Source organism: Nuphar pumila, chromosome 14 (genome assembly GCF_984573655.1).
Source record: "Nuphar pumila chromosome 14, dmNupPumi1.hap1.1, whole genome shotgun sequence".
NCBI classification, from domain to species: Eukaryota; Viridiplantae; Streptophyta; class Magnoliopsida; order Nymphaeales; family Nymphaeaceae; genus Nuphar; species Nuphar pumila.
In genome coordinates this window covers 47,527,418-47,599,506 of record NC_143262.1, presented here as the reverse complement: position 1 = coordinate 47,599,506, position 72,089 = coordinate 47,527,418, and positions in this window count along the sequence as shown.

The window sequence follows — 72,089 nt, the reverse complement described above, 5'->3', positions numbered from 1 at the left end:
AGACACCAACACGAGTGTTAGATTTTTAAAGGGTACCAGTACGAGCACTGGATTTTGAAAATGTACCAGTACAAGCATTACGTTTTGAAAGATTACCAGTACGAGCACTGGATTTTGGGAGATTACCAATACGAGCACTGGATTTTGAGAGATTACCAATACGAGCACTGGATTTAGAAGAATTTACCAGCACGAACCTTGGATTTTGAAAATCTTACCAGCACGAACACTGGATTTTTGAAAATTTACCAGCACAAACACTGGATTTAGAAAATTTTTACCAGCACGAACCCTGGATTTTGAAAATCTTTCCAGCACGAACACTGGATTTTTGAGAATTTACTAATTGATTTTGATAGAAGATTTTCAGTCTTCACCCTCACGACGACTTGGACAACTGTCGGGGTCTCAGGATTTATCCCTTAACCTGAAGGGGGAGTTCAGGTTTATCCCTTAACCTGAAGGGGAAATTGAATTTGATGCAAATGAATGTAAATGGATGCAAATGAATGCATGTAAATGTAAATGAATGCAAATGTATGCAAAATGATGTAAATGAATGCACATGTATGCAAAATGAGAGATTTGTTTGATCCTGCCTGCATACAGAATGTTTTGAAGACAAATTTTCAAAATAATGCCCCAGTGTAACTGGGAAAGAAGGATTTGACCATTATTGAGGAAAATATATTGAGGAATTACAAAGGATGGAATAGAGGATTTAAGTATAGAAAATTTTCACATGTTGAGCATTGATGGGGTCTGATAATTCCACACCATCGGCATTGATGAGCAGATATGAATTGTGAGGTAATGCTTCCTCGACAATATAGGGCCCTTCCCAATTCGATGACCATTTGCCACCCGGGCGGTGCTTGAGATAGGTCGTTGATCTGATCACTAGATCATTGACTCAGAATTTCCTTTGAATGACAAATTTTGCATATTGCCTGGCTATCCTCTGACGATATGATTGAGCATGCTCTACTGCTCTGAGTCTTCTTTCATTGAGCAAATCAAGTTGTACCAGTCGCTGCTGCTAATACTGATCAAGCGGTAACTCCAGCAGTGATGCGAAATTCAAGGTAGGTTTCTGAACATGTAGAGGCAGCACTACTTCAGTTCCGTAGACAAGCTCTGACGAAGTAGCATTAGTTGGATTTCGAATGATGATTCTGTATGCTCACAATGCATCATGGATCTTCTCATGCCAGTCACGAACTGTTTTTAAAGTTCGCTCCAAGATTCTAATAAGAATCTTACTGGTGGCCTCTGCTTGACCATTCCCTTGAGGATAATAAAGAGCGAAGAAATTATGATGGATTCTGATTTTTGAGCAGAATGTCCTCATTCTCTCATTCTTGAAATAACTGTCATTGTCTGACACGATATTGCGCGGTATGCCGAAACGACATAGGATATTTCTATGGATGAATGAGACCACATGTCGACCTTCTACTGTGCGTAGAGTGACTGCTTCTACCCATTTAGTAAAATATTCTGTTGCAGCAAGAAAATATTTATGGCCATTTGAAGCAGAAGGAGTAATGGGGCCAACAACATCAAAAGCCCACATAGAAAATGGCCATGGTGAGACGACAGATTGCAAATATGTCGTTGGCGCATGAATGGAAGGTGCATGCATCTGGCATTGAACGCACTTCTTCACAAAACGATAACAATCTTGTTGCATAGTTCTCCAGTAATATCCTGCTCGGATGATTTGTTTGACAAGAGTTTGGTAGCCGACGTGACCATCGCAAATGCCTTCGTGTACCTCCCGCATGACTTCTTTGGCTTCATCTTCATCTAGGCATCTGGCATATTTAGAACTGAATCCACGATGATAGAGGATATCGGCAATAATAAAATATCGGGCAGACACATGCCAAATCGCTCGTTACTCTTACCAGTGATATTCTAAGAGAAGGAGACAGATGTCTTCTTTTTTATGGGAGCCTTTCTGAAACAGTCCTTAGCTTGCTCAGACATCATCCTAATCATCATTTTCTTGAACATCTGATATGTAGTAGGATCAATGTCATCCCTATCATTCAAACTCTGTCTTCTGGCAAATCTTGGAGAATCCATTTCTTCTTGCCTGCTTCTAAAATCACTGATGCCCTGATACAGTGGCGTCTTCTTGCTTGATCTGATCTGAACCACTTGGGAATACTGATGCTCTTTGTAGAATGGATGATTAAATTTCGATGATGAAGATTCAAGATAGAAATGAATATAATAAAAATATTTGATGAGAATTTGATAGATAATTGAAAGAACATCCCATTACTAGGGATTGGGTCGCCGCTGGAGTCACGACAATTATGTTGTCATTCTTTACAAGGAGAACGAACAACTACAAATATGCCTTGTCACCTAGGCGAGGTTATCAAACCATGATAGAATGAAAATTGAAGGATTTTTTTTTTTCTTTATTGAAGGAAAAATATGATTGCATCAATAGTGGACTTGGGAAAGAGGGGGCGGACAGACAATTTGCCACCACTCCTTATAACTGGCAGAGACACGAGGACCGAAAAAATTGGAAGAGTAACAAAAGAGTCCCAGCCATATCTGGCAGAATGGTATGCTCCGGACCACTATGATGATGTAAGGTCGAACTCTGGCACGACTCCTGATAACAGCCGCATCTCTATGTGCTTCTGTCTCTGAGAAAATTGTCGAACACACCGCTCCGGATGATAGTAAGCACAGAAGAATGGACCAAGCAACTTGAATCTCTTGCCATATGCATAGGTGTATCTGGGAGGCGATAATTCTCGATCAAAATAGTCCCACACCACTTCTTCTTCTTGCAGATAATCAATCATGAATCGGTACCACGCAATTGGAAGAAGTTCCTTGCCATTGTATCTGAACGAACTAGCTCTGGCCGGTAGATGCTGAAAGAACCAAGACTGAAGAGCATAAGTACATCCCTCGACTAAGATGGACTCTCCAAGTGTGAAGCGGGTCTGTCCTCTGTATAGAAAAGCAAGCGCAGCCATGGCTATCGAGAGACGGCTGGTCTGTCGACTTCCTCATCTTCTCAAAAGCTGAACTATTCTGACATCCACTTAATTCTGTCCATCTGGAAAGAAAGCAAGTCCCACAGTACATAGAACCATCGCATGTTGAATTCTCTCTCGAGCTGTCCTGGACAACGAGCTGACTTCTGCGAATTCTCCATACTGTCGGTAGATCTCGATCAGACTCACGTATTCATTCCCATTTTCTTCAATGCGTGGCCAAGACTTGCGCCCTATCATGCGAGCTACGACATCTTTGGGGTCCAGACCCTTGACATTGATCAGAAACTGCTGCTCTAACGGATCTCCAGGCTGACCGGCTGGCTCAGGCAGTCCCATAATCTCTGAGAATTCATCCATCAGTAGTGTCATCTCGCCCCACGGGAACCAGAACGTGCAAGTGCGCGGATTCCACCTCTCTGCCAGTGCATGAATCAGATTGCCGTTGACTGTCAACTTTCCCACTGCAGATGCCAATTCCAACCCACAATCGCTCAAGTGGTTCAGAAACATACGAGAGAAATTTTTGAACCAGACATAGTACCACCGGAGGAAGAAGGGTCCGGTGCTAAGAGATCGATGCTCAGGAAGACTTTGTCGCACCTCGTAGGAGATGTGACCCTCAGGAAAAACAGAATCGAGCTGACTGGATGCCATTGGACTGAAAGACAAGAAGACTGGAATTAGACTTTGGAAAAATATAAGAAATTTGAAAATTGCAGGCAGGATAAAATGAAAGCTGGAAATTCGAAGTCCAGAGGAACGAAAGAATGGAAAATTTCCTGGAGTTTTGAAGGAAAAGGTGGATAATTTAGAAAAATCGTCCAGGGTTTTTGAGAAAAAGGAGATATTTCATAAAAGATGAAAAATGAGGTATTTTGGAAAATTGTTTGGTATTTTGGAAAACTTGGGAAAAATATGAGAAAATAAGGCGAAAATGAATATCATATATACAATTACAAACAATTATGCACATACAGCAATCCCTAGGAAGCCAACTCTAAATGCATTGATTTTGAAAGAGCTTAAGGACCCTAATCCTGACTCTAGGCTTAGATCAACTGTGTCCAATCATGCTATGCCGATATACTCGAGCCGAGGCTCGATGTACGTGGCATAAAACTCATCTCCGAGTCTAGGCTTGTGTTTTCCCAACATCCTTGAGCGCCTGCCGATATACGTTGGACTATGGCCCTTGGTACGTGGCAGGGGGGCGTTAGCCCAAATAAGTGGCCCAGTTGTGAGGCTCTGTCCCGAACTATGGTTCTGGAAGAGAGCCCAGCAACGTGAAGACCGGGTAGACATAGGTGGGGTGGTTTTTGAAATATGATCACATGCAGGCAAACAGAGGGCTCTAAGTCCTAAAGAGATAGAATTTTGAAAACTTTTGAAGAAGCAAACATTGTTTTCATACAAGTCCTAGATTGAGGAGTGTTGTATTTCAGACCTAAGTCTATGTGAGCATGCATAATTCTCCTCAATATGGTCCTACCAAACCATGCCTAGTCTATATGCAATCCATGTCAGCTGGGTTCAAGTCTAGGCTCCTAGGTTCACATGATATCGGAAATTAAAGCTGACATTTCATAGAACATAATTTTGACAATTGGGCTAAGTTAAAGCACATAATTGATCAGGCGAGGACAGGTCCCATCTCGGTCGCCAAACCTGTTATCATCGCAAAATTTTTCCCCTCCCTTGCGAGAGAGAAATGAATTTCGCGAGTCAAACTCGACCAAAGTTTTGAAAATGGTTTTGAAAATTACTCGCCTCCGTTTTGAAAATTTGCGGGAAAATTCCGTGGAATGGGATCCGCCTGTCGATACGAGGTTCAACCGTTCCTGGCGCCTTTACCAGGGGTAATTGAACCAAGGATCAATTATGTGCTTTAACTTGACTCAAATATCTAAATTATGCTCTATTTTTCCTAGAATGCACAGAGAATCAGGCTTGTGCTATGGAATTTTGAAAATAATGCAAGTTTGAGAAAATATGATGTTTGCTTTGGAAAATTGAAATGCATTTAGAAAAGGACTGGAAAATGCTTGAAAATGGAATTCCTGGGAAAATCATTGAATTTTATTGGAAATCAGAAATTTGCATTGGAAAGTGATTTCTCAGGAAAATTTGAACTTTAGAAAATCGATTTTGAAATTTGGAATTTCTTTTCTGAGAAAATGGATTTGAGAATCTTGAGAAAATCTAAGAAATTTATTGGAAAATGACTTTTGAAATGGAAAATGAATTCTCAAGAAAACTGGAAAATATGAGAAAATGAATTTCTGAAAACTTGGGATTTTGAAATTTGAGAATTCGAAAACATAGGAAAATCTTGATTTGAACTTGGGAAATGCTTTGAAATGTCATTTGAAAACTTAGGATTTTGAGAAAATCAGATCCTGAGAAAGACTTGGAAATTCTTGAGAAAATTGAATTTTCTGAAATTGAAATTGGAAAATGAGTTTGAAAATAATGCAATTTGAATGATATGAATGAATGAGTATGAATTTGAAAAGGGAATTTCATTGAGAAATTGGGAAATCCTTTTGAAACTTTGAAAAATGCAGTGCATTTTTGAAGTTAGCCTAAGAGTGTAGGCTGAATGTGGCTAATATGAAGATCATAAATCTTGGTTTTCTTCGTATTCTGACTATGGCCATAAATACAAATCCCACCGAGTTTATAAACTCCATAAGAGCTTGTGCACGTGCCATTCGTGTAAACCATAGTGGATTTGAAATAAATGCACATGAATCATACGTCAAATATCGAAATTTGCATAAATTAAACTACATGCAATGCAGCCCTATTCTAAGCAGAAAAGTAACTCTTATTCCAAATTATTACATTTGAGATTACATTGAATTGAAATAAAGAAAATAAAATCTAAGTCTTCTTCTTGAATGTTCCTGCAAAACTAGAAAACAAGGTTAGCACAAAAATGTAGGTTTTTCTGAATTTATCCGAAAATATGGGAAATTATCGGATATTATTCAGATATAAACCCAAAATCATACCCCCTTTGATATAAACATGATGAATAATGAATAAATTTCGAAAATAAACTTGAAAATTCGAAATTGGGGTCAAAATGACCAAAATACCCCTGATGACCTTGAAATCAGGGTTTTCTGAAAGAATTTTTGTAAATTTTGGAAATTTGAAAATCAAATGAAATAAATCAAACATAATATGATGAAATATGATGATATGCATGAAATTTTGGGAGAATTAGAAATTGAAATTTCGAAATTTAGGTCAAAATGACCAAAATACCCCCAATAACAAGACTATGGCCTTGAAACCAGGGTTTTCTGAAATAAATTTTGCAAAATTGAAAAATATGAAATGCAAAGGAGATTAAAATTAACCATAATATGATTCTACATGCTTATGTACATGATAAAAACCCTAAAATGGCGAAAATATCATAAAATATCGAATTTAACCTGATTTTCGCTTCTGAATTTAAAGATAAACTAACACATGGAGCAAATGAACTTGGAATTAAACCAATTTTGGCATGGACACCTAAAATAACCCTAAAAACAGAGTGGAGCTCGAAAATATAATTTTTTTGTATTTTTAAATATGGAAATTCAAATAAAAACCCTAAATTTCATGATTTTTGCCTAAAATATTGATTCTAAAGGGGATTTAGGATATCAAACTTCCATAAAAATTCCCCAAATTTTATGGAGTGACAGAGGACAGTAAGGCAATGATTTTTTACTTTTACACTTTCTGTTTTTGACCTATGGTCGGAGCTGTACCACTCCGGCAAGTCGGATCGGAATCCGGCGACTCTAGTAAATGAAGGAAACAGACAGGTTTCGGTAGAAAATGTGGTAAAAATGGTAGACAGATGGGAAAATGGCTGAAATTGTGGGAAAATGTCCCTGACACATAGGTAAAGAATTGATATTTTGACACCATTGGGATTCGGGTTACGGTTTGGAAAAAGCCACACTGTTATCAGAGACCTAAATCTCTGGAATTTCTGGACATTGGAATCTGTTAGACAGAAAGATAAAGTCCGGGAAAAATAATGAAACAAATCCAAAAATTCCCAAATTTTGGGAAATTGCAGAACATTATGTTAGGAAAAACTTTTATGTTGAAAGTTTTTGCAGACAGGCTATAGATTGAACAGACTCGATGTATTAGGGTATGTCTGTACCCTGACACAGGAAAATCAAAATTTTCCCAGGGGTCTGGGAAATCCGATTTTTGACAGAGGTCAAAACTTATTGGAAAAAGCTCAAAATTTCCAGATCATTAGTAGATTTAATCATGAATCCACTGTGATTTTTGTAGAGCAATCCGAATCTCCCACAAGGGTGGTGTCGGAGGTTCTTTTCTGCTAAAGCAGAAATTGGAAATTCGGGAGGGTTCAAAAACCCGATCCAGTGTTTTATTTTTTTTATGGGGTTATAAAACCCGAATTGACTCAGAATTTTGGCAAAAGATTGGTAACTAGCATCTCTATTTAACATAAAAATTTCGGAATTTAAAGGTTAAAAATCATGCATGAAATAACAATTGTGAAGGATGCTTAGAACTAAACTTGCAAAATAACTATTGACAAATTGATAAAGCCAACTTAGATAAATGAAGTGAATGTAAGATATATAAAAAAAAAAAAACTCTAACAAAATAAAAATAATCAGGGGATATCAACTATGCTATATTTTGGCTACTAACATGAGAGATCCGATCCATCTTCCGGATGGATCATCTCACGTACCTAGCATTGATATATAATATACATGCTTATAAAGGAAATTCAATGGGATTTTTAGAGAAAATTTAATAAAGTAGGAGGGATGCAGACTTACCTTGGATTAGCTGCAGTGTTTGGAGATGGCTAGGGGAGTTGAAGTAGGTGATTCGGAGGTGGCTGCTACTGTCACCAAAGGAAAAGCTTCACCAAAGCTGCTGGCTGGACCAAGAAGTGGCTGCAACGATGGGGCTGGAGCTTGAAGGGATGGAGGCTTCAAAGGGCCGCCGGCTGGAGCTTGAAAGAATGGAGGCTTCAAAGGGGAAGCTGCCTTGGAGAGCACAAAGGTTGAAGGTTGATGGTGGCTGTCAAAGCTGGTGGCTGTGTTGCTGCAATGAGAGAGAGAGAGAGAGAGAGAGAGAGAGAGAGAGAGATGGGTTAGGAGGCAGCCGTATGGCTTTTTTTTTCTTCTTCTCTTTTTTGGTCTCTTTTAACTTAGGTCTTTATTCAGCCTCAACTTAGGGTTTTTAGGGGTTAATGAAAAGAGAGGGAAAGAGTGTACGTGAATGGGCTGGAGAAGGGAAAGGAAGGAAGGGAAGGGAAGAAGAAAAGAAAGAAAAGGGAAAAAGAAAGGAAAGAAAGAAAAGGAGGGAAAAAGGAAAAGGGAAAGAAAAAAATGAGAAAATGGAAAGTGGGGCTGGAGGTTTGGGCAACCACCTTGTGGGTCCCACCTCTCTAAAAAAAATAATACTAATAATAATAATAATAAATAAATAAAAATCAATAAAAATAAAAATAAACAAATAAAAAGAAGCATTTTTTTTATATAAAATAGAAAAGTAAATGAATGGGCCATCTCAGAGCGGGTCCAAATTCCACATTTGAAATTCATTTTGATGATTAGAGGGGTAAAATAGTCTTTTCAAAAAGTTTCCAAACGAAACAAGCTATTTTTGGCAGTTTTTGAAACGAGCTCGGATTTTGAAGTTCAATACCTCATTGCGAAGCAAATCCAGTGTAGAATTTGAAAATTTGATTTTGAAAGAAATCCAGATTGTTTTTCTTGAGAAAATATTTTCAAAACGAAACGAGCTATTTTTGGCAGTTTTTGAAATGAGCTCCGATTTTGAAGTTTAATAGCTCGTTGCGAAGCAAATCCAGTATAGAATTTGAAAATTTTATTTTGGGAGAAATCCATATTGTTTTTCTCGAGAAAATACTTCCAAATTTAGACTCCCGGTGGTAAAAATGTTAATTTTGGAAACCCGAGGTTCTGAAGTTAATTTATGAAAGCTTTTAAAACTCGATCTGGATTGAAATTTATAAAACTGGAGTTCTGGACTTCAAAAATGAAATGAAATATGATGAAATGTTATGAAATGCTGAGAAATGATATGAAATGATGAGAAATGACATGAAATGACATGCGAAATGCAGACCCTTAATAAAGAATTTTCGATGTCAGACCCCGATTGACACTTGTACCAGTTTAAAAAGCATTAAAATTGATAAAATTTGCAAAATAGCTCAAGAAATGGTTTTCGAGACTCTATTGGGTCAGAGTGACACTGAAAATTGAGGTTTGAGCTGGATTGAACTGAAATGAGCTAGATTGAGATGAGTTTTAGAGTTTTAGAACTCAAATGAACTCACCATGCACTGACTCAACTGACCTTTCCGACTGAATTTTCAAGAAAAGTGGCCAATTTTAGAGAAATGGTACGGAATGATCACTGGAGCGAAGTGAATTACGAACCTGAGCTGGGTTTGAGCTAAAACAAGGGTCAGTAATACTTACATGAACTAAAATCAAAGCTTGAACACTAGCTCAATTGACTGAACTCAGTTCAATTTCAGCTGAAAGAGCTAAAATGGACTAAAATGGGCTCCTAGACACTTGGAAATGGTTTTGTACTGAAACTGGAGTGTTTGAACTTCTGGTGAGCTCAAGTTAGACTCTGGGAAACATGACTGACTGGGAATGACAGACTCAGAGACAATTGGTTTGGATTTGAGTGAGAAATGAATTCATTTCTGAAGAAATGATCCCATTTTGGCAGGAATGGTCAGAAATGAAAATGGTTTGTTCATTGTGAGCTCAGATGAGCTTGAGATGACTGATATTCTAAATGTCTTGAACTGACCAATGAGCTTGGTTGACTCCGACTGACTAGGGTTCGGGATGACCTAAGGGTAAAATGGTAATTTTCCTAATAAAAATGGGTAAAATGGTGATTTTCTAAAACTGACTCGGGGTTTGACTCCTACACTGACCTAACAGGGTTGGCACTACACGAGGAGGGTTGTTTGAGAATGGATGTGGAAAATTTGGGGTGTTTACACCCCATCCCGTAAATTTTCCCGCAATTTTCAAAATGGAGGCGAGTATTTCAAAACAATTTCCAAAATCCGGTCAAGTTTGAAGCGCGAAAGCATTTCCCTCTCTCTTCCGCAAGGAAGGGAAGACGGGAAAATTTTTGCGACGATAACAGGTTTGGCGACCGTGATGGGACCTGTCCTTGTCTGACCTAAATTGTGCTTGACTTAGTTTAATTATCAAAATTATGTTCACAAAATGTCAGCTCTTTTACTTTTGCTACCATGCGAACCTAGGGGCCTAGATTCTGACCTAGCTGACATTGATTGCATATAGACTAGGCATGGTTTGGTAGGACCAGATTGAGGAGAAATTTTCATGCTCACATAGACTTAGGTCTAAATACAACTCTCCTCAATTTAGGATCTGAATGCAAACAATGTATGCTTCTTCAAAGATTTTCAAAAGTCTATCTCTCTAGGATTTAGAACCATCTATTTCTTGCATGTGATCATTTTTTTTAAAACCCCAATTACCTATCATTACCAGGTCTTCACGTTGCTGGGCTCTCTTCCAGAACCATAGTTCGGGACAGAGTCTCACAACTGGGCCAACTATTTGGGTTAACACCCCCCTACCACGTACCGCGGGCCACAGTCCGAAGTATATCGGTAGGCGCTCAAGGATGTTGGAAAACCTTACCTTAGAATCAGAGTTGAAATTCTATGCCACGTACTTCGGATTTCGATTCGAGTATATCGGCATAACTGGATTGGACAAAGATGATCTGAACCTAGAGTTAGGAGTAAAGTCCTACAGCTGTTTTCAAATGGATGCATCTAGAGTCAGCCTTTTAGGGAGTGCTGAATGTGCATGAATGTTTGTGCAGGATGTGATTGTATGTGTATGATTTCCTTAATTTCTTATATTTCCCAATGTTTTCCAACTTCTTAGGCCTTTTTCAAAACATCTTTATTTTCCACAAGATGTTTTCTCAAAACCTGGATGATTTCCACAAATATCAAATTTCTTTTAAAACTCCAGGCGATTTTATATTCTAACTTTCTACTGGATCTCGAATTTCTAGCTGCATTTTTATCCTGCCTGCAAAATTTTTTTCAAAATTTCTCACATTTTCCTAAGTCTCATTCTGAGTCTTTCTCTGTTTTCAGTTCGATGGCATCTAGTCAAGCCGATCCTATCTTTTCTGAAGGTCACATCTCCTTCGAGGTGCGACAAGGTCGTCCTGAACATCGAGCCCTTAGCACCGGAACTTTCATCCCCCGGTGGTATTATTCCTGGCTAAAAAGCTTTTCCCGAATGTTCCCGGACCATTTGAGCGAGTGCGGATTGGAGCTGGCATCAGCAGTTGGAAAACAGACCATCAATGGCAACCTGATCCATGCAATGGCAGAACGATAGAATCCTCGAACATGTACCTTCTGGTTCCCATGGGGAGAGATGACCGTTTTAATGGATGAATTTTCAGAAATCATGGGATTACCAGAACCAGCCGATCAGCCAAGTGATCCATTAGAACATCAATTCCTGATCAATGTCAAGGGTTTGGATCCCCGAGACTCCTTAGCTCGTATGACAGGCCGCCGATCCTGGCCTTTGATCCAGTTGGAAGGGAATGAATATGTCAATTTGCTCGAGTTGTACCGCCAGTACGGGACCTTCGTCGAAGTCAGCTCGCTATCAAGAACAGCCAAAGAAAGGATTCAGAATGCAATGGTTCTGTGCACCATAGGATTATCCCTCTTCCCAGATGGACAAAACTACATGGACATCAGAATAATTCAGCTCATGAGAAGATGGGGAAGTCGGCAGACTAATCGCCTCTCCATAGCCATGGCAGCGCTCGCCTTCCTATATCGAGGTCTGACTCGATTCTCACTTGGAGAATCCATCTTAGTTGAAGGATGCATCTACGCGCTTCAATCCTGGTTCTTTCAGCATGTTCCAGCCCGAGCAAGCTCTTTCAGATATAATGGTCAAGAACTTCTTCCAGTGGCACAGTACCGGTCTATGATCAACAACATTCAAGAAGATGATGTAGTCTGGGATTATTTTGATCGGCAACTATCTCCTCCCAGATACACCTATGCTTATGGCAAGAGGTTCAAGTTACTGGGCCCATTCTTCTGCACTTACTACCAACCAGAGAGATGTGTTCGGCAGTTCTCCCAGAGACAGCAGTACGTCGAAGCCCGATTGTTATCAGGTGTTATGGCAGAGTTTGATCTCACTTCCGCGCAATGGTCCGGGGCATATCATTCTGCCCGCTACGGCTGGGATTCCTTTGTCTCTCTTAAAATTTTCCCGGGTCCTAGAGTGTCTGCTGATTATCGTGAATGGTGGCAAATTGTTTGTCCTCCACCTCTTTGTCAAGATCAATAAAATCATGTTTTCTCATTTTAATAAAATTCTCTCTTTTTCTATTATGGCTTGATGATCTCGCCTAGGCAACAAAGCATATTTTCGTTGTTTGTTTCTCGTGCTAAGAATTGACAACACAATTGTCGTGATTCTCGCAACGACTCAGTCCCTAGTAATGGGACATCTTCTTCGAATTGTCTATCATATTTTTCAATAAATATTTCTTCCAAAAGCCAATTCCTTCATAATCTAATCAGGTCTTTGCCCTGCAGAGAGCATCCGCAGCAAAATCTGAGAGCATCCATATCATTTGATGGTTGAGACAAGATCAGGCAAAAGAACAACGGTATCGCAGTACTCGTCAGCCTCAGAAGAAGAGATGGGCTCTCCCCGATCCGAGAAGAGTCAAGAGCAACAACAAGAGGATGACGGCATAGACCCTCAAATGTACGCCATGTTCCGAAAGATGATGAATAAAATGATGAGTGAACAGGCTGGGACTAGTGCAGAAAAAAATCAATTCAGAGAAAAGTTCCACGGGCACAAGAATAAGAAGGCTCCCAAAAAGCAGATCCAATCAGAAGAAATCTCAGATGAATCTGAATCAACTGAAGACACTGAGGAAGAATATGAAGTGCCTCCGGCATTTTAGAAACGTGGCTGAGAACAAAGGAGGAGCCGCAAAGCAAAGAATCAAGTTACAGAGGAAACCCTGTAGTCGCAATTCAGGGAAATGGCCCGAGTTGTTAAGGATCTCCAAGCCCGTGACAAGGGCAAGAAAGTCTTTACCAGTGAGGACTTCTATGACGACCTCAAAGGGGATGATGATCTCGAAAACCTTCCCCGAAAATTTATCAAGTTCGATGGTTCTGGCGATCCGAAAGCTCATCTCGCTACTTTCTTTGCAGAATGCTCCAGGTTCAAGAGAGACAACCGAGCATTATTCCTGTGTTTCCCTCGGAGCTTAGAAGGAGTTGCAGCTAAATGGTATGCTGAGCATATCAACCCCATCGAGCTCAAGGAGTTCGATAAAGTGGTAAATTTATTTATTGAACGCTTTTTGTTCAATACAGAAGCGCTCCCGACATTAAGTCATCTCTGCAGTCTGAGGCAGAATGAGAATGAAAAAGCAAGGGACTTCATTCACAGGTGGTGGTCAGCCTGTAACAAAATGAGAGATCCTATCTCGGAAAGGCATGCATTGTCCCTAATCCTCAACAATTTTTCGCAGCCGTTAAGAGGATTGATCTCCACAGCGCCATCCAGGACCTTCATTGAGCTGACTGAACGAGCTGAATGGCTCGAACTGAGTGTGGAAAATGGAGTCTATGAAGGCTTTACCTTTTCCAAGAACAACTCTCAGGGTGAGCAGAAGAAGAAAGCTCACTTCACCTTCTCTGCCAACAATAACAACAACAATAGCCGAAATCAGTACAAAGGGCAGAAGAAAGATTACTGCTACGGTACAGGCAATTCCAACAATAAAGGAGATCAGAAAACAAAGCCTGCTCTTCAATACAGCAAGCCCTCTCAGCAAGACCAAGGGCCGAAACTGCGCGAAAAAGTTAAACATGAAGGATGGAGTTATGACCGAAAGTTCACTCCTCTCGACCAATCACTCGAAGATGTGCTCGAGTATATGCTGTCGAAAGAAATGGTCAAGTTGCCTAGACTAGTCGATCCACCTGTGCCTATGGGGAAATGGAAGGATCAATTTTGCAAGTTCCACAAAACAGTGGGACATAGCACTGAGAACTGTTTTGTTCTCAAGAACATTGTGCAGGATCTTATCGATAAAAATCTATTGGTAGAAGGAGAAGAAGAAGAAAAAATGGACATTCTTAAGCAGCCTTTTCCTTCACACACCACAGCAGTAGTATCTGCCCAACCATTCCTGCCACATGAGCACATCAAGCCATGTTCTGCACAAGATCTTCAGGTTCAGCACCAGGTGTCAGTACTTCGACAAGCGACTCCTGACTCTAAGAAGATGGATCTAATCTCAGCATTGGGTAAGATGAAAGTCTCCGAAGCATCGGTAAAATCAGTCCCCAAGTCAAAGGGACTTCCTGATTTTCTCAATCAAATCATCAAGCCCAAGCCGGGGAATTCAAGTCAGAAGCCTCTGACCGCTCTGTCCAATGTTTCCATTTTTGACTTGGCCAAAAGTTCCTGCAAGCATCAGCAAGTACTGGACGATCTGCTCAGAAAAATCAAAGTTAAGCCCAGTACCACCCCTGAAGACATGGCACAAATTGTGAATTCAGCTATGACTAATGCGCCGATTACTTTCTCGGATGAAGACCTTCCAAAGCCTCATTCCTTTCACAATAATGCTCTTTACATCGTCGTTCGGGTAAGGGGAATGACAGTACCCCATGTACTAGTTGATGGAGGCAGCAGCCTCAACATATGTCCCGAAATGACCGCAAAGGCGCTAGGCATTAAGGAAGAAGAATACATTCCAGATCCTATCACCATCTATGGGTTTGACAACCATGGTCAGACGGCAAAAGGCAAGATATTCCTGGAAGTATTCATTAATTATTCGGTACATTCAGTGCTTTTTCATGTGGTCAATGTGCCACCCACCTACAATTTGCTGCTCGGAAGGACATGGATTCATAATGCAAATGCAGTACCTTCCACCTTACATCAATGCGTAAAATGGTCAAAAGGTGGAATGATTACAACAGTGCTCGGAGAGGACCCGGAAGAAAGGCTCCCACAGCCTATGATACCTTGACCATCATTTACTGCAGATATTCTTAGCATCAGAGAGAATGAAGAAATCAGTCTCAAAGAAAGTCAGGAGATACTCCAGGCAACATCAGAATTATCCCTGCACACTGTAGCTATGACCCGATGGAAAGGTCCCAAGTTTTTCAAGATTGGAGGTCGTGTCAGCTACGACACTGTCAAAGATCATCCATTGTTTCCACAATTCATGAAAGTAAGAAAGGGATTCGATTTACTTCTGAAACATGGTTATCAACCCTTTAAAGGACTGGGCAAAAATGAAGATGGTCGTGTCGAGCCAATGATCCAAAAGCATCGTCCCCATAGGGCAGGATTAGGGTTTTCCGGCGGAAGCTCACCAAAGAAGACTGTTTTTGTTAGAGGGGCACATTGAGAATCGTTGTTGCATTTCCTTTCTATTCCTTCCAAAATAAATGTCTCAATGTCTTTTATCAATTGAAATCAATAAAATGTCAAGTTTCTTTGTCTATCTGGATGCCATCTGCCTTTTTTGTCTCGACATCCTCATTTTATAACTCAATGTCATTTTATGCATAATTCTTTTAAAATGATGGTTTGTTGTATGATGGACAATTTTCCTGAATCCCATTTCTTATCTAAAATTTCAGAAATGTCTTCCCGAGCAATCAAGAAACTCGTTATTAATCCCAAGGCTTTCCAGAAATCAACATCAATTCACCGAGTCAAAGCAAGCACAGGAGATAGCAAGGTTGCAAAGCAGTTAGATGATTATGCAGAATTTGATCCGTCTCTTCAGGAATTACCAGAATTCGCCTCAGTTCAGAAGCAAGATGAACCATCCGCTCTAGTACAAGATCCTACTGAAGATGTCAATATCGGCTCAGAGGAAGATCCCAAGATTCTCAAGATCGGTACCAGTCTAAGTCCGAAAGAGAAAGAAAGGCTTACAAAGTTCCTCAAGCAACATGAAGAAGTGTTTGCGTGGACATATGAAGATATGCCGGGTTTAGATCCCAAATTGGTCGAACACCGACTCGTTTTGAAGCCAGATGTAAAGCCAGTTAAGCAAAAGTTGAGAAAAATGGATCCTAGAATAGAGCAACAAGTCAAAGAAGGACTTGAAGATCTGCTCAAAGCAGGATTTATTCGAACTATTGACTACCTAGACTGGTTAGCCAATATCGTCGTTGTCCCAAAGAAAAGTGGCAAAGTCAGGATTTGCATAGACTTCAGAGACCTCAACAAGGCAACTCCGAAGGATGACTATCCACTGCCAAGCATTGATCTGCTGATTGACAGCACAGCAGGACATGCCATGTTCTCCTTCATGGATGGATATTCCGGCTACAACCAGATTAAGTTGGCCGCTCGCGACCAATCTAAAACTTCCTTTACTACGCCTTGGGGCACTTTTTGCTATACAGTTATGCCTTTTGGGCTCAAGAATGCTGGAGCAACATATCAACGGGCGATGGCCGTTATCTTTCATGATCAAATGCGCAAAATCATGGATGCGTACGTTGACGATATTCTCGTGAAATCTAAAGAGGGAGAAGATCACCTCGAAGCCCTTGATCATGTCTTTAAGAGACTCATTCTTTACAAGTTAAGGCTTAACCCGCAAAAATGTGTCTTTGGAGTCGAATCAGGCAAACTGTTGGGTTTTCTGGTCAGCAAAAAGGGAATTGAAGTTGACCCAGCTAAAGCCAAGGCTATCATTGATATGCCACCCCCGAAAAATCTCAAAGAGCTGCGTAGCCTTCAGGGACGCATGCAATCAATCCGGCGATTTATTTCCAACTTGGCGATGAGATGTGAACCTTTCAACCACTTACTCAGAAAAGGAGTAAAGTTCGAATGGGGACCAGAGTGTCAGCTATCGTTCGATCGGATCAAGAAGTATCTTCTCAATCCTCCAATCCTGAAGCCGCCAGAATTGGGAAAACCTCTTCTGTTATACATCTCAGTCAATCAAGTCGCATGTGGCGGATTCTTGGCCCAATACAAAGAAGGCAGCCTGATAGAACATGCCATCTATTATGTGAGTAAGTCTTTCATAGATTATGAAAAGAAATACTCTCAAATAGAGAAGACCTGCCTAGCTCTGGTAAGGATGTGTCAGAAGCTAAGACACTACCTGCTAGCATCAGAAGTCAAAATCTTGTCTAAACTCAATCCTCTCAAGTATATTTTAGAGTAGCCTTTCCTCAGCGGACGAGTCGCAAAATGGCAAGTCTTATTGATGCAGTATGACTTAGAATATGTCTCGCAGCAATTAATCAAAGGCCAAGCAATTGCAGACCAATTGGCGGATTTTCCTCTGGCAGAAAAAGTGAAAGCCGAAGATGATTTCCCTGATGAGCAGATTTGCAATATCCAGCAATTTCCAGTATGGAATTTATTTTTCGATGGTTCTAAGAATATGGCCGGAATAGGCATCAGAATTTTATTAATCACTCCTGAGAAGGAGATGATTCCATTTTCCCTCAAGTTAGATTTTCAGTGCACTCATAATATGGCTGAATATGAAGCCCTGATTCAAGGTCTAAAGATTCTACTAGACTTCAATGTCAAGAGAGTACATGCCTACGGTGACTCATTACTCGTTGTCAATCAAGTTCGAGCCGAATGGCAAGTGAAAGATCAGAAGTTATTTCCCTATCAGAAAATTGTTTCAGCTCTTGTCAGCAAGTTTGAAGAATTTCAGTTATTCCACATCAAGAGAGATTTTAATCAAGTGGTCGATAGTCTCGCCAGTTTAGGCTCCATTATGGCATTCAGAAATGGAGAATCTTGTCGCTCTTTTGAAATTGGCAGACTTGACCAACCTGCTTTCCTTCCAGCGGAACAAGTAAACCAGGCTGAGCAAAGGAAGAAACCTTGGTATTACAACATCAAAAATTTCATAGAAACCGGCGAATTTCCTCCAGAACTCTCAAAGAAAGAGCAACGAGCAATCCAGCGTATGTCTACTCGATACTTCATTTTGGCCAATGTCCTCTATCATCGTGGATTCAGTTCAGAGTATTCCAGATGTTTAGATGAAGACGAAGCCAAAGAAGTCGTGCGAGAAGCACACGAAGGCATTTGTGGTGGCCACGTCGGCTACCAAACCCTTGTCAAGCAAATCATAAGAGCAGGGTACTATTGGAAGACTATGCAACAAGACTGTTATCATTATGTGAAGAAGTGTGTACAATATCAGATACATGCACCTTCCATCCATGCTCCAGCAACTTATTTACAGTCGGTTGTTTCTCCATGGCCGTTCTCCATGTGGGCCTTCGATGTCGTAGGTCCCATCACTCCTTCAGCTTCAAATGGCCATAAATATTTCCTTGCTGCAACAGAATATTTCACCAAGTGGGTAGAAGCTATCACTCTTCGCACAGTAGAAGGCCGACATGTGGTCTCTTTTATTCACAAGAGCATCCTTTGTCGTTTCGGCATCCCGCATGACATTGTATCAGATAATGGTAGTCATTTCAAGAATGAAAGAATGAAGACACTCTGCTCAAAATTCAAGATCTATCACCATTTTTCCGCGCCATATTATCCTCAAGGGAATGGTCAGGCAGAGGCCACCAACAAGATTTTAATTCGTATCTTGGAGCGAACTGTGGAAACAGGTCGTGACTGGCATGAGAAGATCCACGATGCACTATGGGCCTACCGGACAACTATTCGCACCCCAACGAATGCTACTCCATCAGAATTGGTCTATGGAACAGAAGTAGTATTGCCACTACATGTTCAGAAGCCCGCTTTGAAATTTGCATCGCTTCTGCAATTACCCCTTGATCGATATCAGCAGCAGCGATTGGTACAGTTAGACTTACTCGACGAGAGAAGGCTGAAAGCAGCAGAACATGCTCAATCCTATCGCCAGAGAGTAGCCAGGCAGTATGCGAAGTCTGTCATCGAAAGAAGGTTCAAAGTCAATGATTTAGTACTTCGATCCACGGCTTATCTCAAGCATCATACCGGCGGGAAATGGTCGCCAAATTGGGAAGGCCCATATGTCGTCAAAGAAGCATTACCCCGAAACTCATATCGGCTCATCAACGCCGATGGGGTAGAATTGCCAGATCCCATTAATGCTCGACACTTGAAAAAGTTCTACACTTGAAACATTTAGTCTCCTCTTGTAATCTGCCTGTTTCCTTCAAATAATGATTCAATTTTCCTAGTTACACTGGGGCATTTTAAAATTTTGTTCTGTATGCAGGCAGGATAAACAAATTCCTCATTTCACGCACTTGTGCATTCATGTGCATCAATTCATATTCATTTGCATTCAACTACATTAACAACAAGCCCAATCAGTAGTGGGATTTCAATAAACAGTCCCATCACAATTTCTAATGATTCAAAATTTGAAGGTAATTACCAATACTGAATTAAAACCCAATGCTCGAACTGGTATTATTTCAAAATCCAGTACTCAAACTGGCATATTTTCAAAATCCCAAACTTTCGAAAAACCGAGTTCCAACTCGGGTTTTATTTCACATCACTTTCTTTTGTTGATACGGGTTCCGACTCGTGATCTCTATATTTTATTCAAGCTCTGACTCGAACTCATCATTCTCCTTTGATTAATCCAAGTCATTTCAATCATCAAAGTCTGTCAATTGCTCAAATTTGATATTTTGCCTTCCAAATTTCAATTTAAATCTTCAAATCAGGCAATTCTCCAATTTCGACCTCTGGGTCACCCAATTTTCAATTCTCAATTTCAATTACCAATCTCAATTTTCGACCTTCGGATCACCCAATTTCCAAATTTCGACCTTCGGGTCACTCAATTCACAATTTCGACCTTTTGGTCAAATCAATTCTCAATTTCGACCGCCAGGTCATCCAATTTCGACCTTCGGGTCATTCAATTTCCAACAACCAATTTTCCGATTTCCAATTTCGACCTTTGGGTCAATCAATATCAACATCCAATTTCAAATCATTTTCTCTTGCAAGAGACCCTTTTTAGGGAGAGTTCGAGGGAGCTCATTTCTTTTCGCATGCTATCCAATTCGTTCACTTTGCCCCTTTTCAGGGAGAGTTTGAAGGGACTCGCGTCTTTGTGAACTGTTTGCAAAATAATTTTCAATTTCACATGAGGAACCCTTCTTAAGGGAGAGACTCGACGGAAACTCGCTTTTCTTGTGACCCCCCAATTTCATACTAGGCCATTTTCGTTATGAAAGACCCTCTTTGCAGGGAGAATGTGATGGACTCGTTCCTTTCATGACCCAATTTTCAGACCTCACTATTATCGGCCCCCTTTCCATAAGAGAAGCCTAATATTAGGGAGCTTTGACGAAAGCTCAATTTCTCTTCGAAAGTTCGTTTTGCAAACACCTCCTCTTCAGGGAAGAGAGGAGTATTTCCCATTTCCCATTCAGGTAAGGGCTAAGCCTGAGTCTCTCTTTTTTTGGGGAAAAAGAGGAGAATTTTCGTCACGAATGTGTTGAGCCGGATTTCAAAAACTCATTTTCACCAAGGATTTCAAGAAAATTTTATCAAATTTGTCAATCAATTAATTGTTGATTTCAGAATCTTTATTGCACTAATCTCTATCTTAATTTACCTTTAGCATTACTTCCAAAAGAGTGAAGCTTTTGCGAGAAGAGATTCAAAACTCAAATTCTTTCTATTGGCCAACCAAAAGGATGAAGGATAAGTCCTCGATATGGCCAGAAAAGAAGATTCAATGTTATCGAAAAGCCGTAGATGATCGATATTGATCGCAGTCAATGGCGCATCTTTAAAGGCTATTCTTGTAAGAACGAGGCAGTGGAAATATCCTGAGCGCTAGAAAAGAGAGCATTTACCCAAGCCTTGTCTCCTCCAAATCACCTAAGCTGCAATTAAATATCCACAAAAGGGATCTCTCACCTGTCGTCAAGATGAAGGCGAATTAGGCGAATAGACCCCGGGGCCAAAGAAGATTCAAAACATCTCCAAGATGACGGAGTTTGTGACGGATCCTTCCAGGGAAAGTCCAAAGCACTGTCAAGATGAAGGCAGATGCGATTGACCTCTCGACAATCCCTAAAAGATATTTAATTTCAGCTATTGCCCAAAGATTTCCAAACCCATCATCCAAGAAGGATCGAAACATCTCCAAGTTGAAGGAGTTTGTGACGTACCCTTCCCAAAAGAGAGAAAGAGAGGAAAAAGAAAGAGACAAAGAGTCAGAACATCTCCAAAATAAAGGAGAATGTAGCAAAAACCCAAAGAGCCAAAAGAGCGTAGAAAGATTATCATGAGAGAAGCCCTCAGGATATCAAACTGCCAGATCTATCAAGAATCCTCTTTAATCTTGTGAAATTCTGTTATCAATACTCTTTCATCAATTGCTTTCATAAATATCAAATTCTCTTTCCTGCTCATATCAAGGAAATTAATAACTTCTTTGAAGAAGGTCAATTGCAAGCAATTTGGATTTCAAGTCTCGATTCTACGAAGTGAACCTTGTTTGGAGGTAATGCTTTAGGTAGAAAAGAAGGAATGTCTTTGCAACAATGTGCAACATTTTAAAAAATTTTGAATCAACAGTAGAATTTCCAACATTTTGACAATATTTTCCAACTATCCTGACGTGAAGTGAGAGCTTGATGTCCCTTTTTGATACATCCTGACACCAATTTTAAATCCCTCCTAAGGACTTGAGTCCTTCCCTTCTTTGAGAGCATGAACTCTCAGATTGCACACTTCCCTATGTCCCCACTGTCCCACCATAGACAGTCCCATTTCGGTTCGAGGTCGAACCACCAATCATTTTCTCGCAAGAGGCAATTTCAAAAGCTGATTTTAGTCTCAGCAATGAGACGTCCAAGATTAGCCCTTTTCAAGCTTTAGGGACCCCATTTTCCTTCCTTTTGCAAACCCTGTAGGATTTATTGTGCAAAATCCGAAGGTTCCATCATACCATTCCATTTTTTTTTACCCGATCAGGATAAGGGTATAAACCTGAGCCTCCTTCAATGAGGTATTCCATTTTCTACCCGATCAGGTTAAGGGTCAAAGCCTGAGCTTCGTTCCATACAGAGCATTTTCTGTCCCATCCAGGTTAAGGGCATAAACCTGAATTTCACTCTCACAGAGTGAGTCTGTCCTCTTCAATTCTCCATTTCATATCTACCATCTTCCTCGGGCTAATTTTCTTCATACCCAGGCAGATCCTTCTAACTGAGGCATTTTTATATAGCCCAAATTTGGTGTATTTTCTTTGCCACTAAGCTCGACCATAAGCCGGCTTAGTAGCAAAGAGGGGCATCTGTAAACACCCCAAATTTTCACTCACATTCTTGACATTGCCCTTAATCGGCACATTTCAGTTCTCCAGAAGCAATGAAGGGCAAAATAGTCATTTTCCAAGATTGAACCTTGCAGAAAGTCCTAAATTTCATTATTGAGCCTCAAAATTTCTATATTTAGGTTCAGAGACATCTTCAAATTGAAAATTTTCAAAATCCTTTTCCTGGAGAAGAAAGTAGAATTTCCACTTCCTGGTTCAGAGTGACATTTCACTGAAACATGTCTTTGCATCGCATTGCATGAACACTTTGCATCATTTCATTGCATAGCATATCAATTTGAGATCCAGAACTCCTAATTTTCAAAATTGTCCATCCAGATTTGATTTTTAAACTTTTTCAAAATTGATTTTTTTTTTAAAACCCTAAGATTTCAAAATTGCCAATCTTTCCCATTTTACCCCCAGGACTTTGAATTACAAAAAATTTTCTCAAGAAAACAATCTGGATGTTTGGATATTGATTTTAAAGATTTTATCTCAAAACTTTTTGCAAAAGATTTTAAATCTCTTTACAAATTTTGTTTCTACATTTATCCATATTTTCGCCTGAAAACCCAATTTTTCCAAATTCTTGAAAAACAAATAATGTTTTATCTCGTATTTTCAAATAAATGGAGCGGGACCCGCCTTTGAACTAGCATCATACTCAGACTCTCAGGTAAGTATCTTATTCTCAAATGGGACCCACCTGGAGTTCGTACCAATTTGCAAAATTGTCTTTTTCACTTCTTATTTATTTTTTATTTTATTTTTCTTTAGTTAGTAGGCCCACACACATGTGTCACCCCAATTGAAAATAAAAGACTTTCAAAAACAAAACAAAACTTTATTTTCAAAAGGATTTTAAAAGTGAGTTGAGGTGGCATTTCCATAAAAGCCTCTCATTTTTTTTTTTTTCTTTTTATTTGTTTAAATAAAATTTTTTTTTTTTAGAAAGAGGCAGCCTTAAATGGCACAGCCGAATTTTCCTAAAGCAATAGATTTGATTTTGTCTAAAACTTAGGGAATTAAAAACCAAAATTTGAAAAAGAAAAGGAATGTGCCTCTCTTGAAACGGCCATTTCAATTTTTTTTTTAAGATGAGGTAACGGAACCTCATAAATGAGAGGGGCTGCGTTTTCTTTTTGGAGAGGGGATTCAAAATTCTTTAAGAAAGGGGGAGGTAGCCGAGGAAAAGGAGGAGGAAAATTGTTTTAGAAGGTTTTGGCAAGTGAGGAGGGGCCGAGAAGAATTGGAGACGTTTTGGGTCTTTGCAGGGGGCTCTCAAGTTGGAAAAGGGGTCGTTTTTCACCTTCTTCAGCCCTAGCCGGAGGGTCTTCCACCATCACCAACAGTTGCAGATCTTCAGCCACAGCCCAGCCAACCCATTTCAGCCCCAGCCACTTGCTATTCAGATCCCTCTTCCGCCACTTCAGCCCAGCCGCAGGAGAGCCACCGTTGTTTTCCCTATGTTCAATCCAGCCCATCAGCTGGCCTTCAGAAGCTTTAGTCGAGATAATTGATCCTCTGCAGAACCCTCAACAGGAAAGGACCTTGTGGACTCGGCTAAATCCAAGGTAAAGACTTTATACACCCGTTTTATGTAAAGTAGAAATCCTATTTATGTCACGTTTTCCTGCAAATTCGTTTCAGCAATTGACGTATTTTGCATTCTGGTTGTCTAAGGTAGCAAGAGTTGAGGATATCGTTCAATGATGTTCTCAACTCAGTCCTAACTTTCAGCAGATGACTGCATTCTTTCATCATTTTTTTTTTGTGCTTTCCCTAAAGTTTTCATATGATTTGATCCAGCATTATGAACAATTCCAAATAATTTTACTTCAAGTCATAATGTTCTTATGTTCATCTGATTCATACTCTCATACACCTGTACTTTATCATTGAAAAGGGTCGTTTTATCAGAAATTACTACCTTCAGTCCGTTGCAAAGTGTGAAGTCTTAGGTGTTACTTATGACCATTTTTTTTTTCTTATGGTTTTTCTAGCTTAAAATCTGGTTACAAACCTCTTTTCCATGTCATGTGATATCTTTTTCTTTTCCTTTGCTGAAGACATCTGTAGATTGAAAGACACTGTAATAGCCGATAAGGCTCATCCTACAGAAAAAGGGTGCTCTTAACCAGAGCACCACATTTAAACTCTGTATATTATTTCTTATATTCCCCTGCTTCAGCCATTTTTTTCATATAGCTTTCTGTTTCATGGTTTTACATTTTTTTTTAGAAAATTTTGTTTTTATGTCTCAAAATGACAAAGAGCTGAGCATTTTATGATTCATTGTGCATTTCTGAATGTTAGCATAGATCTGAGGCTGATGAGTGTAAGGAGGATCTGTTTAAGTTCTGATGCTTCATTTGATTTCGGCCTCTTATATTTTTATGTCTCACATCTCTTATATGGAGGTTGTTCTTTGAGATTATAGCAGCATGAATAGACTCATGTCTGTTCAGATTTGCCCACAACAGCTATGATCAGAGATATGGCATTTATGGCTTAATTCTTATTAAGAAATTCAGACGATGAAATGGAAAGAAATTGCAACTTAGTTTTTTGTAATTCTGTGGGGAAAATACCTTCAATTTTTTTTTTTTTTGTGTTTCTTTCTAAGTAATAACGTTGAAAACTGTTTCATAAGAGAGCATGAACAATCGATTTGGCTGGATAACATCCGTTTGGCTCTCAGTTCTGAAAGGTATTACCTCATAGAGGAACTCAGGGTAAAAGCATGGCTTAACAAGTTGGTATTCATATGTCGCCCTCTTTATGTTATGCTATGTAGAATATTCAATGTCAGAAGGATCATTGGACCGAACAAGATAAAGTCCAGATTAGTTCATCCATTCTATACACTGTGGTGCTTATTCTGTCAGGGTATATAATGTAAATTTGTTGTTCACTATTCCTGTAGGATCTCTAAACTGGCTGTGTTCTGTTTTGATTTGATAATGCACCTATAATTTCTTTACATTTGCATCTTCATATTGTCTCATTCCATTGCCTATTTGATTTGTTGTTCCCTTTGTCTATTTGATGTCACGTGGTTCTCTTGAATTCGGGATGCTCAATAAAGAAACATCCACAATTCCTGTTTGGAATAGCTATAAAGATGTTTGTATTTAGTTGCCTTCATTCAAGGAATCCGGATGTCTCGATAATTTCTTTGGACAAGGCATCTCCAACATATCCAAAAGACAACATTAGTCCCTTGTGTAGACTGTAATTATAGCCATACATAGGGTATGAGTATTGAAATCAGTGCAGGATTGTGATTATAAGGATAACTTGAGAATATAAGAAGTATGAGAGAATGACAATTGGGCCTAACATATTTTCTTTAGGTAAGTATAAGTAGTTAGGTATATTTTGTCTTCTTTCACTTAAATTTAGTAGTTAGTCATCTTGTAATCATCCCCTGCACCTTTGAAATCATTCCACAATACCTTTGCATCATGTGTTATACACGTTTTGGATATCATGCATTTAGCTACTAAATTTTCTGCAGGAGCGCAGTCTTGATATTTGGCCACGTCCATGGATGAATATTTTAATATCCGTTCAAGATCTCTTGACCATCTTTTGTACGTTTCATTATTGATATATAGAGAAGCTCTATACCCAATTTTATCGAAAAATATGATATAGTTTGGAAATTACGGCTGTGTAAAATTGCCTACAGAAACTGTATATACCTGTAATTTCTGGTTTTACCCATTATATGTAATTTCCATTAGTATATATATTTTCAAATTATAAATATATATATATCTATGTATATGTATATTTATTGTATATCTACCTATATATACACGTATATATGTATATGTATATGTCTATATATATATACATGTATACATACTTATATACATATATATATATCCCTTCATGTGTACTTGTTATTACATATATTTTCATTTTCTCTTACTTTTGTAAATATATCTTCATTATCATATATCATCCATCATAAGTTCGAGTATTTCTATATTTACCTATATATTTTTGTTGTATATAGTATATATGTCCATTTCTTTGTTTATTTTGTACTAACTCTCATTTTGCAGGAAAAGCTAGAAGATGCAGATTCTTTGGCTCCATTTCAATTTTTTTTTTTTTTTATGTTATGAAATATAATAATCCAATGTAAACCTTGGAATAAGATTTACTTTTACTGCTTAGATTAGGCCGCATCTCATATAGTTTGATTTCAGTAATATCCTGATTTTATGATGCATCTATCTCAATTTTCCAAATTCACCGTGGATGAACACGAATGGCACGTGCACCAACTCTTTGAGAGTTGATGAACTTGGTGGAGTCCATATTTACGGCCCTAGTCGGAATATGGACGAGACCCAGATCCATCATCTCTCTACCAGTCACATTGAGCCTACACTCTTAGGCTATCTTGAAAATGCACCTCATATTTCCAATGTTTTTCAAAATATTGTGAATTAACTCAAATAAACCCTGAATATATTCATGGCCACAGTCAGAATATATGAAGGATTTACTTTGGCTTAATCCACATTTTCCAATAAAATTTTCAGAAATCTTTTCAAAAGTGCATTCATTCAATCATATCATCTGCATCATTTGTTTTTCTCATGATTTTCTCAAAAGATTTTCACTTCATGGAATCGATTTTCTCAAGAAACTATGATGATATTCGAAGTTGGATTTTCCAAAATCAAAGTTTTTCCTATGATTTTCCTTGGAATGTTATTTTCTTAAGGTTCTTTTCAAAAGGAATTTCTCATTTTTCTCAAAAATCTAAGTTGATTTTCAGATATTTCAAAAGACAAGATTCTCAGGAATTCAATTTCCTAAGTTCTAAATTTCCTTCTCCAATGAATTCTTCCTATAAATTTCTTAACATTTTCTTAAGAAAATTCTTAAAGTCTGCATTTTCTCAATAAGTGCCTTCCTTTTCAAAAGTTCATATTTTCTCAAGAATTCTTAAAATTTTCCTGAGATTCTCATTTCCTCATGGTTTTCTAAATCTTTCTAAGCTTTCTCAAAATTTTCCTAAGATTCTCATATCTTCATGATTTTCCAGATCTTTATAAAATTTCTCAAGATTTTCTCGAGATTCTCATTTCTTCATGATTTTCCAAGCCCTTATAAACTTTCTCCAGACTTTCTCGAGATCCTCACTTCTTCAAGATTTTCTAAGTCTTTATAAATTCTCTCAAGATTTTCCCGAGATTCTCATCTAACTTTCTCAAGATTTTTCTTGAAATTCTCATCTCTTCAAGATTTTCTAAGTCTTTATAAACTTTCCTGAGATTTTCAAACCTTCTTCGCCTGAGTTTCCTGAGAGATTAATTTCCATCTTTTTCCTGAGAAACGCTTTTCAACTGCAAATGTTTTCTAAACATACATCATATTTTCCAATTTACATTTTCCAAAATTCCCATAGCACATGCTTGAATTCTCTGTGCACTTAGGATAGAATACAATTTCGATGATTTTACTAAGTTAAGCATAATTTTGGTCCTTGGTTCGATTACCCCTGTTAAAGGCGGCAGGAACGGTCGAACCTCGTACCGACAGGTCGAGCCCCATCCCGTAAATTTTCCCGCAATTTTCAAAACGGAGGTGAGTATTTCAAAACAATTTCCAAAATCCGGTCAAGTTTGAAGCGCGAAAGCATTTCCCTCTCTCTTCCGCAAGGAAGGGAAGACGGGAAAATTTTTGCGACGATAACAGGACCCGATTTTTTTTGTAAAGGTTTTATAGAGGTAGGCTTAGAGGTGAACGGTTGGGATTAAATCCCTCCAAGATGGAGGGTTGGGGAGCTTCACGCCCCGCAACAACCAATGCATGTCAAGCCTTCCAAAAGGCTTTGCAAAAATCTCGAAAATGCCATCCTTAAATGCCCTTAAAAGTTTAAAATTTTACAAAAGGGCGTCCCTGGCTGCCACCCATCGTGCCCAATGGATTGAAAGTATTCAAATGTCTTTGCCATGGGGCGCCACCCCATGGCTCTCTTTTGAAAATGGCGCCCCTCATGATGGAGCCTAGGCTTCATCATGAGGGTGTTGGAAAGACACATGGCCAATGAAGGCCTATTCTTTAAAGCCATGCAAGACTATTTCAAAAATACCATCCAGCTGGTCAGCCCTTGACCAGCTGGTCAACCAAGGACATGGACGTCCAATGTAGGGTCGTCCCAGGGTTTTGGATCTCCTAGTAGCCCCGGATCCAAATCCAAAATCGCATATGGTGTACTTCTTTAAAGAATGCTTATTCGACACATTAAAATGCTAATTTAATTCCAACCACTCATTCTGTTCTCTTCATAACCGTAATTAACGTAGAATGGTCAAAGCCCCCTAAGGAAATCACCTTTTGTTTGCTAAAATTGAGCGTTCTAAGTTTTGGGTCTAAAATTAGGTCAAGACTCGTGATTCGCATGCACTGACGAGATTTTTTCGTCACTCAGGTCTCATTTTCGAGGTGTGTCACCACAACCCTATTTCAAACTCACCCTAAAAGTTTCGGAGGTAGATTCATTCTAGATTCCCCGAAATCGCTCTTTGTAATAAAATTATGCGACTTACCCGATTCTCAACTAAGCATTTAGAAAATTGTCAAAGCATAAAAATTCATCGATTCCATATAATTACACAATATATATCAAAATTAGAATCGTAGATCTTACATCCTTCCCTCCTAAAAAGGATTTTGTCCGCGAAATCACCATTAGGAGGTTATAAAAAGTTCTGGATAAGACTCTCTCATGTTCGCTTCTGGTTCCCATGTGCATTCTTCAATGCCATGGTGCTGCCACCGTACCTTAACTAACGGAATAGTCTTGGTACGCAAAACTTGATCTCGTCGATCAACAATCTCGATAGGCCTTTCTGGTAAAGTTAGATCTTCTTGCACGTCTACATCTTCGTAACAAATGACATGTGATGGGTCAGGAATGTATTTCCTGAGCATCGACACATGAAAAACATTGTGAATGTGGGCATACTGTGGAGGCAACTCGACACAATATGCCACCTCACCAATCCGTGCCACGATCTCGAATGGTCCGACATACCTCGGACTCAACTTCCCTTTCTTTCCGAAACGAAATACACTCTTAGTCGGCAAAACTCTGACAAAAACCATGTCTCCAACATTAAAAGACAATTTGCGACGTCTCTTATCGGCGTAACTCTTCTGTCTATCTTGCGCTGCCTTTAAACGTTCACGAATCTTCTGCACTTGCTTCGTGTAGTGCTGAAGAACAATCGGCGATTCGCTCGCTCTATCGCTGATGTCATCCCAATAAGATGGCGACCGACAAGACCTACCATACAACGCTTCATACGGGGCCATCCCGATACTAGCGTGGTAACTATTATTATACGCAAACTCTACTAAACATAGGTGTGAATCCCATTCACCCTTCCAATCAAGCATACAAGCTCGCAACATATCTTCCAATGTTTGAATCGTTCGCTCGGACTGTCCATCCGTCTGAGGATGAAAGGCTGTGCTAAACTTCAATTTCGTCCCCAAAGCAGATTGCAACTGACCCCACAGTCGCGACGTGAATCGGGGATCACGATCGGAAATAATAGACCTCGACACACCATGAAGCTGAACGATCTCTCTAATATACAAGTCAGTTAGGCTCTCAAGAGACTGACTGATCCTGATTGGCAGGAAATGGGCAGACTTGGTGAGTCTGTCGAAGTCTGCCCATGACTACCCATATCGCATCGTGTTTACGCCTAGATAGTGGCAATCCTACCACAAAATCCATTGTAACATTCTCCCATTTCCACTGAGGAATCTCAATCCTCTGCAAGGTACCACCGGGACGTTGATGTTCTGCTTTAACTTGCTGACACGTCAAGCATCTTGCAATGTAAGCCGCTATCTCGCGCTTCATACCACTCCACCAATATTTCCGCTGTAAGTCCTTGAACATCTTTGTTCCTCCAGGATGAATCATATATCTTGACATGTGAGCTTCGTCAAGAATTTCTCTCTTCACCTCAGGGTTGCTCGGAACCCAAAGGCGATCTCTCATGTGCACGCTGCCATCACTAGACACTCTGAAAGGAGAATCTGCTTGCTCAGCCAAGGCTAGAAACTTACCATACTGGTTGTCAAGCTTCTGAGCCTCTACGATCTTTGGCAAAAACTCAGATCGAATGGTCAGACCAGACAACCTGATCGAACCACTACCAACAGAAAAAGGTTTCCAAGCAACAAAATCTTCGATAAGCTTCTGGCTCCACACAAGACTAGCCAGAACGACACCCGTTTTGCGACTAAGCGCATCCGCCACAATGTTCGCCTTACCAGGATGATACAACAACGTGAAATCATAGTCCTTGATGAACTCAAGCCATCGTCGCTGCCTCATATTCAACTCCTTCTGAGAGAACAGATATTTGAGGCTCTTGTGGTCGGAAAAGACCTCAAATGATTCCCCATATAGGTAGTGTCTCCATGATTTCAAAGAGAACACGACTGCTGCCAGTTCTAAATCGTGCGTCGGATAATTTCGCTCGTGAGTCTTCAACTGTCTGGAGGCATAGGCGATAACTCGGTCGTGCTGCATAAGCACGCAACCTAAACCGGTACCAGAGGCGTCTGTGTACACCACAAAGCCACCTCTGCCCGAGGGTAAAGCCAATACCGGCGAGGTAGTCAACTTCAGGATCTGGAAACTGTCCTCACAGGCACTGTCCCACACGAACTTAATACCTTTATGCAACAACTTCGTCAAAGGTAAAGCGATCCTTGAAAAGTCTTGGATAAAACATCGATAATAACCTGCCAACCCAAGAAAACTACGAATCTCAGACACATTCTTAGGTTGTTTCCAGCCTAAAACTGCTTCTACTTTCGCTGGATCGACGGATACTCCGTCCCTCGATATCACATGGCCAAGAAACATGACGCGCTCGAGCCAAAACTCACACTTAGAGAATTTGGCGAACAACTGATGCTCGCGAAGAGTACTCAACACAATCCGCAAATGCTCTCGATGTTGTTCCGGACTCTCCGAATAGATCAAGATGTCGTCGATAAATACTATCACGAACGAGTCCACATATGGACAAAAAATCTGGTTCATCAAATCCATGAATGCTGCTGGAGCATTCGTGAGGCCAAAAGGCATCACCACAAACTCATACAACCCATATCTCGTCCGGAAAGCTGTCTTCGCAATATCATCCTCTCGGATACGAAGCTGATGGTAACCCGATCTAAGATCTATCTTTGAGAAGACCTTCGCCTTCTATAATTGATCGAAAAGATCTTCGATCCTCGGCAACAGATACTTGTTCTTAATTGTCGCCTGGTTGAGCATCCGATAACCGATGCACAACCTCAGGGATCCATCCTTCTTCCGTACGAACAGCACTGGTGCTCCCCACGGTGAAGCACTAGGTCGAATAAAACCTTGATCAAGGAGTTCTTCCAACTGACGCTTTAACTCTTCAAGCTCTGCCGGAGCCATACGATATGGTGCCTTGGAGATTGGTGTCATTCCAGGCAACAACTCGATACCGAATTCGATCTCACGCCTCGGAGGTAACCCAGGTAGTTCCTCCGGAAACACATCGTAAAAATCTCGGACTACGTCCAAGTCTTTGATAGAAACCATCTCGGGTTCAACTGGGGCAATGCTGACTAAGAATGCAGTACCCCCGTTTCGCAGATGTTTCTGAGCCTTGAAAGAAGAAATCATGCGACTATCGCGCAAAGGTCGAGGAAGCTTGATCTCTAGAACAGGACAATCAGGCTGAGAAAGAACAATCTTGCCTTCCCAACAGAAGATTTGAGCATGATACTCAAAAAGCCAATCCATGCCCAAAATGACATCGTAATCTGTCATGTCTAACAGGATAACGTCAGCTGACAAGTTCTGTCCTGCCACTGACACCTCGATGTTCGGAACATACGAGTCACAAAAAGATTGCTCTCCAGTTGGAGTGCGAACCTCCAACGGAAAGTTCAAATACTCGACTGCCAAAGGTAAGGTACGAACGAATCTAGTTGCTATGAACGAATGAGTAGCACCACAATCAAACAACGTAAGTGCTTCATGTCCGGATATCGGAATCGTACCTTGGACCAACTCTGCCTTGGTCACTTGCTCGACTGATGTCGCGTATGCTCGACCTGCAATGACCTTCTAGGTTGCTGTCTTTGGTGGATATGACTGCTGCTGCTGCTGCTGCGTCGCTGGCTGTCGTTGCGGTGTCGGCTAAGAAGTACCCGGCGTATTCCTGCGCTGGTCGTCTGCTTGCTTCTTTCTACAATCCCTGATGTAATGACCCATCTTTCCACAATATAAGCATCCGCCGGTGTCTCGTGGGCAGGGTCGCCCTGGATGATCTGTAATACATTTTGGACAACTAGCTGCGGTAAGCTACTGCTGGCGTTGTTGGTACTGGGGCCTACGGTTCTGATACTGATTCTGGCGGGTGTTGTTGCTGTTGTTGTTACGCTGCTTCTTTGTCTGAGGATGGAACTTTCTTCCGTCTTGATTCCTCCGGAATTGTCTCTTCCTTGGCCAACTCCTTTGGCCAGGATTCTGCTGTTGCTGACGTGGTGCGGGGGTCTTCTGCGATTCTGTCCAATCGTGTTCAAGCAAGGAGGCCGTCTCTAGAGCCTCATCGACCGTCATAGGCGCACGCATGTACACCTTCGTCCTTAAGACTGGCTTCAGACCTCGAGCAAATTTAAGAGCTCGCTCCTTTTCTGTAGTGTATACGTGCGGACAAAACCTCTCTAGGCTTCGAAAACGCGTGACGTAATCCGGGAGAGAAGAACTACCCTGTTGGAGGTCGAGAAACTCCTGCATTTTCCGGCTCCTCTCGTGAGCGGGAAACTAGGCTGCGTAGAACGCTTCCACAAATTGCTCCCAATCAACTGGCTGGTTGTCGAATTTTATCTCCCAAGTAGCTGCCCACCACCTTTCCGCGTCCTTCCTGAGACGATATGTCCCAAAATCTACTTTCCGATCATCACCAACTTGTAACACTCGGAAGATACGTTCAATTTCTCTGATCCAATCCTCGGCCGCTTCCGGCGATGACTTTCCATCAAACGAGGGAGGGTTCAATCTCATAAATTGCTTATATGGGACTGTCGCAACAGGAACCTGGGCAGGTGCTCCCTATCCCTGGGCGGTCTGTTGGATGTGCTCGCCCATGTTCCTCATGGTCTCCGCTTGTCGTCCTACAACCTCTGTAAGGTTGTTCAGAGTCTCCATCAGGTCGTCACACCTGGCGCGCCACGCCATCTAAATACGCAACATTCTATACATAAGCAACCAGCAAATACATAGAGATAGGAAAATTTTCCATTTCCTTAGCAAGGAAAACCGAAACATTACAGAAGCACCCTTCATCAAGATAGGGCTAAACAAGTGTTGCCAACAATTTAAGCACGACAAAGCAAAAACGAAACACTGACTCAGTGTTTCTAACATCTAATCATTACATCGCAATATCACGTCTTGCTGGCATAGAAGTCCCTGTAGTCCTTTTGACTACCACAGCGCCTCGGCCTAACATGTGGAGGAGATACAACTTCCCTCAGTGGTGTGTCCGAGATCTCCTGGACTTCTCCCAAAATCGGCGGCACGTAGTCCGAAGAAACACCATAGGGGTAGGACTCAGGAGAATATTGAGGAGAATCGACCGCTCCTCATTTTTCTCCATCCTGGCTATCCACTTCCAGAACCAAAGGTCCAGAGACTGAAGAAACATCCTGGATGTCTTCCGCATTGCTCTTTCAGAGCTCATCCCTCTGCTTTGTCTGGCATTCCTCTTCGACATGCCCACGAAGGCTACAGTAGGGGCACTCAGCCAACTCACGGGGACAGATCTGTCCCACGTGATCTCCCAAACACCTTGCACACGGGGGTCCCAACATATGCACATTACGTGCCAAATGTCGCACAGCTCCACTCAGGGCCTCTTCGCCTCGAGTCAGGTTTTGGAGAGCCTCCAAAATCTTGCCGTAGGTAGGGTTCGTCGACATCTATGATATACATAGAACCACAACACAAACCATCTAAAAGCAGGAAGTAAATGAAGGAAAGAAGGAAAACAAGAAGAAGAAGAAGCTAATCTTATACTTACAGTGCGATGGATGATGCACGATGAAGCTCTGACCACACACTTAAACATTGCTCTGATACCAATCCCTGTGGCGCCCCAAACTCCGACCTTTGAAAAACTTGGGATTTCTATGGAATTTTTTTTTTTTTGAAAGGTTTAAGTAGGAAACTAGCGGAAGCAAACGTGGGGAAACAACAAGTCGCAAGTCTGGGCGGCTGCCACAAAAGTGAAACTATGAAGCAAAAAGGGGAAACACCCCAACAGTTTTAAAGAGTTTACAACTTATAAGTACAAAAGGTACAAAATAGGGAATACATCCCAACAACAACCAAAACCCCAAAACCACCAGGTACAAGATCTGCAGGTCAAGTGTGTGGGTCCTCAGAGCCTCCATCGTGTATCATTGCATCCGCACTAAGACTGTTCGTCACCTACATCCCCATAAAACAGGGTCAATCCTTTTTTAAGGTGGTGAAGAAACAACCACAAGCAATGTGTATATATATCAAGTACACATGAAAGCAGGAAACAAGCTGACAAGTGTAAGTGCCTATGTCTGGTAAGTGTGAAGTGACAAGTACTAGTCAACAGGAAAACAAGTAGCTGAAGCAACGAACTAAAGTATAAGCGAACTGAGCAGTAAGTAACTAAGGTAACAAACTGAAATGACTGTAGCAACTAAAGTAAATCTACAACACAAGTAAAGCAACAACTACTTTAAGTCAGCTGTTTGGTTAGTTCTTAAGTTCTTCTTATTACTCCTTCGGGTACGCGAAGGAACCTCGCATTCTGTGAGACATGCACCCGGCGTCTGTTATTTAAATTCTAGTGTGGTAACCGGGGAAGTTACAGACCGAGTCGACCTTATGCGAGCAGCACACAGCTAGGAGAAAACACTCGCATAGGCAAGGATTGCAATCCATACTACTGCAGTAGTGAGTTCCTAAAAAGGCAACCTCGACCTCCCTGACTCTGAGTGACTGGAGGCCAAAGGACGCTACAGCTCCTGTCAAACACGTGTCGTAGTAACGACAAGTCACTCAGGGTTGTACCATCCACCCTCTCTCGAGGTGAACCATTTTGCGAATGGGGCGAAGCAGGTTTATCTTTCTTACGGCTCATGTTCAACACACCTCTCACGAGGAATTTGCCTCGTGGTCCCCACAGGGTACGCAAAACGAGGACTTGGCCTGCCCATTCACGTGCTCAGCCTCATGCGGCCAACGGAGCACACTGCTTGTGAAAGCAGTCGAAATACCTTATTGATTTATTTCTGTTTAGGGTATATCACACAAGAGTCCATCTCTTTAAGCAAGGGTCATTGCCCAAGGACTCCAACTGAGCCCATAATAAGTCATTTCATTATTCATACCCTATCTTTATTCTTTTCTTTCTTGTAGTAAGTGCACGTGGTGCGCTTACTAATGCCTCAAGCAAGGTACCTTTGCAAGGTACGCACTACTCAGTAACAATGTCAGGATGTGCCAAGTGCGAAGTGTATGTTTCTATCTTTTGCACAAGCATAAACAACAGAGGCAGTTGCATAATATGAAATGATTAACTTGCATACTTTAGTGTGAATATTGCATTCAACTATGCTTTCATACATGGTTGACACACTTACATGTTTATGGTGAAAATCTGGGATATACCCCACTCATGGGAGCAACATCAGTTATTCCCACGGTGTTGGGTGCCGCACCCGCGGACCCAAAACAAAGACAATGAAACAATGCTTGTAATTCAATGTAGTTTCCAAGTACGTGAATTTGCAATAGTGTTCGTCTGTATACTTAACTAAGTAGTTGCACATAAATCAAGGTATAAAGATTTTCCTTACGCAGTACGACACACTTACGTGTTGAAGATGATTTCTGAACTTAACCCATCTAATGGGAATAACATTGGCATTACCACGGTTCGGGGTGCCGCGCCCGCAGACCCTAAACAAACCGTTTGTCCAAAAACGAACGTAGGACAATGCTAAGGAATTCATACTGAGCTCGAAGTATGGAATCATCTGAGCAAATACTTGAACGGAACACGAGAGTCATAAGTTTTAATACCCTTACATATATATATCAACCCTTTCAAACGTACTTGGCGAGGCACATACCCATATGTATACGTATATACATATATATATACAATCTCATTTACTTATATATATATATATATATATATATATATATATATATATATATATATAAAGCTTACTTGAACCCGGTGCATCCCAAGGCATGCACTCATGCCGAACCTAACCGAAGTGCGAGGAGGGTGCAGGGCAATACGAAGGCTGGTTTGAACCTAATCGTGTTCGACTCGAAGTAGGTGCGAACTAGTGTTGATAGGGTAACCTACTATCAGCCATAAATGATGGTGTAGCGGGGCCGCGAGTGTGGTGAAACGAAAGTCCACCCGCACTCGTGCCAACAAGCTTAGCTAAGGGTGGTCTGATCCTACGGACCAGACTGTCGGACCTACCATCGGGGTCTGGACCGACTCAGGAACCGGACCCTACCTGTCAAGGGGTTTGATTGGGCTGTTACCAGCCCCGACAAAGACAACCGTGGCTAAGCCGACGGGTTGAGCCCAAAAACTGGGCCCAGTCGGTCTGGTCTATAAGACCGGGCTGTAGTTGGCCAGCAGTGGGTCTGAACCCTGCTCTCTCTGGTTCTGACCCAGACTCGAAGGGGATCAGCTCGAGGGACCCGGGTGCCCAGCACCATGCGGCTGGCACTCTACCTGTCCGAAAACAGAACCATGGCTGGCACCCGGTGCCGGCCTGGTTCCCCATACATGCACAGGTCTGAACCATTCGGTTCGGACCTACATGCAACCCAAAAATGACCGAATGAAAAGGGCCTGGGTGCTCGGCACCACTAGGCTCCATCCGGCTCCCACAAAAAGGGGTTGGGCAGCTGACACCTTGTGCCACGCCCAGGCTGACAATCCATCAGGTATAAACCATGGTTCAGACTTGCACTCCCCCTCCCCCCAGGGCTAACCGAAAGCCATGGGTTCACAGCACCCAAAACGGTGCGCACCCAACCCCGGCCAAGAGGGTAACTCGGGCTGGGCCCAAACTTGCACCCAACCGACACAAGACGGACTGTAGTGCTAGTCTAAACCCATGGTTCAGACCGGCAACGGTCCAAGACAAAAAGGAAGAAAAAGAACATGATACTACCACACTTACCTCCAACATAAAAAAAAAAAGATAACTCAACGAGGCTTATACTGGGCGCGCGGACTACCCGCATGGTGTCCAGCTCCGGTTAGGGCGAGAACTGGATGGTCAAGAGGTCTGGTCCACTGGACCAAGTCGGATGCTCTTCCCAGCAGCATGAGTAAGAGCTAAAAAGGGGGTGGTCGAGCAGCCAACATGTCGAAAAAAAGGAAAAAGAATAATAAAACCAAGCAAACATTACCTTGCTGCTAAAAGAAAGATCCAGGGTTCCACGCTCAAACAGGGCTGGTCACGTTGTGACCCAAGCCCAGATCACTGCTGCAATACCAGTCCCAATGCATGGAGACTGGATTGAGCCCAAACACCACTGAAAGAAACATCCAAAAGAGAATAAAAGAAGGTTGGTGGCCGAAAAGCACCAACCTGCGTTCCAGCATTCCGAAATCACGTCAACCGGGACGGGGGTGGGCTGGACAAGCCCAGCTCGGTCCCGCACAACCGAAGATAATGCTATAGCTGTGAACCCAGTGAGAAGGAAAACAACAAAACAAACTTAACAACCACTTTTCTTTTCTTTTGAGAAGGAAGACCACAACAAGCATAGAGGGTGCTAAAACTGAAATGAAATCAAAAGGAAGAGCAACACAAAGACTGTAAATGCATGCTACAAAATGATAATGTAAATCCATGGTGAATCAAGATAGCAACTACAAATCTTGGAGCTAATCCACCGTATGGACTTGCATGCAACGATGCAAAGCCCCACCGACTTCCTTTTCATACGACAACGTAAACAAGAAGGGTGATTCTTTACCTTAGCTAGTGAGGAAGGTGCTGCAGCTCTTCACGCCAAGAGGAAGCACACGGCTGGAGTGAGGAAGCTTGTGAGGAGAGAGAGAAAAAGGAAAATCGCCCCAAATAAGAGGGACCCAATTTTTTTTGTAAAGGTTTTATAGAGGTAGGCTTAGAGGTGAACGACTGGGATTAAATCCCTCCAAGATGGAGGGTTGGGGAGCTCCACGCCCCCCAACAACCAATGCATGTCAAGCCTTCCAAAAGGCTTTGCAAAAATCTCGAAAATGCCATCCTTAAATGCCCTTAAAAGTTTGAAATTTTACAAAAGGGCGTCCCTGGCTGCCACCCATCGTGCCCAATGGATTGAAAGTATTCAAATGTCTTTGAAAATAATCACGAATTTGCCATGGGGCGCCACCCCATGGCTCTCTTTTGAAAATGGCGCCCCTCATGATGGAGCCTAGGCTTCATCATGAGGGTGTTGGAAAGACACATGTCCAATGAAGGCCTATTCTTTAAAGCCATGCAAGACTATTTCAAAAATATCATCCAGCTGGTCAGCCCTTGACCAGCTGGTCAACCAAGGACATGGACATCCAATGTAGGGTCGTCCCAGGGTTTTGGATCTCCTAGTAGCCCCGGATCCAAATCCAAAATCGCATATGGTGTACTTCTTTAAAGAATGCGTATTCGACACATTAAAATGCTAATTTAATTCCAACCACTCATTCTGTTCTCTTCATAACCGTAATTAACGTAGAATGGTCAAAGCCATCTAAGGAAATCACCTTTTGTTTGCTAAAATTGAGCGTTCTAAGTTTTGGGTCTAAAATTAGGTCAAGACTCGTGATTCGCATGCACTGACGAGGTTTTTTCGTCACTCGGGTCTCATTTTCGAGGTGTGTCACCACAACCCTATTCCAAACTCACCCTAAAAGTTTCGGAGGTAGATTCATTCTAGATTCCCCGAAATCGCTCTTTGTAATAAAATTACGCGACTTACCCGATTCTCAACTAAGCAAATCATTAGAAAATTGTCAAAGCATAAAAATTCATCGATTCCATATAATTACACAATATATATCAAAATTAGAATCGTAGATCTTACACGAAATCGATTCCATAACTTACCGAAATCGCTCTTTTATCAAAGAATTTTAAAATTCTGAGGTTTTATCTCAGAGTCCTGATCAAATCAAGACTCTACCCCAGAGTCTTGATGGAAGTAGGATTCTATCCAAAATTGATTTTCTCACTTCATTTTCACTGTTTTTCAAAAGCTTTGCTTAAATTCCATCACTTACTTATCAGAAAATCCAACAATATAAGAGTCCTAGTTCAATCAGGACTCTGTTCTCAGTTGAATCAGAACTCTGGTTTATTCCAATATTCGTTATTATTTTAACTGTTTTCACAAGTTCTTTTAACTATTTTTTTTAGAAAATACCAAAAAAAATCTAGAGTTTTAATCCAATCAGGACTTTGTCCCGGAGTCCTAGTCCAGTCAGGAGTCTGTTTTGAAGTCTATTTTTATTCCATTTTCATTTATTTCCATTTGTTTTCAAAAATTAGGTCATTTTGCAGAGTCCAGTTAGTTCAGGACTCTATTTCAGAGTTCTGATCGAGTTAGGAGTCTAACCCTGACTGTGTTTTTTTTACTCATTTCACCATTTTCTGATAAAATCTTTTAAAAACCTTTCATTTGGCTTTTTAAAATCTAAAATCTCAGAGTCCTGAGAGTTCAGGACTCTAACCCGGAGTTCCAGTTCGCTTGAGACCCTATTTTCAAAGATTCTGAATTTCAATTATTGATTTTAACCCCTTTTGAAAGTTATTTTTAGTGTTTATTTCAAATTTCTCAAAACCTGATGTGGGCCCACTCAGTCAGCGCCACATCCAGAGGAGTTCTAACCCAGTTGGAACTCTATGTCATTTCAAAACTTTTAATTTCAAGCTTACTTTTGAAAATCTTTTGAAAACTTTCTCAATTTCAAGTTTTAAAATCATTTTTTTTTAAAACTCAAGTAGGGCCCACTCGGGGTGGTGCCATATTCGAGTAAGTCAAGGCTAGACTAGAGTTAGTCAGTGTGTTGGTTAGTGTTAGAGGTTTAGAAGGGTCAAAAGTTATTTTAAAAACTCATTTTGAAGTTTGGATTTTAAAACTAGTGTTTTTAAAGGTTTTTAAAGAACTTTAAAAACCCAAATGTGGAAAATGCCATGTGGCATCACATTTGGGGACTTTTTAGGATTAGCTAGCGATTAATTAGGCATTATTTAGGATAATTTAGGCTAGGGGTATATAGGTCATTCCACCCCAAAATCGCCCCCCCCCCCCTTTAGAAGTCCAAAAATTTCAAAATTGCTAATTTTCAAAACCTAAAAAGTTTCTATAAATTGAGACCCATAGGGGGTCGATTTTTCCAGCCACCTTTAGAGCAAGTCTTGGAGCTCCTCTCTCCTCTCCAGCCCTTCCTCCATTGCTGCAACTCCAAGGTACATTGAAGACTTTATTTTTCATGTATTTAAATTTCAATAGTGATGTAAACTAAATTAAACTTTTGAATAAGAATTTACGTTTCCTGCTTAGCTTAGGCAGCATTGCATACAGTTTATTTTTTTTAAATAATGTTAATGTGTGATGGATGATGATTCATGCATATTCAAACTCACTATGGTCTACACGAATGGCACATACACTAGCTTTTATGAAGTTTATAAACTTGGTGGAATTTGTATTTATGACCATAGTCAGAATACGAATGATACCCAGATTTATGATCTTCACATTAGCCACATTCAACCTACACTCTTAGGCTAATTTCAAAATGCACTGCATTTCTCAAAAATACAAAAAGTATTTCTCAATTCCTCAAATCCATATTCATTCATTTCATGCATTTGCCAATTCCAATTCAGAGAAATCAGTTTTCTCAAATTTTTCTAAGTCTTATTCAAAATCGATTTTCTCAAAATATTGATTTGCCAATGATATTTCAAGTATTTCCCAAGTTCCAAATTCGATTTTTCTAAGTTATATTTTCAATTTCAAAGTTTGAATTCAAAGAAATCAAGTTATTTTTTTTAAGTTATTTCATATTTCTCAAAATCGATTTTCACAAAAATCTCTTGAATACTTCAGAAATCGATTTTCACTTTCTCAAATACAGTATCTCAATCATGATTCATGATTTCAAAAGGGTTTATTTTCCAAATATTTTCCAATCTTGAAGCAAACATCATGTTTTCAAATGTGCATTTTTTTAGAAATTCATAACACATGCCTGATTCTTTATGCATTTTGGAATTGGAATATGGTTTAGACAAGTTGAACAAAGCAAAGCAGTAGATTGATCCTTGGTTCAATTACCCCTGTTAAAGGTGGCAGGAATGGTTGAACCTCGTACCGACAGGCGAGTCCCATTCTTCGAAATAATCCCGCATTTTAAAAACGGAGGCGAGTTATTTTCAAAATCTTTTTCAAAGGTCAGTTTGATTTGCAAAAGTAAAATTTTGCGATGATAACAGGTTTGGCGACCGAGATGGGACCTGTCTTTGCCTGATCAATCTAATGCTCTACTTAGTTCAAATTGTCAAAATCGATTTCCATGGAATGTCAACTTTTAATTTACGCTATCATGTGAACCTAGGAGCCTAGACTTGAACCCAGCTGACATGGATTGCATGTAGACTAGGTATGGTTTGGTAGGACCATATTGAGGAGGAAATTTTCATGCTCACATAGACTTAGGTCTAATATAACCCTCCTCAATTTAGGAACTATATGAAAATAATGTATGCTTCTTCAAATTTTTCAAAATTTATCTCTTTAGGACTTAGAGCCCTCTCTTTTCTTGCATGTGCTCATATTTCAAAAATCACCCTACCTATATTGTCCCGGTCTTCACGTTGTTGAGCTCTCTTCCAGAACCATAGTTCGGGACAGAGCCTCACAACTGGGCCACTTATTTGGGTGAAACCCCCCCTGCCACGTACCAAGGGCCATAGTCCAACGTATATCGACAGGTGCTCAAGGATGTTGGAAAACTTGAACATAGAACCGGAGGAATTGATTCTATGCCACGTACATCGAGCCTTGGCTTGAGTATATAGGCACAACTGGATTGGATACAGTTGATTTGAACCTTAGAGTTAGGATTAAGGTCCTACAGCCATTTCAAAATTTGTGCATCTAGAGTCAGCTTTTAGGGAATGTTGTATGTGCATACTTGTTGTAATTGAATGTGTTATAGTCATTTCTTTGTTATTTTCCATATTTTCCCAATTTTCTAAAATACTGGACGATTTTCAAAATTCCCAAATCCATGTCCATGTACTGTCCATGTTTTAAATCCTGAATGATTTTCAAAATACTTCATTTTATGAAGTACTTCCTTATATTTCATTAAACCCTGGACAATTTTCATAAAATTCCTCTATTCTCCTCAAAACTTCAGATGATTTCTCATCTTTCCTGTCTTCTGGATCTCGAATTTCCTGCTTTATTTTTATCCTGCCTACATTTTTTTCAAAGTCTCTATATTTTCCCAAGTCTTATTCCAATTTTCCATGTTTTCCAGTCTGATGGCATCCAGTCAGCTTGATTCAGTCTTCCCTGAGGGCCACATCTCCTACGAGGTGCGACAAAGTCTTCCCGAACATTGAGTCCTCAGCACCGGATCCTTCTTTCTCCGGTGGTACTATTTATGGTTCAAGAATTTCTCTCATATGTTTCCGGACCACTTAGACGATTGTGGGTTAGAACTGGCGTCCGCAGTGAGAAAGCAAACAGTTAACGGCAATTTGATCCACGTAATGGTGGAGCGGTGGAATCGGAGCACTTCTACCTTCTGGTTCCCATGGGGAGAGATGACAGTATTGATAGATGAATTTTCAGAGATTATGGGATTGCCAGAGTCAGCCGGTCAGCCTGGAGATTCATTGGAGAAACAGTTTTTGATTAATGTCAAGGGTCTGGACCCTAAGGATGCCTTAGCTCGCATGACAGGACGTAAGTCGTGGCCATTGATCAAGGAGGATGGAAATGAATATGTGGACCTGCTCGAAATCTACAAACAGTATGGAACATTTGCAGAGGTCAGCTCATTGTCCAGAACAGCTCGAGAGAGAATCCAGCATGCGATGGTTTTGTGCACTGTGGGACTCGTTCTCTTTCCAGACGGACGAAATTATATGGATATCAGGATAGTTTAACTTCTGCGAAGGTGGGGAAGTCGACAGACCAGCCGCCTCTCCATAGCCATGGCCGCACTTGCTTTTCTATAATGAGGGTTGACCCGTTTCACACTCGGAGAATCAATTCTAGTCGAAGGGTGCACCTGCGCATTACAATCTTGGTTCCTCCGGCATGTGCCAGCCCGAGCCAGTTCATTCAGATACAATGGTAAAAAGCTTCTGCCAGTTGCGCGATACCGATTCTTGATCGATAATCTTCAAGAGGAAGAGGTCGTATGGGACTACTTTGATAGTCAGGAATGACCTCCTAGATACACTTATGCATACGGCAAGCGATTCAGGCTACTTGGTCCATTCTTATGCGCATACTACCATCCAGAGCGGTGTGTCAGACAGTTCACTCAGAGACAAAAACGTGTAGAGATTCGTCCACTAACGGGGGTCTTGCCAGAGTTCGATCTCACATCAGATCAGTGGTCCGGAGCATACCATTCTGCCAGACATGGCTGGGATTCCTTTATTACTCTTACTATTTTTCCTGGTCCTCGAGTGTCCTCTGATTATCAGGAGTGGTGGAAAATTGTTCGTTCCCCTCCCCTTTGTCGAGTCTATTATTAATAAAATCATGTCTTTTTTTTCTTTCTTTAATAAAATTCTTTTATTCTATATTTCACTTTGGTTTGACGACCTCGCCTAGGTAACAAGGCATATTTTCAGTTGTTTATTTTGCAAAGAATAGCAACGCAATTGTCGTAATTTCAGCGACGACTCAATCCCTAGTAATGGGATATTATTTCAATTGTCTACCAAAATTCTCAATAAATATTTTCCTCCAAACCGAATTTCTTTCAAAATCCTAAACCATCAGTTCTACCTTGTAGAGAGCATCAGTGCATCAAATGGTCTAAATGTGGCATGATAACTACTGTTTTGGGGGAAAATCCAGAAGAGAGGCTACCTCAGCCTATGATCCCTAGGCCAACTTATACTGCTGATATCCCCAGCATTAGAGAAGGTGAAGAGGTTGTTCTCAGTGAAAGCCTTGAAATGCTAAAGTTAGAAGCAGCATCAGAGACAAATCACACAGCAGCGATGGTCCAATGGCAAGGACCACATTTCTTTAAGATCGGAGGTCATCTCGATTACAGTACTTTCAAAGAGCATCCTCTTTTCCCGCAGTTTGTTAGAACCAAGAAAGGATTTGACCTATTACTGAAGCATGGTTATCAGCCTTTCAAAGGATTAGGCAAGAACGGAGATGGCTGGCTAGAGCCAGTGATCCCTGATCATCATCCGCGCAGGCAGGACTAGGATTCATGGGCAAAAAATCTCACAAAAATATTGTCTTCATTAAAGGGATCCATTAAAAATTTTCTACCATCTGTCTTTTCTATTTCATTCATTTGATTTCTGCAGTTTGTAGGGACAATGTCCTATTTCAGCTCATTTTAAATGTCCTTATTTCATTCCAAGTCTTCAATAAAGTTGTCAATTTTATCGTCTATCTGGATGTCATCTTTCTCTTATTCCTCTGTAATTTGTCTTCAAAATTCATTATTCTTATCTTTTTTATTCTCATACAATTTATGTCATAGTGAATGAACTTTTTCTAAAAGCTATTCTTTTCAAAAATTTCAGAATGTCTTCTCAACCGATAAAAAAATTAGTCATCAATCCTTCGAAACCGGCAAAGATACATCGGGTCTGGGTAAGAGCAGAAGACAGTAAGGTCACAAAGCAGTCAGAAGAAATGGCAGAATTTGATTCGTCGCTTCCAGAGTTGCCAGAATTTGCAGCGATTCAGAAACAAGATGAACCATCGAACCTAGTCCAGGATCCGACTGAGGACATCAATATTGGTTCAGAAGATAGTCCAAAAATTCTCAAGATCGGCACCAGCCTAAGTACAGATGAGAAGGAAAGGCTCATCGACTTTCTCAAGCAGTACCAAGAAGTATTTGCATGGACTTATGAAGATATGCCAGGTTTAGATCCTAAATTGGTGGAACATCGACTGGTTCTGAAGCCTGATGCGAAACCTGTTAAGCAGAAGTTAAGAAAAATGGATCCTCGAATCGAGCAACAGGTCAAGGAAGGACTTGAGGACTTGCTTAAGGCAGGATTCATTCGAGCAATAGATTATCCGGACTGGTTGGCGAATATCGTTGCAGTTCCCAAGAAAAATGGCAAAGTGCGAATTTGTATTGACTTTCGCGATCTCAATAAAGCTACTCCGAAGGATGACTATCCACTCCCAAATATTGATCTCCTAGTTGATAGCACGGCTGGGCATGCCATGTTCTCCTTCATGGACGGATACTCTGGATATAATCAGATCAAGTTGGCCGCTCGTGATCAATCCAAAACATCCTTCACTACGCCATGGGGCACTTTCTGTTATACAGTCATGCCGTTTGGGCTCAAGAATGCTGGGGCAACCTATCAGCGTGCAATGACTGCCATTTTCCATGATCAGATGCACAAGACTATGGATGCATATGTTGATGACATCCTGGTCAAATCCAAAGAAGAAGAAGATCATATCGATGCTTTAAGTCAAGTCTTCAAGCGACTCATTCTTTACAAAATGAGACTCAATCCTCAGAAATGTGTCTTCGGGGTTGAATCAGGCAAATTGCTAGGCTTCTTGGTCAGCAAAAAGGGTATAGAAATGGATCCCGCTAAAGCAAAGGCCATCATTGACATGCCACCTCCAACTACTCTTTAGAAATTGCGTAGTCTTCAGGGACGTATGCAATCAATTCGGAGATTCATATCCAACCTTGCCATGAGAAGTGAACCCTTCAATCATCTACTCAGAAAAGGAGTGAAATTTGAGTGGGGACCAAAGTGTCAGCAATCGTTTGAACGTATCAAGAAATATCTTCTTAATCCGCCTGTTCTGAAGCCACCAGAATTGAGAAAGCTTCTCTTGCTATATGTTTCAGTTAACCAAGCCGCTTGTGGTGGATTCTTGGCACAGTATGAGGAAGGCAGTTTGATTGAACATGCCATCTATTATGTAAGCAAGACCTTCATTGATTACGAGAAGAAATATTCTCAGATAGAAAAGACATGCCTAGCACTAGTATGGATGTGTCAGAAGTTGAGACATTACTTGTTAGCATCAGAAGTCAAGATTCTTTCAAAACTTAATCCTCTCAAGTATATTCTCGAACAACCATTTCTCAGTGGACGGATTGCTAAGTGGCAAGTCCTGTTAATGCAGTATGATCTGGGGTATGTTTCTCAACAATCTATCAAAGGTCAAGCAATTGCAGACCAATTGGCAGATTTTCCTTTAGCAGAAGATGTTAAAATCGAGGATAGTTTTCCCGATGAACGGATCTGTAATGTTCAACAATCCCTAGTTTGGAATCTATTTTTTGATGGATCCAAGAACATGGCCGGCGTAGGGATCAAAATCTTGCTGATCACACCAGAGAAAGAGATGATCCCCTTTTCTCTGAAACTGGATTTTCAATGTACCCATAATATGGCTGAGTATGAAGCTTTAATACAAGGTATGAGAATTTTGCAAGACTTCAATGTTAAGAGGGTACACGCTTTCGGTGATTCATTGCTCGTAGTTATCCAAGTCAAAGTTGAATGGCAGGTAAAAGATCAGAAGTTGCTCCCTTACCAAAAGATCGTTTTAGCCCTTATCAACAATTTCGAGGAATTTCAGCTTTTCTATATCAAAAGAGAGTTTAATCAAATAGCTGATGGTTTGGCCAGTTTGGGCTCCATTATGTCCTTCAGAAATGGAGAATCCTGTCGCTCTTTTGAAATCGGTAGACTTGACCAACCTGCTTTCGTTCCGGTAATGCAAGTCAACCAGGCAGAACAGAAAAAGAAGCCTTGGTACCAAGATATTAAAAACTTTATTGAAACTGGTGAGCTTCCACCAGAACTATCAAAGAAGGAGCAAAAAGCAATTCAGCATATGTCTGCCCGCTATTTTATCCTTGCCAATGTTCTTTATCGTCGTGGGTTCAGTTCTGAGTATTCCAAGTGCTTAGACGAAGAAGAAGCCAAAGAAATCATACGAGAAGCGCATGAAGGTATTTGCGGTGGTCATGTCGGCTACCAAACCCTTGCTAAACAAATCATTCGGGCATGATACTATTGGAGAACCATACAGCAAGACTGCTATCGTTTTGTGAAGAAGTGCGTTCAGTGTCAGATACACACACCTTCCATTCATGCGCCAGCCACGTACTTACAATCAGTCGTGTCTCCATGGCCATTTTCTATGTGGGCCTTCGACGTTGTAGGACCCATCTCTCCTTCAGCTTCTAATGGTCATAAATATTTTCTTGCCGCAACAGAGTATTTCACCAAATGGGTTGAAGCCGTCACTCTGCGTACAGTGGAAGGTCGACATGTAGTTTCGTTCATTCATAAGAACATTCTTTGTCGTTTCGGTATACCGCACGACATCGTGTCAGATAATGGTACTCATTTCAAGAATGAGAGAATGAAGATCTTTTGTTCAAAATTCAGAATTCATCATCATTTTTCAGCTCCTTATTATCCACAAGGAAATGGTCAGGCAGAAGCAACAAACAAGAGTTTGATTCGCATCTTGGAAAGAACCGTTGAGACGGGTCGTGATTGGCACGAGAAAATCCATGATGCACTTTGGGCATATCGAACTACCATTCGAACCCCAACCAATGCGACTCCTTCAGAACTTGTTTATGGGACTGAGGTGGTGTTACCTCTTCATGTTCAGAAGCCCGCCCTTAAGTTCGCATCTCTTTTAGAGTTACCACTCGATCAGTATCAGCAACAGAGTTTGGTACAGTTAGATTTACTCGATGAGAAAAGACTCAAAGCAGCAGAGCACGCTCAGTCTTATCGTCAGAGGATAGCCAGGCAATATGCCAAGTCAGTCATCGAAAGGAGATTCCAAGTTAATGACTTGGTCCTTAGATCAACGGCTCATCTCAAGCATCGTCCACGTGGCAAATGGTCACCAAACTGGGAAGGTCCCTACGTGGTGAAAGAAGCGTTGCCCCGTAATTCATATCGTCTGATTAATGCAGACGGGGTAGAACTATCTGACCCCATTAATGCTCGACATCTGAAGAAATTCTATACCTAGAAAATCTCTATTCTATCTTTTGTATTCTTCAAAAATTCCTTTCAATAAATGAACAATTATTCTTTTGTCAAAATATCTCTCTTCCCCAGAATATACTGGGCATTCTTGTTAAGGTTGCCTTTTATCCAAAACAATCTGTGTGCAGGCAGGATCTAATAAATCTCTCATTTTGCACGCATATGCACTCAGTTGCATCCACTTGCATTTGCATGCATTCATTCGCATTCATCTGCATCAATTTGCATTAAATCACCCATTCAGGATAAGGGATAAATCCTGAGACCCCGACAAGTCGTCCAAGTCATCATCAATTGATGACCCTTCAAAACCCAGTGCTCGTACTGGTAATCTTTTAAAACTCAGTGCTCGTACTGATAATCTTTTAAAACCTAGTGCTCGTACTGGTAATCCTTTAAAACCCAGTGCTCGTACTGGTAATCTTTTAAAACCCAGTGCTCGTACTGGTAACCTTTTAAAACCCAGTGTTCGTACTGGTAATCTTCCAAAATTCAGTGCTCGTACTGGTACTCTTCCAAAATCTGATGCTCATGCTAGTTGAACTAGTCCCAAATGTCATCTTTATACTTATCAACTTTTATTTCATTTAAATGTCTTGAATTGGTCTAGAAGAGTCGAGTTCCGATTCGAATTTTCTTCCAAATCCAATTCAGAATTGGTCTAGAAAATCCAAGTCCCGACTTGAATTTTCTTACAAATCCAATTCGTATAATTTTCTTTCCTCTAGATTCTAGAATTGGTCTAGAAGAGTCGAGTTCCGATTCGAATCTTCTTCCAAATCCAATTCAGAATTGGTCTAGAAAATCCAAGTCCCGACTTGAATTTTCTTACAAATCCAATTCGTATAATTTTCTTTCCTCTAGATTCTAGAATTGGTCTAGAAGAGTCGAGTTCTGATTCGAATCTTCTTTCAAATCCAATTCAGAATTGGTCTAGAACATCAGAGTTCCGACTCGAATTGTCTTTCAAAATCCAATTCATCTAGTCTTTCCTTGAAGATTTGAATTTCGATTCGAACCTTCAAACCGAACCCAGTCTTACACCGGTCCGGTTAAATCCAATTTTCAAAATTGGTCCTTTTATGAAATCCAATCTCGCCTTGGTTGCTTTACCAAATCTCGTATTGGTAATCTTTTAAAATCCAGTGCTCGTACTGGTAATCTTTTTAAATCCAGCGCTCGTACTGGTAAATCTTTTGAAATCCAATGCTTGTATTAGTGATCTTCCAAAATCCAGTGCTCATATTGGTAATCTTTTAAAACCCAGTACTCGTACTGGTATTTTAATTCGGTCTTCATAATGGTCGCAACATGACTCTCACATTGAGGTTCAAACTCGATGTTAATATTCAAACCTGCGAACCAAACAATCTGTATCAGACCCTTGGGTCGTTCCATTCTGTTAATTTGGCATTTGGGTTGTCGATTTTGTCAGACCTCTAGTCATTCGTGTTATCAAGCAGTTCTTTGAGTTATCAAAAGTTATCAAAATCAATCGTCAAGTATTTCTCTTGCGAGGGACCCTTTTTCTAGGGAGAGTTCGAGGGAGCTCGTTTCTTTTCGCATGTCTTTATTGTTCGTTCGTTGAACCCCTTTTTCTAGGGAGAGTTTGAAGGGACTCGTGCTTCACGAACAGTTTGCAAAACAATCTTTATTGTCACACAAGGAACCCTTTTTTCAGGGAGAGTTTCGACGGAAGCTCGTCCTCCTTGTAACCCTAAATGTCTTTTGTTAGGCCACCCCCGTCGTCGAGGACCCTTTTTCCAGGGAGAGTGTGATGGACTCGTTCCTCTATGATATCCTTTCAATCTTTGTTAGCGGCCCCCTTTCCATAAGAGAAGCCTAGAAATAGGGAGTTTTGACGAAAACTCTATTTCTCTTCAAAAGTTCGTTTTGCAAACACCTCCTCTTCAGGGAAGAGAGGAGTATCTTTTGTTAACCGTTCAGGTAAGGGTCAAGCCTGAGTCTCTCCTTTGGAGAAAGAAGAGGAGAATCTAGCCACGGATGTATCATTTAGATCTCAAGTGATTTCTTTCACCAAGGATTTCAGGAATATTTTGCCAATTTGTCATGAAAAATAGTTGTTGATCTCAAAATCTTTACTGCATAAAATTTTACCTCAGAATACCTTTAGTATTACTTCCAAAAGGACAAAGCTTTTGTGAAAAAGGATTCAAAATTCAAAATCTTTCTATTGGCCAACCAAAAGGATGAAGAATAAATCCGCGATATGGCCAGCAAAGAAAATTCAATGTTGCTGCAAAGCCATAAGTGATTGATATTGATCGCAGTCAATGGCATATTTTTAAAGATCATTCTTGGAAAATAAGCAGTCGAAATATCCTGGGTGATACAGAAAAATCCACTCAATCTCCATGTCCCCTCAATCACCTAAGCTGCAATTAAATATCTGCAAAAGGGATCTCTCAACTGTCATCAAGATGAAGGCGAATTAGACGAGTCGACCCCCGGGGCCAAAGAAGATTTGGATCATCTCCAAGATGACGGAGTTTGTGACGAATCCTTCCAGGGAAAATTCAGATCACCGTCGAGATGAAGGCGAGTGTGATGAGCCTATCGACAAACCCTAAAAGATATTTAATTCCAGCTATCATCAAAAGATTTCCTACCAATGAGCCAATAATTGTCAAGATAATCCCTGAGAGAAAAGAAGGATCGGAACATCTCTGAGATGAAGGAGTTTCTGACGTACCCTTCCCAAAAAAATAAAGAGAGAAAAAGCTAGGACATCTCCAAAATGAAGGATGATGTAATTCCCGGAAAATCCAAGAGAGCTCCAATCTGCTAAAAAAAAAAAAGAGTGCAGAAAGATCATCATGAGAAAAGAATCCCAGGATATCAGACTGCCGAATCTATCAAGAATCTTCTTTAATTTTGTGAAATTCTTTTATCAATATCCTTTCGCTAATAGCTCTCGCAATATCAAGAATACGTTCTTTTCCGTCCATATCAAGGAAATTGATAGCCTCCTTGAAGGAAAGTCAATTGCAAGTAATTTGAATTCGAATCTTGATTCTACGAAGTTAAGCCCAGTCGGAGGTAATACTTCAGGTAGAAAAGAGGGAATACTTTTCATATATATATGTGCTTATCATTCTTAAATTAACTACAATTTTTTATCTTATTGGCAGTCTTTTTAAGTTATCCTGACATGAAGTGAGAACTTGATGTTTATTTTGATGTATCCAGGCGTTGTTGTTATCCCTTTTAGGATCGGATGATGGGAGTTGTCCAAGATCCTTCCCTTCTTGTTTTGATCTGAGCGCCTGGGCTCTTAGATTAGCACACTTCCCTGTGCTCCCCACTGTCCCACCATAGGCAGTTCCCGTTCAGGTTAAGGGTTAAACCTGAATTTTTTGCAAAAAGGTCATCTGTCTTAAAAGCCATTCAGTCTCAGCGATGAGACATCCAAGATCAATCCCTTTTCAAGCATTAGGGAACCCCCTTTCCTCGTTTTGCAAACCCCTCTCGGATTTATTATGCAAAATTCGAAGGTCCCATCATGGTTTCTTCATTCGAGGACTCCGTATATCGTCCCCTTTCAGGTTAAGGGTTAAGCCTGAGCCTCGTTTTTCCACAAGGTATCGTCCCCTTTCAGGTTAAGGGTTAAGCCTGAGCCTCGTTTTTCCATGAGGTATCGTCCCCTTTCAGGTTAAGGGTTAAGCCTGAGCCTAGTTTTTCCACGAGGTATCGTCCCCTTTCAGGTTAAGGGTTAAGCCTGAGCCTTGTTTTTCCACGAGGTATCGTCCCCTTTCAGGTCAAGGGGTTAAACCTAAGCCTTATTCTGATGAGGTATTTCATTTGTCGTCCCATCCAGGTTAAGGGCTAAGCCTGAGCCTCATTTCGATGAGGTGAATCTTCTTCTTTATTCTTTATGCTATATCTACCACCATCATTTGAACTAATTCTTTCATACTCAGTCAAATCTATCTAACTGGGGCATTTTTATAGTCTGAATTGGGTGTGTTTTTCTTTGCCACTAAGCTCGGCTTACAACCGGCTTAGTAGCAAAGAGGGGCATCTGTAAACACCCCAAATTTTCCTCCTTATTCAGAATTCATCCATTTCATGTGTCATTGCTTATCATTGCGTGAATTCAGCATATCATTGCATTGCATAGCATAGCATTGCATGTCATTACATCTCATCTTCGAGATCCAACACTCCTGTTTTCAAAATATTCAATCCAGATTTGAGTTTTAAAACTTTTCTTTCAAAATTCAAATTTAAAACCTAGGTTTTAATCAACATTATGTCATTTGCCAACCCCCAGGACCTTATATTTTGAAGTATTTTCTCATAAAACAATCTGGATTCATTTCAAACTCAATTTCAATTGATTTCAATTCTCAGATGAGACCCATTTAGGTGGTGTCGCTTCTGGATTCCTTCATTTATCAAAAATCTCAAAAATGTTAGAGTCCTAATTGGATCAGGACTCTTTTTCCAGAGTCCTAGTCGGATCAAAACTCTACTTTTCACTACCTTTTTACCTATTTTCGGAGAAAACCTTTTAAAATCTTCTGTTTTGGCCAAAATCTTAGAGTCCTAGTTAGATCAGGACTCTTCTTCAAGAGTCCAGTCGGATCAGGACTCTTCTTCAGAGTTTTAATCGGATTAGAACTCTAATCTTTCACATCCATTTTCAATCAAATCTTTCAAAATCTTTCAAAATGAGTCAAAAACTCAGAGTTTTAGTCAAAACAGGACTCTGTTCAGAGAGTCCTAGTTGGATCAGGACTCCGATCCTGATTTCAAATTTTGAAAGAATCTTTCAAAAATCTTTTCATCTATCAAAATTGTTGCGCTTTTATCAAAGAATTTTAAAATTCTGAGGTTTTATCTCAGAGTCCTGATCAAATCAAGACTCTACCCTAGAGTCCTGATCGAAGTAGGATTCTATCCAAAATTGATTTTCTCACTTCATTTTCACTGGTTTTCAAAAGCTTTGCTTAAATTCTATCACTTATCAGAAAATCCAACAATATAAGAGTCCTAGTTCAATCAGGACTCTGTTCTTAGAGTCTCAGTTGAATCAGAACTCTGGTTTATTCCAATATTCGTTATTATTTTAACAGTTTTCACAAGTTCTTTTAACTGTTTTTTTTAGAAAATACCAAAAAAAATCTAGAGTTTTAATCCGATCAGGACTCTGTCCCGGAGTCCTAGTCCAGTCAAGAGTCTGTTTTGAAGTCTGTTTTTATTCCATTTTCATTTATTTCCATTTGTTTTAAAAAATTAGGTCATTTTGCAGAGTCCAGTGAGTTCAGGACTCTATTTCAGAGTTCTGATCGAGTTAGGAGTCTAACCCTGACTGTGTTTTTTTGACTCATTTCACCATTTTCTGATAAAATCTTTCAAAAACCTTTCATTTGGCTTTTTAAAATCTAAAATCTTAGAGTCCTGAGAGTTCAGGACTTTAACTCGGAGTTCCAGTTCGCTTGAGACCCTATTTTCAAAGATTCTGAATTTCAATTATTGATTTTAACCCCTTTTGAAAGTTATTTTTAGTGTTTATTTCAAATTTCTCAAAACCTGATCTGGGCCCACTCAGTCGGCGCCACATCCAGAGGAGTTCTAACCCAGTTGGAACTCTATGTCATTTCAAAACTTTTAATTTCAAGCTTACTTTTGAAAATCTTTTAAAAACTTTCTCAATTTCAAGTTTTAAAATCATTTTTTTTTTTTAAAACTCAAGTAGGGCCCACTCGGGGTGGTGCCATATTCGAGTAAGTCAGGGCTAGACTAGAGTTAGTCAGTGTCTTGGTTAGTGTTAGAGGTTTAGAAGGGTCAAAAGTTATTTTAAAAACTCATTTTGAAGTTTGGATTTTAAAACTAGTGTTTTTAAAGGTTTTTAAAGAACTTTAAAAACCCAAATGTGGAAAATGCCAAGTGGCATCACATTTGGGGATTTTTTAGGATTAGCTAGGGGTTAATTAGGCATTATTTAGGATAATTTAGGCTAGGGGTATATAGGTCATTCCACCCCAAAATCGCCCCCCCCCTTTAGAAGTCCAAAAATTTCAAAATTGCTAATTTTCAAAACCTAAAAAGTTTCTATAAATTGAGATCCATAGGGGGTCGATTTTTTCAGCCACCTTTAGAGCAAGTCTTGGAGCTCCTCTCTCCTCTCCAGCCCTTCCTCCATTGTTGCAACTCCAAGGTACATTGAAGACTTTATTTTTCATGTATTTAAATTTCAATAGTGATGTAAACTAAATTAAACTTTGGAATAAGAATTTACATTTCCTGCTTAGCTTAGGCAGCATTGCATATAGTTTATTTTTTTTAAATAATGTTAATGTGTGATGGATGATGATTCATGCATATTCAAACTCACTATGGTCTACACGAATGGCACATACACTAGCTTTTATGAAGTTTATAAACTTGGTGGAATTTGTATTTATGACCATAGTCAAAATACGAATGATACCCAGATTTATGATCTTCACATTAGCCACATTCAACCTACACTCTTAGGCTAATTTCAAAATGCACTGCATTTCTCAAAAATACAAAAAGTATTTCTCAATTCCTCAAATCCATATTCATTTATTTCATGCATTTGCCAATTCCAATTCAAATTTCAATTCAGAGAAATCAGTTTTCTCAAATTTTTCTAAGTCTTATTCAAAATCGATTTTCTCAAAATATTGATTTGCCAATGATATTTCAAGTATTTCCCAAGTTCCAAATTTGATTTTTCTAAGTTATATTTTCAATTTCAAAGTTTGAATTCAAAGAAATCAAGTTATTTTTTTTAAGTTATTTCATATTTCTCAAAATCGATTTTCACAAAAATCTCTTGAATACTTCAGAAATCGATTTTCACTTTCTCAAATACAGTATCTCAATCATGATTCATGATTTCAAAAGGGTTTATTTTCCAAATATTTTCCAATCTTGAAGCAAACATCATGTTTTCAAATGTGCATTTTTTTAGAAATTCATAACACATGCCTGATTCTTTATGCATTTTGGAATTGGAATATGGTTTAGACAAGTTGAACAAAGCAAAGCAGTAGATTGATCCTTGGTTCAATTACCCCTGTTAAAGGTGGGAGGAATGGTTGAACCTCGTACCGACAGGCGAGTCCCATTCTTCGGAATAATCCCGCATTTTAAAAACGGAGGCGAGTTATTTTCAAAATCTTTTTCAAAGGTCAGTTTGATTTGCAAAAGTAAAATTTTGCGATGATAACACAGACCAAAGAGTTAGTCGAGTTTGATTCAACCATCCAGGAATTGCCAGAATTTGCTCACATTCAGAAGCAGGATGAACCGTCGTATTTAGTTCAAGATCCAATTGAGGATGTCAATATTGGTTTGGAAGATGATCCAAAAATTCTCAAAATCGGTTTGGGTTTAAATACAGTTGAAAAAGCAAGGCTCGTCCAATTCCTTAAACAACATCAAGAGGTATTTGCCTGGACTTATGAAGATATGCCAGTATTAGATCCCAAGCTGGTTGAGCATCGACTCAAATTGAAACCAGATGCCAGACCGATCAAGCAGAAACTGCTGAAATTAGACCCTCGAGTTGAGAAGCAAGTCAAAGAAGGACTTGAACATTTGTTGAAAGCAGGCTGCATCCGAGCCATTGATTACCCCGATTGGTTGGCAAACATCGTGGCAGTTCCTAAAAAGAATAGAAAAGTTCGGATCTGCATTGATTTCAGGGATCTCAATAAGGCCACCCCAAAGGATGATTATTCACTCCCCAATATTGATTTATGGATCGATAGCACAGCAGGTCATGTCATGTTTTCTTTCATGGATGGATATTCAGGCTATAATCAGATCAAGTTGGTCGTTCGTGATCAGTCAAAAACTTCTTTTACTACACCATGGGGAACTTTCTGTTACACAGTCATGCCATTTGGGCTAAAAAATGCTGAGGCAACTTATCAAAGGGCAATGGCCGTTATTTATCACGATCAAATGCACAAAAATATGGATGACATTTTGGTCAAATCTAAAGAAGAAGAGGACCACCTTAATGCTCTCGGTCAAGTCTTTGAAAGACTCATTCTTTACAAATTGAGACTTAATCCTCAGAAATGCATATTCGGAGTGGAGTTCGGCAAATTGCTCGGCTTCATTATCAGTAAGAAAGGGATAGAGGTGGATCCGGCTAAAGCAAAAGTAATCATTGACATGCCGCCTCCAACCAATTTAAGGGAACTGCGAAGCCTTCAAGGGCGTATTCAGTCTATTCGCAGATTCATCTCCAATTTGGCTATGAGATGTGAACCTTTCAACCATTTGCTAAGAAAAAGAGTTAAATTTGAATGGGGGATCAGAATGCCAACTCTCGTTTAAGCGCATCAAACAATATCTCCTTAATCCACCAGTTTTAAAGCCGCCAAGCTTGGGGAAACCTCTCCTACTACATATTTCCTTCAATCAGAATGCCTGTGGTGGATTCCTCGCACAGTATGAAGAAGGCAGCCTGATAGAACATGCCATCTACTATGTGAGCAAAACCTTCATTGATTATAAAAAGAAGTATTCTCAGATAAAGAAAACATGTCTAGCTTTGGTTTGGATGTGCCAAAAATTAAGACATTACTTATTGGCTTCTGAAATCAAATTTTTGTCGAAGCTTAATCCTCTTAGATATATTCTTGAGCAACCCTTTCTCACTGGACGAATTGAGAAGTGCCAAGTCCTTCTAATGCAATATGACTTAGAGTATGTTTCTCAAAAGTCAATTAAAGTCCAAGCGATCGCAGATCAGTTGGCAAATTTTCCTTTGACAGAAGAAATTAAAGCAAAGGATGATTTTTCTGATGAGCACATCTGCAATGTCCAACAGCCTCCAGTTTGGAACCTATTCTTCGATGGATCTAAAAACATGTCTGGCATAGGGATTGGAGTCTTTTTAATCACTCCATAAAAAGAAATGATCCCTTATTCACTCAAACTTGGTTTCCAATGCACGCATAATATGGCCGAGTATGAAGCGCTAATACAAGACTTCAAAATTTTGCAAAATTTTAATGTCAAGAGAGTGCATGCCTTTGGCGATTCAATACTTATTGTCAGTCAAGTTAACACTCAATGGCAGGTGAAAGATTCAAAATTGATCCAATATCAGAAGATCGTCTTAGCTCTTGTGGACAACTTCAAAAAATTCCAGCTCAATCACATCAGGAGAGAGCACAATCAGATAGTCGATGGTTTAGCCAGCTTGGGCTCCATTTTATCATTCAAAGGCGATGAATCATGTCGTTCTTTTGAAGTTGGCAGACTTGAGCAACCTACTTACATTTCAACCATGCAAGTAAACCAAGTCGATCAGAAGGAGAAGCCTTGGTACCAAAATATCAAGAATTTCATTGAGACTGGCAAATTTCCACCAGAAATGCCAAAAAGGGAGCATCGTGCAATTCAGTGTATGTCTACCCATTATTTCATTCTTGCCAATGTCCCTTATCGCCGTGGGTTCAGTTCTGAATATGCCAGATGTTTAGGCAAAGAAGAAGCTATGGAAATTATCCAAGAGGCACATGAAGAATTTTGTGGTGGCCATATCGGCTATCAAACTCTTGTCAAGCAGATCGTCTGAGCAGGGTACTACTGGAAAACCATGTCACAGGACTGTCATCAATTTGTGAGGAAGTGCGTTATGTGCCAGAGGCACACACCTTTCATTCACGCACCGGCCACGTATCTACAATCAATTGTTTCTCCTTGGCCATTTTCTATGTGGGCTTCCGACATCGTAGGCCCGATTACTCCTTCTGCTTCCAACGGCCACAAGTATTTTCTTGTTGCGACAAAGTATTTCACCAAATGGGTTGAAGTCGTCACTCTGCGCACAGTAGAAGGCCGCCATGTGGTTTCTTTCATTCATAAGAACATTCTTTGCCGCTTTGGCATACCACATGATATTGTCTCAGACAATGGAAGTCATTTTAAAAATGAGAGGATGAAAACCTTCTGTTTTAAATTCAAGATTTTCCACCATTTCTCAGCTCCCTACTATCCTCAAGGGAATGGCCCAGCAGAAGCCACCAATAAGATTCTGATTCGTATTTTGGGAAGGACTGTGAAGACAGGTCGAGATTGGCATGAGAAAATTCATGATGCACTTTGGGTATACCGAACCACCATTCAGACTCCGACTAATGCCACTCCTTCAGAACTTGTTTATGGGACTGAGGTAGTGTTACCTCTTCATGTCCAAAAGCCCGCTATCAAATTTTCCTCCCTTATAGAATTGCCACTTGATCAATATCAACAGCAGAGATTGGTACAACTGGATCTACTAGATGAGAAGAGGCTCAAGGCAGCAGAGCATGCTCAAGCTTATCGATAGAGGATAGCTCGACACTATGCCAAGTCCGTCATTAAGAGAAAATTTCGAGTTAATGATTTGGTGCTCAGATCAACGGCTCATCTCAGGCATCGACCACGGGGCAAGTGGTCACCCAATTGGGAAGGCCCCTATGTGGTTAAAGAAGCATTGCCTCGCAATTCATATCGTCTGATCAACGCAGATGGAGTGGAAATGCCAGATCCCGTCAATGCTCTGCATTTGAAGAAGTTTTATACCTGAAATGTTCATTCTGAATCCTTTGTACTATTCAAAGAGTCATCTCAATAAAACAATGATCTTCTATCAATTCTCATATTCTTCTCCATAATACTGGGGCATTTTTATTTTTCTATAATCATCTTCCTTCATCATATGCAGGCAGGATTAGACACAATTCTGTTCTCAAAATCTACTAATTTTCAAATGATCTTGTGATCTGTATTAATTTCATTCACTTGATTCATTTTTCAATTTAAATTCTCATCAAACTATCACCAGTTTCGGGTGGGTTTTAAACAATTCTTCTTCAATTTATTATTGAATTTTTCTCATCTTTATCTTTAAAAATACCCTTTCAGGTTAAGGGATAAACCTGATGCCTCCTTTCAATGAGGTATTCTTTTATTATCTCCCCCGTTCAGGATAAGGGGATAAATCCTGAAAGCCGACCACATACAATTAAGATGTGATGGTCCGTTGAATTTAGAATTTTTATCAAGAAACTTTACTTTCAAATCTAGCTCATCTTCAAAACCCAGTTCTTGCACTGGTTATTTCTCAAACTTTTCAATCTTATATTGAGCTCATTTGGAAAATTCGGTTCTCACACTGGTAACTTTCTAAATTCAGTCTTCTAACCAAGGACCTTCCTCCTAAATTCAAGTTCTGACTTAAATCTTCCAAAATTTCATGTATTTCCAAAAAGATTCAGCATCTCGCTGGTAATGTATTTCCAAAGGATCCAGCATCTCATTGGTCATGTATTTCCAAAGGATCCAGCATCTCGTTGGTCATGTATTTTCAAAGGATCCAGCACCTCGCTGGTCATGTATTCCAAAGGATCCAGCTCCCACTGGTCGTGTACTCCAAAAGATCAAACCCTTAGGGTGCGACTTCTCAAATCTATCATTTCCAAACCTTCAAGGTCTTTAATCTCTCATGTACTATCAAGTTCTCAACCTTCGGGTTGCAATACTCTCAAAATTCCATCACCTTTTCAACCCTTGGGTTGTGATCACTCAAATTTCAATCATTCTCAAAACCTTCAGATAAAACCTTATTCAAATAAAAAATCCAGTATTTTTCACTGGTCGGGATTTAAAATCTAGTATTTTTCACTGGTCGGGATTTGAAATCCAATAATTTTCACTGGTCAGGATTTGAAATCCAGTCTCTTTTCACTAGTCAGGATTTGAAATCCAGCGTTCTTACTGGTCGGGATTTTCAAAATCCAGTATTTTTCACTGGTCAGGATTTAAAATCCAGTATTTTTCACTGGTCGGGATTTGAAATTCAGTCTCTTTTCACTGGTTGGGATTTGAAATCCAGCGTTCTAACTCATCGGGATTTTCAAAATCCAGTATTTTTCACTGGTGGGGATTTAAAATCCAGTATTTTTCACTAGTCGGGATTTGAAATCCAGCATTTTTCACTGGTCGGGATTTGAAATCGAGTTTCTTTTCACTGGTCGGGATTATCAGAATCCAGTATTTTTCACTGGTCAGGATATGAAATCTAGTTTCTTATAACTGGTCGGGATTTGAAATCCAGTTTTCATAACTGGTCGGGATTTGAAATCCAGTATTTTTCACTGGTCGGGATTTTCAAAATCCAGTATTTTTCACTGGTCGGGATTTAAAGTCCAGTATTTTTCACTGGTCGGGATTTGAAATCCAGTCTCTTTTCACTGGTCCGGATTTGAAATCCAGCGTTCTCACTGGTCGGGATTTTTAAAATCCAATATTTTTCACTGGTCGGGATTTTCAAAATCCAGTATTTTTCACTGGTCAGGATTTAAAATCCAGTATTTTTCAATGGTCGGGATTTGAAATCCAGTAATTTTAACTGGTCGGGATTTGAAATCCAGTTTTTTTCACTGGTCGGGATTTGAAATCCAGTATTTTTCACTGGTCGGGATTATCAAAATCCAGTATTTTTTACTGGTCGGGATTTGAAATCCAGTTTCTTTTCACTGGTCAGGATTATCAAAATCCAGTATTTTTCACTAGTCGGGATTTGAAATACAGTTTCTTTTCATTGGTCGGGATTATCAAAATCCAGTATTTTTCACTGATCGGGATTTGAAATTCAGTTTTCGTAACTGGTCGGAATTCAAAATCCAGTTTTTATAACTGGTCGGGATTTAAAAACCAGCGTTCTCACTGGTCGAGATTTTCAAAATCCAGTTTTCATAAACTGATCGGGATTATCAAAATCCAGTTTCTCATAACTGGTCGGGATTTCCAGAATCTAATGTCTTTTATCAATCAAGTCAGATTTTTACACCATTCCTCGAAGATTACAACTCAAGGTCTCATCAAAATTTTTATTGAGTGATTATCTCACAAGAGAATTCTGGGATATTATGCCAAGTCACTAAGAGCATGTGTTGATTTCAAAATATTTTATTACACAAAAGAATTACCTCAGATTACTTCTAGTATTCTTTCCAAAAAGGTTAAACTTTTTGCGAAAAAGGGATAAAATTCAAATCTTTTCCCTGTTGATCAACCAAAAGGATGAAAGAAATATCCTCGATATGATTAGTGAAATAAATATTCAATGATGTTGAAAAGGCAGAAGCGAATTGATATTGATCATGGCTATGGCGCATGTTTAAGGCTATCTGACAATCATGTAGTGAAAATATCTTGAGTTATAAAAAGAAACCACTCAATCCATGTCTTCTCATCCATCTAAAGTTGCAATCAAATATCCGTAAAAGGGATCTCTCAATTGTCGTCAAGATGAAGACGAATAGGCGAGCTAGACCCCCGGGGCCAAAGAAGATTTGGATCATCTCCGAGATGAAGGAGTTTGTGACAGATCCTTCTTGGGAAAGTTTAGATCACCGTCGAGATGAAGGCGAGTGTGATGAACCTACCGACAAACCCGAAAAGATATTTGATTTCTGCTATCATCTAAAGACCTTTTGAGTCAATGTCATCAATAGAATTCCTGAGATAAACGAAGGATCGAAACATGTCCAAGATGAAGGAGTTTGTGACGTACCCTTCCCCAAAAAAGAGAGAAAAGTCAAGATACATCCAAATGAAGGATGATGTAAAAAGCCCGAGAAAGTTCAAATGACTCAAAAAAAAGTGCAAAAAGATCATCATGGGGAAAATACCCAGATATCAAACTACCAAAGTTGCGAGAAGTCATCTTTTCTCATGCAAAATTCCTTTATCAACATCTTTTTACTACTTGCTATTATGAAATTAAGAATATTTCTTCTCTTCTCATATCAAGGAGCTGGATAGCTTCCTTAAAGAAAATCATCAACGCCAAAAATTTTGAATTTGACTCTTAAGACCGAGGAGTTAACCCCGATTGAGGGAATACTCTAGGTAAAGAGGGAATATCTTTTGCACATACGTGCACATTTTCAAGCATTTAAGTCAACTATAATTTTATCTTATTGGCAAGATTTTCTAGCTATTCCAAGAATGAAATGAAAATTCGATATCCATTTTTTATGCAACCTAGTGTTGTTTATATCTTCCAGAACAGTTGCCTCATTCAGTTGAGTATCTCTTCCTGTCCCATCACAGTTTTCTCATGCAAGAATCCATATGGTAGATTTTTCCACTCAGGTTAAGGGTCAAAACCTGAATTTTTCTGCGAGAGGTTATTTATTTCAAAAGTTATTTCAGTCTCAGCAATGAGACACTCAAAATCATCCCCTTTTCAAAGCTTTAGAGAACCCTATTTTACTCCATTCACAAACCCTTTTTGGATTTGTTCGTCCAAACTCCGAAGGTCCCATTATGATTTCTCCATTTGAGAAACTCGTATGGTAGATTTCCTATTCATGTTAAGGGTTAACCTTGAACCTTGCTTCGCAAGATATCTTCTTTTCTTGGGTTTGGGTTAAACCTGAGTCTCGTTTCGATGAGATTCCTCGTTTTGACGAGATATTTTCTTCTAGTCCTATCATGGCTCTTCCCATCGAGGAATTCATACTTCATATATCCATCCAAGATAAGATCCTACTTGAGCTTCATTTCACGAGGCATTTTCCTAAATGTCCCATCAAGGCCCTCATATATGAAAGTGCACTAGGATCGAGGCAACGAGCACTAGAGGGGGGGTGAATAGTGCTTTTAAAACTTTCTGCGGAATATTGAAGAATTTTGCAAATCTCAAAGCAAACACACAAAGAACACGAGATTTTATCCTGGTTCGGTCAAACCCGACCTACATCCAGTCCCCAAGCAAAACCCGCTTGAGATTTTCCACTATCAACCTTGTAAACTACAAGATCACACAGACCATAACCGGTCCCACTTTCAGTAACAATCCCACTGAAAGCAAACAACTCCTTTACACCAAGGAGTCCTTCTTTTTACAGAAAATAAATAACAACTTACAATACAACCTATGAGCCTTCCTTTTGAATGCAAATGAGATGCAATTGGCTTTTGAGGTTGTTGAAACACTCTACTCATGAATTCACTATCTCTCAAAGTGATTTGAGTGAAAAACTGAAGTGAAAATATCACGTGAGTGAGAAAACAAATACTTGAATGAATAGGAGTGAAAAGCAAGAAGTAATTCAATATAATTCTATTGAATTTTATTATTTTTGAGTGTAGAATGCACTCATATTTATAGTTAAAATATTCCATACGTTGAGAGTATGAAAGGGTGTCAAAACTGTCCATTTGGATGATCAAAACGTTTGAAAAATGAAAAGACACGCCTTTTTTAAAGTTTCAGAAAAACGGCAAAATTAGTCGACTGAAACATCAGTTAGTCGACTAATAGTTAGTTATTAGTAGACTGACAGTTATCGTCGGTCGACTGATCTGTTAATCGAGCCGTTTGAAAATCTGAACTTTTGAAACTTAGTCGACTTGAGAAAAGTTAGTCGACTGATAATATCATCAGTAGACTGAAAAACCTTTTAGTCGACTGCTGCTAAAAACTTCTGAAAAACAAACATTCTGTTCGGTCGACTGATAAAAAGCATTAGTCGACTGCTGCTAAATTTTACAGAAAACACATGTTCTGTTCAGTCGACTGATAAAACCATTAGTCGACTACTGCTAATTTTCCAGAAAACAGACATTCTGTCCAGTCGACTGATAAAACCTTCGGTCGACTAATTTGACAAGAATGCTTTTTAGAAAATATGGCGCGAAAGGATTAGTCGACTAATAAACATGAAAATTTAAGAAAAGAGTTTTCTAAAAAGATTTTCAAAAGTGTTTCTTTTAGAAAAGTTTTTCTAAAGACTTTTAAGGTGAAATGCAACCTAAATATGCACTCTAAGTAAGGCTCTTACAAGAATCTAAGACTTTTAATGAATTAAACATATGCACACTAGTCTTCAAAGATTCTTCACTGAATTCTTCAATTTCTTCATAGACTTAGCTGAAATGGAGTTGATTTCACTTGCTCATCATCAAAACCTTGTACTTGAAGTATCATGTATGGCTTCATTGTCGTAACAATCTCCCCCTTTTTGATGATGACAAACTTAATCAAAGATGAAGCATTTAGATGCATAGATGGAGATTTTACTCCCCCTATCAATATGTTGCAAAACATTAAAAGTTAGCACATTTAAAGCACATATATCACATATTGATTGGTTTGCATTTCCATTCATCATTTTCTCATGCATTTAGAAATACATTCATTCAAAGCTTTCTTTTTCTCTTAATTTTGCATTTCTTATGCAAGATCTCCTGTAATGTAATTGCTATCATCTTTTTCTCAAGATCTCCTGCAATTTCAATGTAATGCTATCTTTATCTTTTTCTCTCCCTTTGTCAGAATCAAAAAGAGTAAGGGCAAAAATAGCATAAGCAAAATAGAGATTACAAGTTTAAAAATATTACAACCCATAAAGTAAGTTTTTCAAAGATCAAAGATCAGAAAAGAGAGTTTAGCAAATCCTTAATGGCAGTTACATCCTTCTGAATTGAAGCAAGTTGTTGAGTCACATCTTCACGAAAGGTGTGTTGATGCAGCTCCAAAGCTTCCAGTCTCTGCATAACTTCATCATGGTCTTGATTTGTCGAAAATTTCTTTCTTTTTGCATGAGATGAAGGTGTCGCAGAAGGTGAAGGTTCAGAAATAGATGGTTCATTAGGATCAGATGGTTCAGTTTGATCAACATTTAAGGGAGGCAGATATTTAATTTTCATTCTTTTAAAAATTGTTTGATCAAAGAATTCTTTTTGCTCAATGTACTTTTCATTTGTTAAAGGAACTTTAAAATGTCTAAAAATACGGGTTAAAAGACAACCATAAGGAAGAAATGGTTTTTCTTTCCACAAGTTTGTAAAATACACATTGGCCTAGTTGACAGAAATATTTCCAAATAAAACATAAAGAGCCGTAGATAGATCTGTGGAATAATAATCAAAAGAACCAGTTTTGGGTAGAACATTGTGGGCAAGGATTCGTCCAGCAATGCGTGCACGAGTTTGAAGATTAGTATTTTTAAAAGGAGGGCAGTGAGGTGATTATGGAAGAAGAATTTGTTCAAAAACTCTTTCATCAGTCAATTCAATAGTGTTGAAAAGAGTGTCTGAAGGTGGAATTTCAAGAATTTCTCCAAGCAATTTCGAATCAAACTCGATTTCAACATCACGAACAAGAGAAGACAAAACTCCAGTTTCATGATTCATTTGTAAATTCGTGTAAAACAAGTGAATAAGAAAAGGATAGTGAAGGGTATCTGCACAAGCATCAAAAAGATGTGAAATACCAGGAAATAATTCTCTTATTTTGTAACGAGAAAATAAGTGAAATAGAACATTTCGGCCTGGTAAAATAGGTAGTGCATAAATTGATCCAAAAGTGTCATAGAGAAGAGGATTGCGAAGTAATCTTAGTGAAAAACCATGTCTTGAAGTAGGTGTAGGATGAGGAGAACCTAAACCTTTTGCAGATGCAGACTTCGTACGAGGCATGGTTACCAAAATGTCAGCTTCCAAATGACGTCCGGCAAAGGAAAAAGCTTTTCGGCGATAAAAAAAGGACGATGCGGTGGCTGACGGCGAGGAGAGGTCGGCCAAAAGGGGATTCCGGCAATGCACTGTCACGGCAAGAGAGTTTCGGCGTGTTTTTGAAGATGCGCCAGTCACTACAAGAGGATTTCGGCGTTTGAAGATCACGGCCAGAAGATTCCGGCATCGACAAAGATGGAATCGAACGGCACTCCTAGGGTTATTCTAAAAATATCATTAGTCGACTAAAAAAGTGTGACTTATTCTAAAAATATCATCAGTCGACTAGAACTATATCGGTCGACTAATATGATGCGATACATTCCAAAATATAAAAACACCAGTCGACTAGAATTTTATCGGTCGACTAATATAGTGCGATTTTGAGATTTTGTTCAAAAATCAGCATTTTTATAAATCCAAAAATGAGCAAATACCTAGTTCTCTCCTAATTCTCATAAAATCTTCATTTTTAAGAGGTTTAGTGAAGATATCGGCATGTTGTTCTTTAGTGGAAATAAAATTTAACGAAATATCTCCTTTTAACACATGATCTCTTAAAAAATGATGTCTAACTTCAATATGCTTAGTTCTTGAGTGCTGAATAGGATTTTTCGAAAGATTTATAGCACTAGTGTTATCACAATAAATAGTTGTTGTGGAGTAATTCAAACCAAAATCTTTTAAGGTCTGTTTCATCCAAAGTACTTGTGAACATGCTAAACTAGCCGCTATATATTTAGCTTCAGTTGTTGAGAGTGATACTGAATTTTGCTTTTTACTAAACCAAGAGACTAAGGAATTTCCCAAGAAATGACAAGTTCCACTAGTACTCTTGCGATCAGATTTACTTCCTGCAAAATCTGCATCACTATATGAAACTAAATCAAAGGAAGATGATTTTGGGTAAAACAAACCGAAATCTGAAGTATCTTTCAAATAACGAAGAATTTGTTTTACTGCAGTTAAATGAGATTCCTTTGGATTAGCTTGAAATCTTGCACACATACAAACACTAAACATAATATCAGGTCGACTAGCAGTTAAGTATAATAGAGATCCGATCATACCTCTGTAGAGCTTAGTATCTACACTTTTACCATTTTCATCTTTATCAAGAGAAGTAGTTGTACTCATAGGATTCCTTCTTGATTTCAATGAGTCCATCCCAAATCTCTTGAGAAGTTCTTTTGTATACTTAGCCTGATTGATGAAGATTCCTTCTTTAGTTTGCTTTATTTGAAGTCCAAGGAAGTAGTTTAATTCGCCCATCAAGCTCATTTCAAACTCTTCCTGCATAGCCTTAGCAAATTCTTTACAAAGAGAATCATTAGTAGAACCAAATATTATGTCATCAACATAAATTTGCACAATAAGAATATCTGAATTAAAATGTTTAATAAATAAAGTGGAGTCTACCCGACCAATGGAAAAACCAGATTGTTTTACAAAATTTCGTAGTCTTTCATACCACGCTCTTGGTGCTTGTTTGAGTCCATACAGAGCTCTTTTCAATTTGTAGACCTTTTCTGGATATTTCTCATTTTCAAAGCCTGGACGTTGCTCTACATAAACTTCTTTATTGATGTGTCCATTTAAGAATGCACTCTTAACATCAATTTGATATAACTTGAAGTTCATGTAACTAGCAAAAGCAAGCATCATTCGAATTGACTCTAATCGAGCCACTGGTGCATAGGTTTCATCAAAATCTATGCCTTCTTCTTGATTATAGCCTTGTGCCACTAGCCTTGCTTTGTTACGAATGACTTCACCATTTTCATCCAGCTTATTTCGGAAGACCCATCTTGTTCCAATTACTGGATGATCCTTAGGTTTATCAACTAGATCCCAAACATCATTCCTAGTAAATTGGTTAAGTTCTTCAGACATAGCCAAAAGCCAAAATTCATCATCACAAGCCTCATTGATATTCTTTGGTTCTAATTTAGATATGAAAGCAACATTTGCAATATATTTTTCTAATTGCCTTCTAGTTTGGACACCACTCTTTATTTCACCAATAACTTGTTCATGTGGATGATTAGGAACTTCTTTCCAAACCGGTTGAAGAAGAATATTTTCTTGAGAAGTACTCGCTATCAAGGGTTCTTCTTGAAGTATTACTTCTTCTTCTTCACTTAGAAGTATAACCTGCTCACAATTCTCATCAAATGCAACATGTAAAGATTTTTCAATACAAGATGTTCTTTTATTGAAAATACGATATGCTTTACTTCTAGAAGAATATCCAAGAAATATTGATTCATCTGATTTTGAATCAAACTTATCAAGATTATCTTTGGTATTTAACAAGAAACATTTACTACCAAAAATTTTGAAATATGAGATCTTTGGTATACGATCATAATACAATTCAAAACATGTTTTATGTAAAATTGGTCGAATAAGAACACGATTTAAGACATAACATGCTGTATTAATTGCTTCAGCCCAAAAATATTTTGGTAAATTTTTATCTTGAAGCATGGTTCTAGCACATTCTTGCAAAGTTCTATTCTTTCTTTCAACAACTCCATTTTGTGGAGCCGCTCTAGGAAAAACAAAGTTGTGAGATATACCATGTAAATCACAAAACTTTAGAAAAAATTCATTTTCAAATTCACCACCATGATCACTACGAATTTTAATAATAGATGTAGATTTTTCATTTGTAATTCTTCTACAAAGTTTAGAAAATTATGAAAAAGCATCATTTTTGCTTTTTAGAAAAATCACCCATGTAAACCGAGAATAATCATCTACTATAACAAAAGCATACTTGCTACCATTCAAACTTTGAATTCTAGATGGTCCAAATAGATCTCAATGTAAAAGTTCAAGAGGACGTTTTGTTGAAACTATATCTTTAGCTTTAAAAGAACTCTTAATTTGTTTACCCTTTTGACAAGCATCACATAAGTGATCCTTTTTATATGGTATTCTAGGTAGGCCCCTTACAAGATCATTCTTGAATAATTTTGAAATAATTTTAAAATTAACATGTCCAAGTCTCTTGTGCCATAACCATTGAATTTCATTTGAAACAATAAGACATTTTTCATTAAAAGAGGGTAATTCATCTAGATATAGTTCATACACATTGTTTCTTATTTTACCTTTAAAAATGATCTTTTTAGATTGAAAATCAGAAATTAAGCATAAATCATTTTCAAAATAAACATGAAAACCTTTATCACATAATTGACTAATAGATATTAAATTATGCATTAAACCATCCACTAAAAGAACATTTTCTATCAAGGGAAATTTTGGATTACCAATATTACCAATACCTATCACTTTTCCCATGTTATTGTCACCAAAGGTGACGGTTCCTCTATCCTTATTTTGGAGGGTGGAAAATAACTCCGGCCTTCCAGTCATATGTTTGGAACAGCCGCTGTCCGATATCCATTTGCTCCTTATGTTGTGTACCTACAACAAAATCAGAAAACAGAGCATTTGACCCCTTTCTATTTTCGGGTCCATGAGAGTTAGTCTTAGGAACCCATATCTATTTGGATTTTGGTTTCCTTTGATAATAAATATTTTTTCTATAAAAGAATTTAGAATAAACATTTCTAGAATAATCATTTCTAGATGCATTTCTATTAGAACTAGAAAGTTTAGTTTTATGAACAAAAGGTTGAGAATAATGTCTTTGATTTTTCATCACATAGTTTGGTCTATTTTGAGTATCAAAGAAGCTATATCCCAATCCGGTTTTATTAACCGAGCATCTTTGAGAACCAAGAAGTTTTTCTAGATTCTCTTGACCATTTGTGAATTTGGTCACTATAGAAAGAAGATCATTTGACTTTTCTTTAAGACTAAATATTTCATTTTGTAAGAGATTGGTTCTAACTCCAATTTCTTTTATCTCAAGTGCTTGGTAAGAATTTTCCTTCTTGAGATCTTCTATTTCTTGAAGTAACACTTTATTTTGAGAGTCAAGAGTTAAATTTTCAGTTTTTAACTCTTTATTTTTAGAACTAAGACTCTTAAATTTAGCATATAAATCATTAAATGCTTCAAATAACTCATCATAGTCAAATTGACTTACCGAATCTTCTTGTGCTACAAAACACATGTTAGCGACTTCTTCATTTGATTCTTCATCGGAAGAGGAGTCACTATCATCCCAACAGGCTTGAAATGCCTTTTTCTTCTTGAATTGGTCCTTGGGCTTGAATTTGAGAAGAGGACAATCTTTCTTGATATGTCCTGCCTTTTTGCAGTTAAAGCACTTTACTTCATTGGGAATGGAAGAATCTGTTTTCTTTGCTTTTCTTTGAAATCTTCTCTTTTTGATGAATCTTCTGAATTGTCTTGTGATGAGGGCAATATCTTCATCTTCATCTTCTTCAGAATTTTCTGAGTCAGAAGTAGCCTTAAAAGCAAGAGATTTCTTTTTAGGCTCTTCTTCTTGTCTGTCTTGAAGTTGGACCTCATATGCCATTAGGTTACCAACTAAGTCTTCAAGAGTGAGAGTATTGAGATCATTTGCTTCTTCAATAGCAGTGGTTTTTCTCTCCCATTCAGGAGTTAAACACCTTAGAATCTTTCTGACTAAATCCACTTGTGAATATTCTTTTCCAAGGGATTTCAAAGTGTTAGTTATATCGGTCATTCTAGTTACCATGTCCGATATAGATTCATTTTGCTTCATTTTGAACAATTCAAATTTATGAACTAAAGAAGCAATTTTAGATTCCTTTACCTTTGACGTACCTTCGTGTATTACGAGAAGAGTATGCCAGATTTCATTAGCTGTAGAACATTGAGAGATGCGATTGAACTCTACCTTGTCAACGCCACAATATAAGGCATTCGTTGCCTTGGCATTATGTGAAGCAGTCTTCTTTTCATCATCGGTCCATCGGCTGAAATCAGTTGATGGAGTTTGGTACTTTTCTGAAACAACTCTCCAGATATCGAGATCCATGGATTGCAGGAATATTGTCATTCTTACTTTCCAGTATCCATAGTTTGTTCCGTCAAAGAGAGGAGAACGAACAGAGGAACTTCCTTCTTTGTGCTGAGATGTTGTAGTTGCCATGCTAGATGATGGTCAAATCAAAGTAATAGCAAACCTATGCTCTGATACCAAATGAAAGTGCACTAGGATCGAGGCAACGAGCACTAGAGAGAGGGTGAATAGTGCTTTTAAAACTTTCTGCGGAATATTGAAGAATTTTGCAAATCTCAAAGCAAACACACAAAGAACACGAGATTTTATCCTGGTTCGGTCAAACCCGACCTACATCCAGTCCCCAAGCAAAACCCGCTTGAGATTTTCCACTATCAACCTTGTAAACTACAAGATCACACAGACCATAACCGGTCCCACTTTCAGTAACAATCCCACTGAAAGCAAACAACTCCTTTACACCAAGGAGTCCTTCTTTTTACAGAAAATAAATAACAACTTACAATACAACCTATGAGCCTTCCTTTTAAATGCAAATGAGATGCAATTGGCTTTTGAGGTTGTTGAAACACTCTACTCACGAATTCACTATCTCTCAAAGTGATTTGAGTGAAAAACTGAAGTGAAAATATCACGTGAGTGAGAAAACAAATACTTGAATGAATAGGAGTGAAAAGCAAGAAGTAATTCAATATAATTCTATTGAATTTTATTATTTTTGAGTGTAGAATGCACTC